Here is a 72089-nt window from a genome sequence, read left to right on the forward strand (position 1 = left end):
TCCCCACATGGACATGTCATCTTCCTTTATGACCTCCACCCTAGTTTTGGAGATGAAAAGTTGGTATAAAATGCCTTAAATCCTATGTGTCATGTATTTTTAAGACCCCCACCCCTGGTATTAGAGATGTTGTAATACCCAAAATTCCTAAATTTAGAGCTCCGCATCTTTCTCGGTTTTAGATTTTCCTACCCGAAAATCAAAAGATTTTACTCCAAAAAAAACATTTTGTATTTCTATAACTTAGAGCATCCACAGTACACAGTGGAACGGAGTATCGACTAAATCCAGACCATCGATTATATTCCAGAGTACATTTGGTCAGGGATCAGGACTAAACCCAAATATAATCGAGCGTTGATATAATCTTTGTTTCTCAACAGGCGGTTATATAATCTCCACACGACATGAAGCGTTTGTATAGAGTTCGTCCCACGAATAGGCGAGCATATAAACTACGCTCCAACGACGCGCTGATAAAATGTACGCCCGATGGAGCATTTTCTGAGATGTCCGCTTGGAATCAGGCGTTGATATACCAACCGCCACATTCAAACGGAGGTAAAGTTTACGCTCGACAACAGGCGGTAATAAAATTACTGCCCAGCATCAGGCGTTCATATAGTATATGTCCCGCAACAGGCGGTGATAAAGATAAGCCTGGCGTCAAGCGGAGATAAAGTAAACGCCTGAAATCAGGCGGTCGTAAAGCTTACGCATGAGAAATTTGAACGTTGGAGAAAATGGAACGTTGAAGAAAATGGAAAACATGGCTACCAAAATGACAGAAGACAAGGTAAACAAAGTTACCAGTTCCAAACTTGATTCCATTCCAAATATCTGGCTCTTTAGATTTAGAGAGATCAACGCGCTTTGGTAGAATCCACCATCAATGTTCGAGACACCACTACAACCAAAAACATAAAAAAGCCTTTTCGGCCCTTTAACATTCAATGTAATTACTAAATTTGAGCAAAACATAAACTACCTTGGTTTATTTTTGTTCCACTCATCTCCCTGTCAAGCTATATGCTCCCTCGTGAGAGCATCAGCCAACACCAGCTCTCTACACAGAAGAACGTTGGCCAAAATTATATAACCGTCTGGCTACGGGCGGATATGGGGCGTTGATTATACATCCGCCTGGCTTCAGGCGGTGACTTTACGCACGCCCCATGGTGCGTTGATATATACAAGCGCCCATTCGTCCGGCGTAAACTTTAATTACGTCCTATATTGGGCGTAAATTTTACCAACGCCCCACACCAAACGTAATCTTTATCAACGTCTAAATGGGACGCACTTTATACCTCCGCTCCACAACGAAACATTGATTATAATTCCGCCCGATTAAATATACTCGCCATCCACTATGTCACACCACGGATTAAATTAAAATTTTAATCGCTGATTTTACTCTTTGGTTTTAGTCGCAACACTGCAGTCGCCCTAACAGAGTTACTCGATGGCTTATCCAAAACCTGGTTAGAAAAGTTGGAATTCCAAACATTGGTGTGTATCATTCTTTCGTGACATTAATTATTGATGAAATTTTCATCTTAATTCATTCTCATGCTAATCCTTTTTCAAGGGCAGTAATTAACAAATGATAGGTCAGAAAACTAACGTCGTGATTGGGCGGTGCCACCCGTTGCTAATGACATCGAAGAAAGAGAGTGTACTAATCCCATCTCAATCATACAAAACGGAAGAACAGTGAATTAACAGGACCCACCACTCCAAAACCTTGACTATAAAATCCAACACTCCCCCATATCCCAAAGCAAGAAAAGCAAAAAACAAAACGTAATAGAGATACAGACTTGAAGAGTGAGAAGGAGAAAAGCAGCTAGCAGAAGAAGAAAAAAATGGAAGGAAAAGAAGAAGATGTGAGGTTGGGGGCAAACAAGTTCTCAGAGAGGCAACCAATCGGAACAGCAGCACAGATGACTGAAGACAAAGATTACAGAGAGCCACCACCAGCTCCTTTCTTTGAACCAGGAGAATTAGGTTCATGGTCTTTCTACAGAGCTGGTATTGCTGAATTCATAGCTACTTTTCTGTTCCTATACATCTCCGTCTTGACTGTTATGGGTGTCGCTGGTGCCAAAAACAAGTGCCAGTCTGTTGGTATTCAAGGTATTGCTTGGGCTTTTGGTGGTATGATCTTTGCCCTTGTCTACTGTACCGCCGGTATCTCAGGTACTTCATCTTTTTCCCCTTCACCTCCCAACAATTTTTACTCTGTTTTTCTTCTTTTTATCAATTGAACTCATTTTTTTGGCTTAATTTCTGTGTTACAGGAGGACATATTAACCCTGCAGTGACATTCGGTTTGTTATTGGCAAGAAAATTGTCAGTGACAAGAGCAGTGTTCTACATGATCATGCAGTGTCTTGGTGCCATCTGTGGTGCCGGTGTTGTCAAAGGTTTCCAACCAAGTAAATACCAGATGCTGAACGGTGGTGCCAACTTTGTAGCTCCTGGTTACACCAAGGGAGATGGTCTTGGTGCTGAAATTGTTGGTACTTTTGTTCTTGTTTACACCGTTTTCTCCGCTACTGATGCCAAACGTAACGCCAGAGACTCCCATGTCCCTGTAAGTAGACTTTATAAAATCCCCAAAACTTTATTTTTGTTGGTTTGATTTTTAAAATTACAATGAATTGATTATCGGTTTATGAAAAAACAGATCTTGGCACCACTTCCAATCGGGTTCGCAGTGTTCTTGGTGCATCTTGCAACCATCCCCATCACCGGAACTGGTATCAACCCAGCAAGGAGTTTGGGTGCAGCCATCATCTACAACAGAGGCCACGCTTGGGATGACCACGTAATTACTCTCTCTAAATCAATTAAATTCTCATCTTTTAATTCTATTTTTGTTTTGAGTGATGGAATATTGATCTGGATTTTTGGTGATGCAGTGGATCTTCTGGGTTGGACCATTCATTGGAGCAGCTCTTGCAGCTATGTACCATGTGATTGTCATCAGAGCTATTCCATTCAAATCATCAAACAAATGTTGATTTACGAATGAATGAATCAGTCTCTTTGTGATCTCCATTTCTGCTTTGTTTTTTCTTTTTAAGTTGTTGTAAGTATGTAATTGTCACGTGTGTGTGTGTGTGCAAGAATGAAGTGGTTTGTTCTTCTTCTCTCCACTCGATCATCAAGTCTAAAAGTCCACAAATAGTGCTAGTACTAGTGGTGTTGGTAGAGATAATCAGTTCCTTTGCTTTGAATTTAAGTTATTTAGAAAGTGAAATATCTCCTCTCCTGATTGTCAAAAGCAAATGTACAGATGAGGGGCTATTCAGGAATCAGACCAGGCTTCCTCATGAACCCCAAATAAGTGAAGAAGCTGTTGTCCATCTCTATCTATTATTACTAGCTACGCATGTGCTTTGAATAAGATTTATCATGTTGTGGTCCTTTTTACATCTCTCCCTCTCTCTTCAATAATTCTGATTTTTTCTCTTCTTTCTTATCCTTAGTTTGTGAGATGGAATTCACTGTGGGTTGATAGAAAGTAGCTAAGCATAATGACAACATATGCACGATTTAATAATTGCTCCGGATAGGATATCCTACCCCACGCCCACGCCAGCCACAGAAACACTGAGAAGAGCATACCGAAAATACCCCGCCTCTGAATTTAGCATTTCTGGATCAAAACTTTCCAACAGACCGAGATTTTTGAACGTTAAACCAACGCACACAAATTCGGTGAACAAATACAGGCGTCAGCCCAGCTGGTCTTTTTTTTTTAACCAACCTTATTAAGCCAACCTTTTTATACTTATATTATAAGGGGTGTTTTAAAGTTAGGTAAATACACATTTATCCTTTACTTTAATTTAAATTCAAACTAACCTAATAATTATATAAATCTAATCATATATATATATAATCTAAATGAATTTATTAACCAAAATCAAAATCAAAAACAAAAATAAGGGGAATCGAAAATTTTTAATTTTGAGAAAAAAAAATTATTCTCTTCTTCTTTTTTCTTTCCTTAACGTTCCTCGTTCCATTGAAAAACGAATATTAACCATTAAAATGAGTTGAAAATGGAAGTTGCAGAGAGAAGTTCGGTTAGGAATTATGTGAAAAACTTTGTCGAACTAACCAAACCCAATAGAAATGATGAACATGAAGAAAAATATGGAAATTTCGCGAAAAAAAAAATCACAACCGAAACTTAGTTCGGTTATGTCGCAAAAAACATTTCCCAACCAAACCATAGTAGTTCGGTTAGTAGCAAAAAATATTCCCAACCGAACCCTAATAGTTCGGTTAATTGCAAAAACATTTCCCAAGCGAACCTAATAATTCGGTTAGTTGCTTTGAAAAACATTTTCCAACCGTACTAATGTTCGGTTACGTCGCAAAAAATATTTCCCAACCGAACCTTTGTTCAATTTTTTAATTTAATTTTGATTTAATCTTGCACAAATCATTTAGTTTGGTTTAATTTTTTTTGCTTTAATTTTGGTTTGATTTAATCTTGCACTAATCATTAATTATGTTAACCTGATGATACAACTAATTATTACACTAACTTAATTGAAATGGGTAATTTTGGTATTAATATAGATATTTGGATAAGAGATGATCTACGTTTACTTCTAATGTCTTATCCATAAAAAATTCATTGTTCCCCACAAAAAATCATGGTCCCAAAAAAACTGTATTTTTTTGTCTGTGCTCGGCAAATAAGGCAAAGAGGCCAAAGAAAAAAAAAAAAGAAAAAACAAAATGAAACCCAAAAGAGAAGGAACAAAACCCTCCCTCCAAAACTTACAGGCATACTAACTTAGTGTGGGTTTAAGAAGAAAAGTGTCCATCCCACATTTACATTTGCAGTATTAATTACCTTAAAGCAATCTAGACCTTTAGACCATTTGAAAGCGTCTATTTTAATATTCCCTATTCCTTAATAACATCTTGAAGGAGAAAATTTGGGTTTGTACTGAGACTTGGAGAGAGGAAAGAGAGACTCTGTAAATCGGTGATAAAACTGAGTCAAATCAGTCCTCAAATCGTCCTCACTTTCCCATGAAAATCTAATTCAATCCCTGCAAATATTTTCTACCCATCTCTATTTGCTCATGCCTTTAGTAAATTGATTTTTTTTTGTGAAATTGTTTCAGAAACCCCTTGATTAAAATCCTTTTTCAATCTTTAGATTTGAATTTGTCCGTTCTTTGATTTTCTTCGTTTCTCAACTCTAGGGTTTAGCTACTCTGAGTTTAAATTTAGGGTTCTTTTCATCACTGCTTAATCTTTCCTTTTCTACTTTCTTTCTTAATTTTAGTTTTACTTTCGTTCCTGGTTTAATTCTAGGTCTTTTTTCCCGATTCTATTTTTTACAAATTTACCAAAGAATCATGAAAATCTTAATTTTCGTTACGGTGATATGTTGTTTTTTATCCTCCTTGTTTTACAGGCATGGAATTGTTGGAGCAAATGCTCGGTGGAGGCCATCTCAGGTCAGTGATTCGGAAACGAGAATTGGGGAAAAGCTACAGTACATGGTACCTACTTTCCTCAGGGCGGTGGAAATTTTAGCAGAACAAGGAAGGAATCCCTAGGTTCATATGACGACAATAGCCTTGTTAGAGTATTTTTCGTGCGGTAAATAAGAGTTCGTTGCTCGGACTTGTAAAGATTTAAAAATAAAGATATATACAGAAAATATGTCACAAGATCAAGAGGAACCAGGACTCAGGATTCCAATGTGTTTCATATTCAAGTGGCTCAGAAAATAATCCTAGGCAATTATAACTCAAAATAAAACAAATATTAACTCTATCTTTGCCAAATTAGATTCCATAAAATATTACTTGTATATTATAAGCATGGCACATCAAGAATCCCTAGGATTAAGCATGTTCCATCAAACAAAATCACAAGTAATTAATTGAAATCATAAATCAATTAAAATCGGTGCAAAAAGTGAATTAAGAATTATTTAAATAACCACATGGCTGAAAAACAGCTTCCTCCATCATCCCAGTATTGGGATTTAGCTACTCATAATAATCATGTTCTCAAAATACATACTTGATGCTCAAAATATGATTAAAAGAGTGAAAAATATAAAACAGTGAAACTACGACCCTCTATAAGCGTCCAGAGAAGAACGATACCAGGAAACTGCAGTAAAGTAACGACACTCCGCTGCTGCTGTTGACGCTGCAGAAAATAAGACTGCTCTGTGCAGTCTGTTCTTCGTGTTCTTCAAGGTCCTCCAATGGCAGCAGCAGCAGCAGGTGGGAATTGCTGTTAATCCTTCTTCTTCGCTCCTCTGCGTCCCAAACCTTCCCCAAACTCTTGATAAACTTTTCTCTCACTTCCCACCAGCCTTTATATACACAACAGGGTCCAAATAACTCAATTAAATCTGAGTTTATCTCCCATTTTCCTTTCCCTCAAGTCTCGGTCTTCTCTTCAACTACAGGTCACGAATATCTGCTATTTTTTCTCTTCCTTACGCGCTGAGTTACTCTTAACTTTCCATATTGACGTGTACGAATATTAGGAGAATATTGACTGCACTTTCACACGTAACTTCCTTGATTATTTTCTCCAGAAAAGCCGATAATAACTCAACGTCATGTTTACTTCCAAACTCGGCTCCTAGCCAAATTTGATACCGTCCAGCAACCTCACCAGGCCTGTTTAGTTAATTATAGCCCATTCGTAACAAATCCAGCAATTGAATCTACTTCTAATTCGTCCATAAAATCGAACCCTAATATCAGTTCCGCTGCAAAGTCCTTTCCCGCCAAAATCTTGAGTTTGAAATGTGAAGAAGAGATGCCCGGTGTCCCTTTAGAAGCTGCCTGGAAATGGGCCACCCCTTAGTAATTAGGTTACCCCTTATCCAAAATCGAGGGTCCGTATAGTGAGTTTTCTGGGACATTTTCCGCACTTTTCGGGGTTCCTCCGGGGTATTTCTGAGGTGCTTCCGGTACTCTATCAACGGATGTCCAAACGCCGCATTTTCAGCCAATTTCGCCGCAAAACCTTATTCTTCTAAAAACACCTACAAATAAATAAAATAACCAAATAAGTATAGAATCGAGCACTAACACTATATACAATTGAGATATAATAGACACATAAATGCGTCTATCAAATACCCCCAAACTTATTATTTGCTAGTCCCGAGCAAATCAAAACTACAAAAAAAAATCCTAACTCACTGTCGCAGGCATCGTCGATTGCATTTAGCGTATGCAATAAGCCTTTAAACCCCTAGGTGTCCCTAGTGGCCGAGTTATAGTCTCGGGAGGGCTTACTAGAGATATACCCACAAAACCTTAGTACTCCAGACCCTAGCTATCTACAACGAACCTTGGAAGGCACTAAAGAATCTCCTTGGTTGGCATACTTATTGACTACAGGAAGAAGTACCCTGATGCGAAATTCCAATTGTTGTACACGAGTTTGCACTCAAGCATACTAAAATTCATATAAAGTGACAGAGCTCTACTCAGATAGTTGCACTATGGACATCATATTCGGAGTCAAAACTAATCACATGGATAGATCAAGAAGATGGATATAGAAAAACATAGATGGTTTTGATGTTTACTAAGTGAACGGCGTTTCCCATATCTGTCTGAAGGCCTCCGCCTAAATGAACCTATCCTAATGGATTGAGATTCATACCACAATCATAATCCTATTTCACCAGAATCATAAGAGCACACCTAGTGTTTTTGATGAAAATCATTCGCAAACAGAGACCATAATTTTGAAAACCCAAATTCGTATCTAAATTAAACGATACCTAAAACCCACTGACAGTGATGGAAGTGGCAATGATGGGAGTGGAGATGGGGTAAGCATTCAAGAAGAATAACTGTTGATAAAGAGATGGTGGTGTCGGGAAGAAAGAGTGATTTTAGCTTCTTGGTTTAAGGTTAAACTAGTAATCTCGACCACCTCACGAGATCTCATATCCCGGTATTTTGACTAGTCAATTGGTGATAGATTCACTTTCTAACTTACATGGACCGAAACTGTTATTGCGTAAACTGGAATCTCCCGATATATCCCAAAATTACACTGGATTTTGGGGCGTATTCTCAGTTTTTCCTTTATCAAACACTAGGCGGTTGGGGCTGGCTCACCTTGTCTTAAGGGCAGTTCCATCTTTGAGTTTTGGTTGTAGACTTGGTTTAGGAAACTTGTTGTAGTTGTTGCTCTATTCGGAAATTGCCTATTTTTTCGACGCTCCCATATTATAAATAGAGATGCACAGTGATGAACCCTTTCTTGTCATTCTTCAGCACTTATTTTTTTCTTTCTCTGTACTCTATAGCCTAGTTAGTAAGTTCGCGAATGATTCGCGAATCATTCGCGAATTTTTCCGTATCACGAATTTTACCGTCTTATTCACGTACGTTTGCAACTCCGAACCCAAGTCGCGTATTATGTGGCATTCCCGGATTATTCGCGAACCGTTCACGAATTTTACGTATCCCGAATGATACGTCCGCTTAATTCGCCATAAATTCTTTAGCTTTTACTTTTTAAAGACTCCACTTTTTGGGCTTTACTGCCTCCCGAGCATACACGACCGAATATTAAAAGTGTTGTAATTTTTATGAAACAAAAACGACTGAAGAGATTTGAAGGTGAAGGTGAGAGAAATCTCAAACTCACTAACCAAGCATCTAAACCACCATACGACGTCCTCTTGGATAACTAATGTTGTATATATTATTAATATCATCATATTAAATTTATTTTTTCTTTAAATAACTCACACATATGCATAAAAATTGGTCTATGACCTTATAAATACAAATTATTTGTTATATATAGATACCGAATTTTCAGAGCCGAACTCACATTTATAAATCGAATTATACACGTACGTATGCCGTTCCGAATTACTAACGAATCACGTCCCGTTGACCGAATTTTGGACCGAATCTGGATTTTACAAAACCGTATAATACTCGTACGTTTGCCGTTCCGTACGTTTGCCGAATCCCGAATTGCTAACTAGGCTCTATAGTAATCATCCAGTGGCTACTGCTAAGAAATTCTTCAAACAATTTTTTTACCACCATGTCAGCTTAGTGTTTTAACTGGATTCTCAGTTTGGGTCTTTTATTCATTGTACACAGCTGATTCCAGTTACAAATTTACAATTGACATCTTGTTTTAAGAGATAAAGTCAGTTCAGTGTTGTTGTTTTACGCGTCCACTGAAAGACTGCTTTGCAGTTTCCATTTGAGGCTTCCGCGCACTTGGAGCTAAATATATAGATACCAGTTTATGAAGAATGAGGGTGAGAGACTTACTAGAAGGAAGGAACAATGCAGGAAAAAAAAGGGTCGCATGAGATACTAGTCTGACTAATATCAACACACTGGCATATATAAGGGTACCAGTGATCGATAACCTAACTCTTGGTCAACACAAATGGCATATACAAGGGTACCAGTGGTCGATAACCTAACTCTAGGTCAACACAAATGGCATATACAAGGGTACCAGTGTCGACTTTATTGAATTTATTCCTTTTGGTCAAATGGTCTGGTCTCATTTTTTTTTTCAACTTTTTGGTAACTACCATTTTTTTTTTTCATCTCTTTTTTTTTCTCTTTTTCTTTTTCAACTTTTTTTTTTCAAGGTATCTCAATCACTCTAATTCACCCTAGCATTGGTAACAACTTGAATCGTGAGCCCCACCAAATCACTTAGAAAAATATTTAAAAAGAAAAATAAAAACAGAAGTGAAAAGGACTCAACGAGATATGGTGAAACTATCATGTTATTTCTAACACCTGAGCTCTGTGCTTTTATGAATAAACTCTTCTAGATGTTTCCACCTAATCAGATTGGTTCCTCAACTCCTACAACCAACATGCTTCCATCCACTTAGATTAGTTAGTGCAATCCTCAATAGGCATAAATTTCTAATCTCTGGAGTTTATTTATTCATACTGCAACTAAGAAGTTTATCCCATACCCCCAAACTTAAATCTAACATTGTCCTCAATGTTCTAAAGATGAAACTAAAAGCATGAACAAGGAGAAACTGTTACCATTTGAAGCGAAAGAGTTAAGGAAAGATATTACCGTGTTGCATGAGATTGGGTTACCTCCCAAGAAGTGCTAAGTTTAAAGTCTTCAGCCATACTTAGGAAAGGATTAGTCAACTCGAACCATAAAGTAACATTCGAAATAACTGTGGGTCTTTAAAACCAAAAAGAGCTGAAAAGGAAACTGCAGTGAACCAAGAAAATGTACAAGACTAGCATGCCCTTACCTAGTTTCTGGATAACTATCGCTAATTGCGGTTCAGTTTCAGGTTCTATGAAGGGGTCCAAATAGACTATTTTCCTCGGATGCATTTCCTCATAGGTAGGATCCAAATTATTAGGTCCTAGAGTCTGGAAAAACTCAGATAAGAACCTGGAATCACAAAATAACCTAAATAATTTAGGATCCTCTAAGTCAATTAGGTATGACTTACAAAGTTGACCACAGTGAGAGTAGTGGTCATTCTTCGGAAAATGTGTCGATTCTATTAACCTAAAGTACTTAGGTTTAGTTTCAGAACTTAATATTCGACTCATTTGAAACGTTCCCACAGTTGGAAGAAAACTATTTGGGGGGAAAACAAAGTCAATCTGGGTATCATAGCCTGGGTTAACCACATCAACCAGAGGATGGGTTTCTAACAACTGAGCTTCTCTCTGGACATCATTAGGTTCAGGTAAAAGTGTACGAAGATAATCTTGTAAGATGGTTGAGGCACAAATGTCAAGTCCTACACGAGGGAACTTTCTAAGAGTTAAAGAACCCGGAGACTGATAATCACCCCCAAACTTAGAGTTTTCAGTGTCTCTAGTTCGACTAGTCACAATCTCCCTAATTTCTAGGTCATCAGATTCTTGAAAATGGGCAATTGATTCTTCTAAGTCAGGTTCATCCTCATTAATCTCTACGAGTTCATCTAAGACTATTGTTTCTAAATCGTACGACTCTAAAACAGTATTCTCATGATAAAACCGTTCCTCAAAACCATCATCGATTACAGTTTCTAAATCGTTCGACTCGAAAACAGGAGTCTCAAGATAAAACGGTTCCTCTAAACCACTATCGGCTTCGTAATCAACAGGAAAAACTACATCGTCTAAAACGGTGGAATCCCTAATCAAATACTCGTCCTTTTGAATAGGTGAATAATCATAATAATTATTTGGATTTGAACTATAAATAATATAATCATTATAAAGCTCAATTGGATTACTAGCTTCCTGATCACTATTCCTACATATTTCATGTTCTTCATCAATACTATCCTCATCATAATCATCATTATAACATGAAAAAGATCGAACCTCATCAAAACAAGTAGTGCTACCAATTCTAACCTTGTTATCTTGATTATGTAAATAACTATCTTCATTCTCAAGGGTATTATTGGATACACTATATTGGCAATTCAAGTAATTTCGAGCAATTTTTTCGTTCGTCTCAGCTATCCGCTTGAGGTGGTCTTCTAAAGAAGGTTCACTCATTATTGTAGTTCTTTCGTCTATAATTATACTATTCATATCAGCTAACTTACGCGTCGACTCAGCTAACTTACGTGTTGACTCTAGTAAAGAGGAATTATCAGAAGGATCATAAAAAAGACTAATTTTCAATAGTTTGATTGTATCCTCTAGAGACGAAGAATTAGTACTATAATCTTCTTGCTCGTAAGACTGATGCATGTGTGTATAGTAATTGGACTCACCATGGTATGAACCATAACCTTGAAAAGGTTGGCATTCCCAACTACTATTCCCACCATGGTCATAAAAATGATGATGTCCATATTCAAATTCAGGTCGATACTCATTGTATTGGCTTCTATCATACCAATTCGACATTCTTAATTGTAAGGGAATTCTACACAATCACAAACAAGGCTGACTCGACCAAAACAAACCTAAATTTCTAGCAAACAAAAAGCATGATGGCTCCACTTAGATTGTCACTAGACCAGCTTCTAATCCTTCGAAAAGGAATTCGTTACAATCTGAGCAAATTCTCTGGAATTAGTACGAGTCAAAGTGAGTTGAATAGAGGCGAGGGAAGCTCAGTGGAGCTTTGACACCCAAGGCCTCACCGATATTCAAGGCGGCGCAGTCACGCATTCAACTCACAGAAACCATCCTGAACTTCGAAGTATGCTAAAAAGAGTAACCAATATTTTTCGAATGACTGTCCTATTAAGCTCGTTACCCTATAGGTCTCGTTCTATTCAAAATTTTAGGCTTAGGTTCGCGTTTGGTTTCGTTTTCCTAAGGCGGGCAAGAAGGAAACGGTGATGAAATCCGAGTCCTTATCTTGATTTGGCCAGGCCTTGCCTTTTACTAGGAAATTAAAAACAGTCCAAATTCGTCCTCAATCAATGAATCACCTTAAGGAATACAGTAACTCGCTTACAGGAGATTCGCGAGTGTTTCGATGGACTTACCTCCCGTACCAGACGGGGGATGAACCGTTGAAGTCGACTCGGGCCACGACTCCTATGTCATGTACGAACCCGAGGGGCCGAGACGATATCGTAATCGTCGTCCTTCCCCGCAAACAGTTTGTATTTAAGGATACCCTTCCGTAGGGTTTAAAATTAAAATAAATTGTCCAAAGTCCAGAATAAAGTCCAAATAAAAAGTCCAAAAATTACAAAAATTATGAAAAATAAATCCTATTTACAAATTCTAAAAAAAATAAATAAAAGCTATATACAAAAAAAAATAATAATAAGAAAAAATAAATCCTAAAAAATTATGTCTTTTTTTTTCTCTTTTCAGGAAAGAGACACCAACTCTTCCTGTTCATGTTTGGATTTGGTGATGACGTACAAAACAGAAGATTGCATCAAGCTTGCATCTACTTTCTGGCACAGTGCTTCTCTTAATCTAGGTAATATCGACTCTAATCAACAGGTGGAAGAAAATCTCAGTATTTACTTTCTCTTTGCTGCAGTCAGGAGTAATAAAATAATTTTAGGATTTCCTTGTTGTAAGGAAAATGTTATGATTTCCATACAAATGGCATAAAAACTTCTCAAAACACAACACTGTTAAACACAATCATTCTCTGATTTATTCCCATGCATACTTGCACTTGTCATTGAACTTCAGAGTTGTTACCTCACTATTTACATGCAATAAGATCTATTGCTATTACTCTCTGCACACCCCTCGTCTTTCCCTACACTTGGCATCAATTATCAGAAAGGATATCTCACTATTTGCATGCAATGAAATCACCTATAAGAACAATACTTTCTATTTTCTGATTCACAACTTTACAAAATACTTTCAGCAGAAAAATATCCACTGCATTAGAAGCTTAGTGTGCACAATTCACAAAAATCCCCTTCTTTTCACTCCCATTCTCTCTGGGAAAGTGGTAGACATCCGAACTGAGAATTACTTAGCTCACCTTAATGAAATAATTGAAGATCAAGTTCAACCTTTGTCATATTCTTTTAGGTATTATGCTATTTTCCTTAGAGATTCCGCCAACCTTATTAATAAGGGTCGATTTACTAGAGTTATTGTTAAACTGTTTAAAGAGATCAAAGCTAGAGATGATCCAGAGGTTTGAAGATTGGTAAAATGCTGTTTGCCCTTAAAAATGCTTGGCAACCAACTGGTCATCTTATAATTCAAAAGACTGCTCATCCAAAAATATTTATTATCAGGTTCACAAATGCTGGTGATTTTGCAGCAGCAATCTACTCAATTCCGAACAGGGTTCATGGCAAGCTTCTTACTATGCGCATGTGGAGCAGTGATTGAAGACATAGACTTTTCAGCTCAAGATTTTTGGATTTCTTTTGAGTTGAGAGCTGATTTGGTAGAGAGAGGAAATGTAGCTATGAAATTTGCAGAGAAGGTGGGCAAAGTTCTCACTCTAATTGGTCCTGTTAATGAAAAGGGAGAATATCAAGCTCATGTCATTGCTGACCTGACTACAGCTTTGGTGCATCAAGTGAAGATCATCATTCTGGACGTGAGTTGACAGGGAAACAATTAAACTGAAAATTTTCTTTATGGTTATTCCTCACGGTACCTGTAGAAAATGCTGGAATGTTGATGGGGAGCATTCTGATGAGAAGTGCAGACCAAGGATTGCAGAATATAAGAGGAAGATGCCAAAAGTTTATGTCTACATAGGAGATGAAGAAGTTCCAGGGAACAACAATCAAAATGCCGAAGCTGAAGAAAGAGCTGAGAATTTGGCAAATGCTGCTGCAGGGTTGAAAATTTATGAAAGTGATATTGACAAAGTGGACTACCAAACTAGAGGCACCAAAAGACGAAGGATTGATACTGATACAAACATAGAGTTTGAAGAGGTTGCAAGGGGCATCATCCAGCAAAAGTAGAAGAATCAGCAATAATTGGTGATAGTTCTGAGAATATTAGAAATGGAGGTGATGTAGGAAAAAATAAAAATGTGGGGGTTATAGGAGATAGAAGATCTGCTGGTCAGTGCATGACCAACTTGTCTGAGGCTGAAAAAAGAAGGTTGAAAGGTAAAGATATAATATCAGAAGGAAGCAATAGCAGTCAAAAGGAGATAAAACAGAAAAAGAATCAGGAAGGTTGGTTTAGAATGCTGAGTCAATATGCAGGGCTGGGTAGTAAGAAGAGTATTGTTATTAGTGAACCAGTAAATGAAATAGAAAAAGGGAAAAATGAATGGTGTATGGTTGAAGACAATCTGGGTCTGAATTAGAGAAAGTACTGGACAAGCACTGATGCAATTATCAAAACAAGTTTAGCTGAGTAGTCAAGAAATAGAAGACATTGCTTGTGAAAGTGAAGAAGATAGACTGTGTTGGAGCATCATTGAAGCTGAAGCTGAAAACAAAGACATCACTGACCAAGGGATGGCCAAATCTGAGATTCGAGCTGACAATTCTATCTCTATGGAACAAGCTCAACAAACCGAGGTATTTCCTTTTAAAAATTTTAAAATCCAGCATGATAATCTTGATAAAAATTTTAACTTCTTCTTTAAAATTGTTAGCTTGCATGCTTTTATAATTATCTATTACAATTTTCTCGCTAGAATGCATAGAAATAAGAGTAACTTTAATTCTTTACAACAAGTTATTTGCATGTGCAGTCTTTATCTGTTTCTGTTTCTTAAAAATGCCATGAATAGTTTTTTCCCCTGGTACAATAAATTACTATTCTCATATATGGTGATGAATGATAGAGCATATTGGTATGACTTCAAAGTGTTATCATGGAATTTACAGGATATTAGGTCTGAGTTGAAACAAGACCATTTAAACCATCTAAATAAAACCCATAATCCTGATATGATTTTCTTATCTGAGCCTAAGTAGAGATGCAAAGTGTAGAAAAATGCATGACAAAAATGAAAATGAAAGACTGGTTTATCATCCCTTCCATTGGTAGATCAGGTGGTATTGCTATTGCTTGGACACAGGGAGTTTCTGCTAATCTCATTTCTTTTAAAGATAATGTATTCAATTTTCATGTCTTAAAGGATAATATGAGTTTTAACATCTCTTTTGTTTATGGTGCCTTAGATAAGAATTTAAGAATTAAGCAGTGGGAATTTATTTCTAATTTTAGTGATGCCAGTAGCCCTTGGTGTTTAATAGGAGATATGGATTTTATACTCCACAAAGATGAAAAGGAAGGTGGTAATGACACAAACTCTAGTAGTCTTGCTTATGTTTATAGTTGCATTCAGAAATTAGGATTAGTTGATCTAAAATTTACTGGTTTACCTTTCACTTGGACAAATAAGAGAACTGGAAAGAATAATATACAAGAAAGCATAAATAGAACTTTAGTGAATCATAAATGGTTGGGACTATTTCCTAGATCTTTCACTAATCACCTCACTAGAGTGGTTTCGGATCATGCTCCAATAATGTTAGAAGCATTTCCTAAAACAAAATCAGTTAATAGACCTTATAGGTACATGAAATGCTGGCAAGAACACAAGTCTTATAGCAGTCTGATTGAAAATTCTCTTGAGAAAAGTAGAAATAGTAACTATGATATTAGTGACATTGTTAAGAGAAAAGGATCTGAGCTTAAAATTTGGAACAGAAAAGAGTTTGGTAATATTTTTAAGAACATTTCGGATATTTTAAATGAAATTGAAATAGAAAATAGAAAACCTAAGAATTATGAGACTAAGAAAAGCATAGAAGCTTTGCATAATGATCTGAATTCTTGGTATACAATAGAAAAAATATATTGGAGTCAACATGTGAAAGAACAATGGATAAAAGAAAATGATCATAACACTAGGTTTTTTCATCAAAATGCTTCAGAAAGACAGAATTAATAAAATTTATGCTCTTAGAGATAATAGTGGATTATGGATTGAAGGTCAGGAAAACTTAAAAATATTTACCAAACAAATGATAGCTCCATTCATCAGATTTTTAGTAGTATCATGAAACCTAAGATAAACCAACAGGATAATATCAGTCTGTGTAGTATACCAGAGGAAGAAGAGATCAGAGAAGCCCTTTTTAGTATGAATTCTTGGGGAGCGCCAGGTCCAGATGGATTTCCCCCTGGATTTTATCAAAACCATTGGAGTGAATTGAAAACGGATATTGATTCCTGGGTCCAAATAGTTTTTAGAGATAAAAAGTTTAAGCAAGAGATGAATCATACTTCTATTTCCCTTACTCCGAAAACTAAAACACCAAAAAACCCCAGTGACTTCTGCCCTATTAGCTTAATTAACGCTTTATATAAGATAGTAGCAAAAATTATAGCAAACAGGATTAAACCTCACCTAGATAAACTCATCTCGCAGAATCAGTCAGCTTTTATTCCTAAGAGGCAAATAACTGATAACATTATAGTGGAGCATGAAATATTACACACAATGAAAACTAGTAAAAAGAAAAATGGATACATGGCTGTGAAACTTGATCTCTCTAAAGCGTTTGACAGGCTAGAATGGAACTTTATAATCAAAATTTTAGAAGTTTTAGGTTTTTCTAAAGATTTCTGTGACCTTATTTTTACTTGCATCTCCTCTATTTCATATGCTGTCTTAGTTAATGGTATACCAGGTGATTTTTTTTTTCCTTCTAGAGGGATTAGGCAGGGATATCCTCTATCTCCGGCTTTATTTATTATTTGCATGGAAGCTTTGTCCTCTCTTCTACTTCATGCTGAACAGTCTGGTAAAATTAGTGGTATAAAAGTTACAAGTCAGAGTCCTTCTGTTTCCCATTTATTTTTTGCGGATGGTTCTTTTATTTTTTCTGCTGCTAGTATTTCACAGGCTCATAATCTTTTAGAAATTCTGAATATTTTTAGTATTTCCTATGGTCAGCTAATAAACCATCAAAAATCTGGTATTTATTTTAGTAAAAAAGTTCAAAATAAACACTGTAAAATCCTAGCTAGAATACTTAGAGTAAGTAGAATAACAAAATCTGATACCTAGCTAGGTACTCCTTTGTTTTTTAATAGATCGAAATCCTTCAACTACCACAATATGCTTGATAGAGTGTACAATAGAATTCAGGGTTGGAAAGCCAAGTTTCTGTCACAAGCTGGCAGGACTACTCTTATTAAATCAGTAACTAGCGCTATGCCTATGTTTCAAATGATGTGCTTCTCTTTACCTAAGAAAACTCTTGACAGATTAGATGCTCTTAAAAGAGATTTCTGGTGGAAGAAAACAAGGAATAATAGAGGTTTATATATAAAAGCTTGGGATGTTATGTGTATTAGTAAAACTAGTGGTGGCTTTGGCATTAGGAATCCTCATAAATTCAACCTATCTCTTCTTACCAAATTAGCTTGGAGGCTTATTAATAATCCTGATAAACTTTGGTGTAGAATCCTTAAGTGTGAATACTTCCCAAAAACTGAACCCTTACAATACAAAAAAAAAAGAATATTAAATCTTGGGTTTGGACTAGTATTTGTAAAGGTTTTGAAGTCATAAAGGAAAACCATAGTTGGGATATTGGAAAGGGGGAGAAAATCAATATCTAGTTTGATAAGTGGCTGATAAAGGGTGAAATACCAAAGCCTAAAAATGAAGATAGCATAGGTAGATATAGCAAAGTTTCTGATCTGATTAATCATAATGGAGAATGGAATGTTAGTTTATTAAATAACCTGTTTGATGAGGAGTATGTTCTGAAAATTAAAATGACTGAGCCTAGCATTTAGAACTTTGACAGACCTAGATGGATTGGAACTCAGGATGGTGAAATTACTGTCAAGTCTGCTTATAATTATTTGTGTAATAAGAATCATTTGGATGTCAAAGTAGATTGGTTGAATATATGGAAACTTAAAGTTATTCCTAGAGTTCAAATGTTCATGTGGAAATCCCTTAGTGATTGTCTGCCAGTAAAAGATAGACTAGGAAGACATATCCCTTTAGACACTCAATGTGTGATGTGTAATAGAAATGCTAGTGAAACAACTGACCATCTTTTCCTTGATTGTACTTTCTCTGAAGCTGTTTGGAGAGGATTGTCTTTCTCTCATATTTTCTACAATAAAAGAAATGCAGGTTTTAAGAAATGGTGTGTTGAGTGGCTAAGTGATAAGACCAATAGAGATTATTGTGCTTATATTATTTGGTTCATTTGGAAATACAGGTGCAGGGTTGTCTTTGATGGCATTAAACCTAATCCTATTGATTTGATAAACAATATAAGAAAAGATATAAACTTTTTTCAAATTACTAACACTTGTAATGGTACTTGCCCTATATCTAGTCAGAAAAAAGCTTGTGATATTAAACATCCAGGTTGTGAAGAGAATTCTAATCATGTGTTTAACTCAAGTTATGTAATGTTTGATGCTCCTTACAATAGTCAATCTAAGAGTTTTGCTTATGCTACGGTGCTATTTAACAAGTTTGGTTCTATTTGAGATTTTGCAGGGGGTACTGGAAGATGTTCAAGCTCTGATGAAGCAGAAGCAAGAGCATGCCAGGAAGCCACAAGGTGGGCTAGAATCTCAGGAATGTCTGATATTATCTTTCTCAATGACAATCTCAATGTTATTAATGGAATGAGGGGAAGAGATTTTGCTGCAGATTGGAGGTGTAAAGTTTTCATAGACAAAGCGCTGGAGACTAGCAACTCTTTTACTTCTTCTTCCTTTTATTATGTCAAAAGGGATTGTAATTTTATAGCGGACGGAATAGCTAAGAAGTTAAATTGGTCCTCTTATAAGGATATAGATTCTAGGAGTTGGAACAGTAGTTTGAAATTTGATCTCCCTAGAAATGTCTTTAACTTGAACAATGTATCTCTTTCTGTTTAGTTTGAATGAATTTCCTTTTATCAATAAATAAATAAAATAAAAAATAACATCTTGAAGCCTGAAAGTTTTACCGGAAAAAATAATAGCATTCTTCTGTAATCCCCAGAGAATATTGTGGGGGTGAGGCCAGCTAGTCTTTGATAAGATGGGATAAGGTACACAAAAACTTGTGAATATCGGTATTGTGATGGACTCTGTCATTTTAGGTCTGTCAGCCAATCCCGCCCCATTAAGTATTATATCCTACATAAGACTATCTCTTGTCTTTTAAGGGCAACTGCAGTGGTGCGATCAAAACCAAAGATCAAAGATCAAAAAAAAAAGACCAAATTTTGGGTTTAGTCCGTGTTGTGACGCAACGGTACAAGATTAAAATTTCGTCAGGCGGACTTTAAAAGTCCGTCCCATTTTTTTTTCATTAGGCGGACCTTAAAAGTCCGCCCATTTATATTCCATCAGGCGGACTTTAAAAGTCCGCCCGTTTTTTATAAAATTCCATCAGGCGGACTTTAAAAGTCCGCCCATTTTTTAAAAATTCCATCAGGCGGACTTTAAAAGTCCGCCCATTCTTTTTCTTTTTTATTTAATTTCAATTTTCATCGGGCGTAATTTAAATCTCCGCCCGTTAACAAGCGTACTTTAAATTTACGCCCAGCAACAAGCGTACTTTAAATTTACGCCCGACAATATTAGAATTTGGGATTTGGTCGCGACCATATTTGGTCTGGAATTTGATCTTTGGTCCAAATTTGATCTTTGGTCCAAATTTGATCTTTACTCCGTCCCACTGTGTTAGGATCTCATCCCATAAATTTTGTTATACTCGCCCACTGTGGATGCTCTAAGGTCCCAATCTTTTATTTTTGGAATATTTTGATTTTCAGTCCCACTAAAGTGATCAAAGTTGCTTTTAGGTCCTAGAAAATTTCAAATTAGAGTTTAGGTTCCAGGATCAAAATTGTTTACAAAATCCGGTTAAATATTAAAAATGACCTATTTAATATAATGCTTTAATTTATTTATTAACTTTTCCATTGAAGCATCCGTTATAGAAGGGAGTCGGATAACCAGGCGATCTAGTGTTCTTGGCTGAAAAGTAGATTTTGAGATCATCATCTTCTCTGTTAATATTTCTCTTGTCTTCATAGCCGTCTTTGAATTAAATGCATCTCCAACAAGAAATATACCATCATCAGCATCAACTCTGTGAAAGTATCTCCTCGAAATTTATTTGGGATGATTATTTATTTTTTATCTACCAGTTGCATTATGATGATAGTACTCACCATAATAATAACCATTACAGAGAAGAAGTTTGGATTCACCTGCTTAAACTCCTGTTTAAATGATTCATCCTCCAATATAAACGTTTAATGGTGATGGTTAGGGTGTTAGCGATTGTCTGATGGAGAATGATGGGGAGGAGTTTGTTTTGGTTTTGGGTTAGTGTAGATGCGAAAGTTGGTACCAATTTGTTTCAGATTTGGATTGAAAAAATAGGTACTTTCAGATCTGGATTGTAAGAATCTTGAGACTGTAAAAATAGGTAGGCTGAGGTGCTAATTTTATTGATTACTGTTGATGAATGACTATGTATTAACGAATTTTTCTAGATTACCCAATAGAAATTTGCAGTTTGAAAAGCGTATAAAGAGAACCAAACAAACATCAAAGAGACCTCTTCATGCACCTCCAGTTACGCAAGTCAAGTGTTTGTTAAAAGTCTACAACCAAGTTTACTCGATCACCAATTCATTAGATGCGCCTCAGAAGATTAAATCAAACCGTTAGATGCGATTTGCTAGATTTTTAGTCACAAGTGCGACACACGTGCTAACGGTAACTGACGACGTTAACTACATTGAATATTAATTAAAACTACAATTTATTTGGGGAAATACGGGTTATTCCAAAACCCCCTCCAAATATACTAGTTAGTCCCAATGTAGTTAATATCGGATATCGGTTCATCTCGGCTGGGACCGATACACTAGTACGATTTTATATCGGGGATATTATCGTTGAAATATCGGTATAATATCGGTTCTAGATTTAGAGACTATAATTTTATAGTAAACATTTTCTCCACACATTTTCGGATAAGATATAATAGATAACATCAATTTTATCAAAAAAACAAAAGAGTAACTTTAGTAACTTGCTTCGAGAGCTACATGCACCTCTACTACCACCTGGAAGACTTTCTTCGCCAAAATTAACCTTAAACTTTATAGAAAACGACCAATACCGTCTCATATCGGAAAATGTAGGAAAATTTCGTGTCGACCGATACGGCCGATATTTGACCGAAACGGCCGATATTCGACCGATACGGCCGATATTATTGGGCGAATATCGTATCCCCGATATCTTTCTTATCGTATCGTTCTGGGCCGATATCCGAAATATCCCCGATATATCGGCCGATACGGCCGATATTGACTACATTGGTTAGTCCTAATCCATTCAACTAGGTATAAGTTAGTCATAACCCATTCAACTAGGTACAAATTAGTCATTTTTTATGGAAAGTTACTTAAATAACCTTCCTAGTTTATAATGTAGTCTAAATATTTGCAAGTTAGTCCAAAGTAACCATGATGTTTTCACCAGTCTTAAATAATATAAGAAAATAAAATAAAATAGATTTATCTTTCGAACCGTTAGTCCAAAATTAACAAACTTTATATATTCGGAAAGCTCTTTCCGTGAGCTACAAAAAGAGTACTCATATGACTATATAATTCTCATTTTTAAAAAAAACTTAGTTTACATTGGCGTACAAACATGTACACAGCTACAAAAATCCAGAAAATCCATAGACAATGAAATATGTAGTTAAGAGCATGTCTTTCCATTCCATTACTAACTTGATTATATCTAGGGAATGCAAAAATCCAGAAAACCCAAAAAAATACCCATATGACAATATCATAACCAAAAGCATGTCTTTCCATTCCTTGCTAACTTGATTGTAGTCGCTGCCAATCGCCTATGAGATATTTCAATATTGTAGGCATACCTCTTTGAAGAAAATACATCAAAATTTAAACAAGTGTGAGTAGATGGTTCCACAACAACAAATTAACAAGAATGTTGCTCCGCAACATAACACAAATACAGTAGATGGAAACTAGAAATGTTTACACTACTGGGCAATGAATTGTTGGTGGGAACCATTTAGACGAGGACACAAGAGACACCTGTACCAGGTCCAAATCTTTCCATCTCGTTCACCTTGTAAGAGAAACTTCTGTACAACCCTTCCTTGCATCAAAAAATGTTTTTATCCCACTACTTTCTCCTTTCCATTGAAATCACCTTCTTGGATTTTATTACAAGCTTTTGGAGGTAACTTTTCAAAGAAAACAAGACGAAGAACATCAAGACCAACCGATGTGATGACAAAATCATGTTAAACATAAAACACTCAATGGAATATTCAGTTCACAAAACAAAATATTCAACCTAGGAATCAATACACGCACTCATTAAAAATCAACAGGTATATATAATTATGTGCACATTCACGATCAACGTGTGTACAATTAGGTAGACATTAAGAATCAACTTGTATACAACTATATACACATGTTCAACAGGTGTACAGTCATGTACACATTAAGAATAAACTTGTGTACAAATATATACACATGTTATACACATGTATAACCAAAAGAGGTATACACAAATGATCCTATCTTTCCATGTCCCCCTCAACCATCAATCAACCAAACAAACATGAATATAATAGCACGAATGAAATCAACTGTAGAATACTAGTAACACAAACTAATCCCTGGATAACTAAATGTTACTTCATTTATGGGGCGCCACCTACTTCAAATACATATGATAAACAGCCACAGTAATTAATTGGGATAAAATGAACACCATGGAGGAATGGTTGCAAGGAACCTCAGAGAGCGTACCTCTGGATCGTCCAAAAGGAATGGTGACAGAGTCCCAATCTGTGAAGTCCATGACCATCTCATTATAGATCTCCAATCCATAAACTTATAGTACAAAAATCCTCATCTTGAGTCTGAGTATTTACAAAACCAACAGACTTCAATTAAATGCACATCAACGTACACACGTCGAGTTTAAAAAAATAAATGCGTTCTAACTTATATACATAACGTCTATGTGAATCCTTTGACGGGGCAAAAAACTAACATGTCGAGTTTAAAATAATAAAAGCATTCTAACTTATTTACGTTACGTCTATGTGAGTTCCTGGACGGGGCAGAAAATTCTATACTAGTGTTTTCATCCAATGAATCTACATGACCAATAATAGGCTTGAACGAAGAAAGCACAACATTGTTCACACTCTGAATTGGATCTATAAAGGGTGAACACAGGACATAATCAATGTCAAGCCACATACTGCCAGCAACAATACGAAATTATGTGAACAATGATGATGAACATGTGTACAATTATGTACACATTAACTAACAGGTGTACAACAATGTGCACGTTAACAAATAACGGGTATACAACTATATACACACTAACAACAATGTGCAAGTATCGATACACTTTACCGTTTTGAGCTTATGATCCCAAAATTTAATACATAAAACCAAAAAAATTGAGTCAAAGCTGCATCAGGGTATAATATTATATACCATTAATTCAGAATGTGTATATAGTTGTACACACTGACAATCAACAGGTGTATAACTATGTACACATTAACAATGTACATATACAACTATGTACACATTTACAATCAACATGTGTATAATTTTGTACACATTAAAAATTAGATATGCGTAACTATGTGGACGTTAGCAAAAAAAAAACATGAATGCTTTGATAATCTTTAGAACAGAAGGTTAAATTACTAAAATGTTTCATGCATTCATTTCATTATAAATGAATGTTTTATAGATGAACTATAGAACAAAAGTCTAAATTACTAAAATGTTTTGTGCACTTGTTTCATTACAATAAACAAGCTAGATGGAAAGTTGTACGCAAAAAACATGGAAACAAAAGGCTAACCATGTATCACCTTGTTTCAGAATCCTAGCGTATTTAACAGTTGCATTTTATGCACTGCTGAAACTTCTAAATAAAAACATTTTCCAAAACTAAAACAAGTGGTTAGAAGGAGTTGGCATACCTAATCCTACGAAATGTCTGATTCAGGAGTCCTAGCGGTTCCATGTACCCATTGATCAGTTTTCTGCATGACAGCCAAAAAATTTCATCCGCTATCTACACACTAAAAAACACATTACTTTGTTAGAAAATGTATGGCTTCAAAATGGTAAATAGATATTTGATGACGGTAAAATGAGCAAACCAGCAGCAATTCATAGAACTCGTGCTCGCAAGGTATAAATTTTACTACTCTTAACAAACAAGAAGTAGCACATATAAAAAATCTTAATTCTCCAAGAGACTAAATTTGGACCAGATACAAGCATAGTTAAAATTAGCATGCCAAATCAAATAATTTAAATTTGAATTATTGCTCACCCAATAGTGTATTTTGATTCCACCACCTTCCGTGCCTGAATGTCCCAAGATTTTGGCTAGTAATAATTTAAGAATTTCAGGGGAATTATAATTGCAGTTATATGAAAAGGTAATTTACTTACATTGCTGGTAGTAAGTTGCATGAAATGAGCTTATATCAGTCTCTATAGTGATACAAGAACTTAACATGTTTTGGATCGCGTGGATGTGAAGGGGGGTAATTCAAAAGACACATTTCCGATACATATGAGAAGAATAATAGAAATAAAGGACGTAGTGATTTCAAATCTTAAGACACTACATTAATAACTCTTCCCGGCTAAAGATAAAGGATAGTGTGATATCAAAATCTTGAATACCAACTATTTTAATTGGAAAACGCAAATTGGAGTGTGAGCATCAACAACATGCGCGCACCACCAGTATAACGGAGTCCGATTGGTACCTGGTGGATGCAAAGAAAAAAAATCATAAACTATAAGATTAAGATGGAATGGTATATTAGAATGACCAATATTCAGTTTCCCAAGAGATTGGCTACATGGAAATATAATTAGTTTTCATCAGCATCCACAGTGGTACGACCATAACCAAAGATTAAAGACAAAAAAGAAGACCAAATTTGAGCTTAGTTCCTCGTGTGGTGTAGTGGGGGAGAGTAAATTTGGTCGCGCGAAGATATAATGTTCATGTGATCGTGGAGCGTTGATAAAGATTACGTCCGAAATAGCGCGTTAATAAAGATCACGCCTGGATGTGGAGCGTTTTTATAATATGCGCCCCATGGGGCGCATGTAAAGTCACCGCCCGGAGATGGGCGTTTGTATAATGAACGCCCCATGGGGCGTACATAAAATCACCGCTGTGTGTGTATAATCTTCATGGGGAGAACACTTAGAAAAACATCATCATATGTACATCAGTTTCTTATCTGATCAGGCTGGCTTGCTCACTGTTTAGGGTTTGTTTCTGACGTTTGTTTGTAAAGGATTTTGTCTGTGAAACAAGAAGAAAATGTTTTTATCTCTTCCGTAAAACAAGCTTCTCTGGTATCACCGTCTTGCATGCTTTGTTTCTTGCTTGACATATAATTAACACGTGCATGTTCACATGACCATCTTGGGTACTTCATGAGTAGTTGATTCACGCTGCATATTCGCTCTGTAGCTTTGCATATTGCTTCAAGCCCAAATATAGACGTATTGTGTGGCAAGACTGCATGTATAATTGGTAAGAACTTGATAATGTTCTTACCAATTATGAGTGCATGTATAATTGGTAAGAACATTATCAGCGCCTGCCATCAGGCGAACACTTATATCACCGTTTGATTCCAGGCGTAAACTTTATCAACGCCTGGCATCATGCGCAAACTTTATCACCGTCCCATTCAGGCGTAAACTTTATCACCGCCTGGAGTCAGGCGTTAACTTCGCAAACTCCCCATCGGACATACATTTAATCAACGTCCCATACAAGCGAAGTTTATATGCCCGCCTGTTCGTTGGACGAATTCTTTACGAACGCGCGATGAGAAGCGGAGATTATATCAACGCCCGTTGTGAAACGGAGATTATATCAATGCTCGACTATATTTGGGTTTGGTCTTGGTCGGCGATCAAGTTTAGTCTGGGCTTTAGTCGTTGATCAAAATTTGATCGATAGTACGTCCAACTACGTCTGTCCACTAGGCCAAATATTTGGGTTTAGTCGTCCAGCCTCACATCAGTTACTCTAAGAGGGGATAAAAACCCTCACAGCCTTGTCCTATCCTTCACGATGTAAGACGATATTTTACAGCTAAAGTACGTTAACAACAGATTGTACACGCAACTTCTAAATTTGCTTATTTCCTTCTATGCACATCATAAATATCGAATTTACAAACGTACTGCAAATTGTTAGTACTATAAGAAGTCCTGTATTTGATATTTCTGACGGAAAGGGGCTCTTCCCATAACAAAAACTGCTTAATTTCAAATCGTCCAATCTAATCCGGCTTCTTAAGATTATAAATAACAGGTTGAATCAATCCCATTAACCAATTCTGAAGAACAACTCTATAGAATTTCCACTAATTTTCCAATTCTCAAGACCAACGCTAATAATTGAGGCCAACTAGTTGGTTGTCCGACATCTATTTTCGACTCAATTTTCTCTCAAGATGTCCATAATTTATCAACAACAAGTTCTACAAAGAAAAATAATAGACTAAAACACCAATAATTTTATTTTTTTTACAAATGTGCACCCGGTTGTACACCCTAATTATTTACAAAAGCACATATTATAAGGATCCTTAAGCTCGTCAACGCTATTAGACTAGTCAAGAAACGATTTAGATGATAATGACTCTTTTAGTTAATATATATTTTAATTAATAGAAACTAATGATCCAAATATAAAACTAGTAGCATTGGATAGATCTCGAAAAATTATGCGTAATAGACTAATCGAACGTGTCATTCGGATACCGGACGAAGAAGGTTTTATCAGTTTAGTTAGAAGAGCAAAATCATTATTTTTGCGTCCGACCGCCTTGGCTGCCCTTATCCGTTTTTGGGCGCCTCAGTTATTTTCTTGGTCTTATCCCTTTACGTGTTGAAGAGAAAATGATCTCTTATTTTCTTCTCTTTCTTCTTCTTCTTCTTCTTCTTCTTCTTCTCTATTCCTCTTCTTCTCCTCTCTGTCGATCTCAGTTCAGAAGAACTGAGTTATTCAGTGTGATTTTTCCTAGAAAATTAGTAAGCTCGATGAATCGAAGAAGATGAAGCTAGAACTGAAATTTTTAAGCTTCAGGATAAGAAGAAGGCGACGTAAATCTTGAATTGAAGTTAGGGTTTCTGAAGTTAGGGCTCGTATAGAACTGATGATGATATAGTGTCGTTGATGGATGAAGAACTAAGGGGTTGATATTGATTTGACTAGGTGAAGCTGTTGTGTTGAAGAATCAAATAGAAAAGGTAAATCATAGTTTTAATTTAGGTTCTTAATTTACTGAAATTTCTGTATGAAGTTGTTATATTTTGGTTAATTGTTGATAGGTTAGTTTTATTTGAAGTAGAGATAGATGTGTGAGATTCAATTTGAGTTCCCAAGGAAGTAGAGTCTTAAATTAGAGTTTTGGTAAATTGAGGATGAAGTTGGGTTTTTCCGTTAGTTTGAGCTACATGAAGAAGAGTTAGATGTTGTTGGAGGTTGGGGTCAGAAGAGGATGTTGATGAAAGTAAAGTTTGTAATGAGTTTCAGTGTAGACAATGGTTGTGGTGTTGTTGAATTGTATTGGTGATAAACTGAGACAGTTGCAGGTGTAATTGTAAGTTATAGTGGGAGTGGTCTTAGCTGAAATGGCAGTGGTACTGGTTGTGTTTGTTTCTGGTGGTGATGTTTGCATCTGAAGTTGTAGGTGGTGCAGGTTTGGTTAAGTACAGAGTATTGTGAATGGTGGTGGAGATGAAGATAATCTTAATTGGTTGCTGGTGTAGTTTAGATTAGTTTTGAACTACATAGGATTCTGAAGTTACTTATGTGCAGGGGTTAATAGAGTTTGAGTAATGTTGAACTGGTGGAGGCAGAGAGGAACTGGAAGTGGTGAACTGTGTTGCAAGTGGAGACAGTTGTAATAGACCTATAGATCCTAGGATGTGATCTCCCGTAATCAACCGAATCTCGGGATCAATAACAAGAGTTTCATAATTGAGTATGAAAACTGTAACAGGATGTTGATCTCCATTCGGATTTGGATATGTATGTAATAGACCTAGATAAACATGATACTTCTTATCGCAATTTAGATCTCTATCTGCGTGTAACTTTTCAGTTGAGTAACTAACAGCTTCACCATCTAGATTTCCTAACGAAACCATCACCTTTCACACATATCTCCTTCTTTACTACAGTAGTTTTTACCAGCGGTTTGCCGCCAACTAACGACACTGAAAGATGGTGATGGTTTCGTTAGGAAATCTAGACGGTGAAGCTGTTAGTTACTTAACTGGAGAGTTACACACAAATAAAGATCTAAATCGCGATATGAAATATCATGTTTATCTAGTTCTATTATGTACATATCCAAATCCGAATGGAGATCAACATCTTGTTACAGTTTTCATACTCGATTATGAAACTCTTGTTATTGATCCCAAGATTCGGTTGATTACGGGAGATCACATCCTAGAATGTATAGGTTATATACGTGAGGAAAAGGCTCTTATAAAAGAGGATTATTTGCTTAATCTGTCAGAATTTAAAAAATATATTAGTGATGATGCAGCTCCCAGGGATTCGGGACTTGACGTTATTGAATCCGGACTAGTTAACCGGCAAGAGGCTTTTCAGATCAACAGAGTTAGGACTTCAAGTTATAAGGTATACCATTATCTTTTATTTTTGATGCAATCATGGCTATTGTACTACTTGGAAATGGTGCTTTAACACACTAGAGAACATAGAGCCACAGAGGTGATGTTAGTGGATAGTCTAGGAATATTAAGTTGATATACTTGAATATTTGTTTGACCTTAGTTTGATTTATCAAAATAAGATAGTACATCAGTACTACGTCAGTGGCGACCTAGATGACGGTCATTCCACTATCATAATAATCTGGTACTGTGGTGTTTGTTTCATAAGCACGGTAAAGAGCATTGAGTGCAAGCTCAAATTTTGTAACCGTGCGAACTATGGTGTTTGTGTCGATAAAACTGAAGTGAAGAATGAGATAAACCAAACATAATAACCGGGTATAAGAATTTACACGTTTCCGGATAACGGAACTAAACCTAACGGAAATACAGGGTTCCACTACCGTTACGTTAATAATGGATTATCCGTTAGCATAAGCGGATGGAACCCAATTGACGGAATCTTGTACTAGACTAAAGTGAAGACTATACTAACACTCCTAACATGAAATCAAACTAGCAGATAAGGTAATGGTTATATATTTTCCATTAACCAGGAAAGGAAATGAATTTCCCGATTTAGTTTGTTATCTATGTATAATTAGTCCATTTAGACCTTCCATAGTGCCATTATTAGCAACTAGTTTGATCTACAAGTCTTAAATTTTTTAAATGTGGTTTTGATGTTCAAAAGCATGCACAGTTATAGATACTATAGGTAATTGTGGTGTATCAGACCTTAGTAGTAAGCACTATTGTACGCAATGTTATACTTTCTCTTCGTCCTGACAGCACGCTTTTGTGGTTCTTTGTCTCCGGTCATATGTGTTAGAGTAATGTTCCTTCACAATTTTCTCTTGCAGGCTGTGTTAATGGGTACTTGCAGTGTGTTGTTTACGAGAGGATCCCTTCGACAATTCTCACTTACCAAGCTTCTGATGATCCAGTGTACAGTGGTGACAGGTCTGTTGTTGAATTTACGAGCCAAGAAGAAGCTTTTGTAAAATTTATTGCAAACTATGTTGACGATGCATCCATACAGGGATAACCGGAAAAGTGTCATGTTTTAAGTTTTGTATTTAACTTATTGTCACATGACGAATTATGATGTTGACTTACTATTATACTTAAAAATCTTGAACATTATATTCAACAGCATTAAGGCACCATCTATTAACATGCAATGCCACTAAATCATGATATGCAGCGTTCCCCCAATGCACACATAACCTCTGAATATGAATGTTTTTTCGGCGACAAATCAGTACCACGTCTACGAACTTTATAAAACTATGTTTTTTGTCATCCGAAAACAAACTCTATTTGAAATTTAGAGAAGGGAGAGATTTCCTTATGTGACTGTGAATTGAATCTAATCAAGTGATGCTTTGTGTTGCCCTCTATAACATGCTATTTCTGTTCGAGAATTTAGTGGTTGTGGCTCTAATTTGGCATATGCTTTATGTGACTGTGATTGGAATCTGTTTACTTTGGCATTAGCTAATGGCTGTGAATTCAGCTTATGGAGTTTGGCATCTCCTTGGCTATTGCACAACAATTAGGAAATGACAGTATTGCTGCCAACGATTTATGGCTGTTAACAATGGGTTTTGTGCTATGAAATATCGGTATTTTGCCTATTATTTAGTATTCCACAATAAAAACAATGGATACGGAGGTCCATGTGCAGTCTGCAATTAGAGTGGTGGTGACGATATTTGGATGGTCATGGAATAAAATGACTACTATGGTCGATATTTGGAAAGAGTTGCAATGACTTGGTGGCATAGAGTGTCATGCTGGTGGTGAGTAGTGAATTAGATGATATTGGACTGGTGGTGATGGATGCCATCGTAGGGGTGTAAATTGGGCCGGGCCTGGAAGCCCGGCCTAATTATTAAATGGGACGGGACAGGGCGGATACTAACTTCACTTACCCATCAAATTAAAAAGGCCGGGCGGGCTGGGTTATGCTACAAAATAAACTACCCATGACCTGTCCAAGCATGTTAAATAATTTGGGCTAGGGCGGGTAAGGTCGGTCGGGCCTTGAACATACAGTAATATTTTTAAATTAAAAAAATAAATGCAACAAATTTTAATCACTATTTAATACCTAAATAAATAAATACTTCAAGACAGAATGATGTTCAATATCCAAATAATAGTCTAAATCAAAATCAAAGCAATAAAATTTAAAAGAAAATGTTTCATAGTGATTCAAAAAATTGATATGCATGCCTCTGTCTTCTTCTACTTGTGTGGTTGTCCATGCAACTTTATTCTCAAAATGCTAAAGGAAAGAGCTTCAAGCCATTCACCTGCTGTACAAAAAGATAAAGATTAACATTAGCAAACAAGAACAAAAACAAAGTGAAACAAGTGTAATGTTTGACATAAAGTTGCATATCAAAAGGTAAGGTCTGACATAAAGTGTAATAATCAAATAACATTAGGTCTGATATACAAAACAAAATATTACTGCAGAACTATCAAAACACGCAGTCAATTCAAACCAACATCAAAATAGAAGTATATAACTAAAAAAAATGGATATAAAGAGATGTGTTTACCTTGGGAAAGCAGTTACCACTAGATTAAATGGCCAACAGTTCAACTTCATCTACTGGTGTAATGTCGTCATTCAAAGGATCAAAAGGCTTATAAATTTCTTTCATCTCAGCCTTCCACCAGTCTTTCAGAATGACTTAACACTCCAACATATCCGGGGTTAAATTGCTCCGATAATCACCTAATATACGTTTTCCAGAAGAGAAGGCAGACTCCGAGGCAACTGTAAATGCTTGCAATACAAGAAAGCACTGGATACCTCTTTTCATTGTTTTTCCACCAATCTAGGACATCAAAATCTTCCAAATCAGTCAAAGCAGGTTCAGGCTCCGCATAATATCTATTTAGTTCTTCCGACGACGTCGCGAGAGGGTCCCTTTTCTGCAATCTGCGAGCTGCCCAAAATCCACCTCCGGATGATGTGGAAGAGCCTTCAGATAAAGATCCAGAATGTATTTGACCCACAGATGCCCCTACAGTACCCATGGAAGTTGAAGGAACATTGGAACTAATGTTTACCTGTTTATCATGCAAAATATTGGAGTACTTCGCGAACAGACTTCTCAGTTTGGCATCCATTAACCTACTTTGGTCGCCGTTACACCAGATTGAGTATGCATAAGTACCAAAACAATCTTCAATATCAGAAAGAGTACTTTCCACGCCTTTAAGATTAAGACGAGGATCCAAAATAGACCCTAATCCAAATAATATCGGAGTGGTGTCCCAATACTTAAATAACTTTGCCTCCATGGCAACAATAGTTTCTTTAAAAAATGGGTAATCTTTGTGAATCTTGAAGACCATACCAATCTCATACAAATATTGAAGAACTGAATTACTAGTCACATACTGAACACCAGAAAAAACGTTAGTGGCATCATAAAAAGGCTTCAAAAATGCACATAACAATTTAGCGTGTTCCCAATCAGCATCGATAATAGCATGAGCATATGCCAGATCATTGAGAAAGGCCGACAACACTTGCTGGTAAGGAATTGCATCTTGTAACATAAGATATGTGGAGTTCCACCTATGTTTTATATCAAGCTGCAATTTCTTAGGGTTCATACCCATGTGAGCACACAATAATCAAATCTGAATACACCTTGTACCAGACATAAAAATATGTTTCCAGCTACTCTTCATGTGATCAAGCATATCGGTGAAACCCTTAACTTTTAAACCATCCTGGAAAACCAAGTTTAGAATATGGCAACAACATCTAACATGAAACAAATCTCCCTTAGATGGAAGGTTAGGCAATAACTTTTTCAATCTTTCAACCGAGACTGTGTTGGCACTAGCATTATCCATAGCTAAGGAAAATAATTTTTCTGAGATACCCCTATCATTAACAAGTTTTCGAAAAATGAAATCAGCTATATTTTCACCGGCATGAGATGTATCAGTTAAAGCATAAGTTATGATTCGTTTCTGCATCATCCAATTTCTATCTATGAAGTGAGCAGTAATTCCCAAGTAGCTCAATCTCTGTTTTGAAAGCCATATATCATATGTTAGCGAAATTGTACCAGGAATCTCAAGGAGCATATTCTTCAACTGTTGCTTTCCCTCTTGATAACACTTGTATAAATCAGTTCTTAAAGTATTACGAGAAAACTTAACAAAACCGGGGTGAAAACCCTCATTGACGCACCACTGGAAAATAGGATCTTCAACAAATTGAAAAGGGAGCTCCCTTAAGATAATTAACTTGAGGATATTTCTCCTAGCCCTAGCTTGATTAAATTTAAAGGTGGTTAATTTACCTTGACCATTTAGAACTAGTGTGGTATGTGAATTTGTGATCTTGCGTCTCTTCAAACAGCTATTTGTATGCTTCTTAGGTGGGAGGTTCCTGCATTGCCACCTGATTTTTTCTTTTCGTCACAGTGTTTGCAAACAACCCACTTTATAGTCATCCCAGGATTTTCTGGATCGGCCTCTTCTACTTGATCAAAATCAGCCCAGACATCAGATGTTAGCTTTCTTTTTGGCTTTGTGGCATTTGCTTATTTTCGAGTTGGAGTTCCGTTAACATCAGAATTGTTGATAATCTCAGATTCTGCTTGTGAAGGATTTTCGCCTCCTTGACTAAGATCCATTGTGAAAATTCCTGTGTAGGATATCATCAAATGAATGATTCATACATGTATATAAGAATGATTAAGTTCACTCATCGAACTAGCATACTGTAATAAAGGTCACTGCTCGCTTATAAAGCATGTTAGTACTCTAGTTCCAAATAAACAATCCTAGAGGTGCATAACTCCCATCACTATTTCAATGAACTAACCATCTAAATGAGCATAAAGTAAGACATGAAAGAAAAAAATACCAAAAACACAAACAAGCTAACTAAAGTTATTTAAATTGATTATTATCTGAATGGGACATTCATTCCTTCCACTTACATGCTGGGTATCTAATGATTCAAAACAAAATTGGATTTTAACAACTAACATCTTAATTAAGCATTAAAAGAGTCTAATTTCATTTACAAATTCGAAATATCTCAATCCATTTCGTTCACACCCATGAACAATCTATCAATTATTAAAATATACATCAAAAAATCTGTAATCATTTTAATCAACAAAACCAAAACTAAAATACCAATCAGCAACAAAAATGGCCAAATCAATTGAAACAAATGAATACCCAACTTAGTACTATCACTCACCAACACATGCATCGGACAAAAGTAATGTATAATCATTTGAAACGATCAAAAGCAAAACCAAAAGATCAATTCAACAACAAAAATGGAAAAATCAATTGAAACAAATGAATACCCAACTTAGTACTATCACTCACCAACACATGCATCAGACAAAAGTAATGTATAATCATTTGAAACGATCAAAAGCAAAACCAAAAGATCAATTCAACAACAAAAATGGAAAAATCAATTGAAACAAAAACAGAAAACAAGTGAAAATGAAACCACTGTAACACATACCTTAGGCTTAGTCGCCCAGCAGTAACTTCAAAATCAAGCTCCCATTGGCGGTTCTTCCAAACCCTTATATAGAAAATGAATACGAGAACAAGATAACTTAGATTGTAACCTAATTTAACAAAAATAATACAAATTTGCCTATAATTATTCCAAGATTGGATCATCTTTCAAGAAGAAACCCTATCTTTTTCACTATAATTAGCGAAATGAATTATATGCAGAAAAATATTCGGGAGAGATTGATGCATATCGAGTATATTATAAAATGGAATGAAAGAGGAAAAAGAGGTCGGGTAACGGGTAGATTAAATGGGAAAACAGGCTGGATAATTTTGACGGGCAAACGGGATGGGTAACTTTGACGGGCTAACGGGTCGGGGAAAGGGCCGGGAAAGACTTTTTAACTCATGGCCTTTACCCGTTCTGTTATTTAACTGGGATAGGCCGGGCTAGCCTGTAAAGGGCCACGAGCAACCATGGGCTGCCATGGTACATGGCGGTTGGTACTGGGCCATTGGCTGCCGGGCGAAATTTACACCCTTATGCCAGCATATGGTGATGTCAAGGTTGCGGTGAACTAGTGACAGTAGAAGCTGCTGCTGATGGCGAATCAGTGATGGGTTTTCCGTTGTACAGGAATTTCTGGTGATGTTCGAGCCAAATTACAACATTACCGCGTATATTCGAATTTCAAGTTTAAATTGTATGCATTGTAGATTTTTATATGTATCTGAATCTCAGATCTGAAGTATGCGTATTTCAAATGTTGTGTATCTCATCTTATCGGAAGGAGTTGATCTTAATGGAATTTGTAAATTTTTTAAGGGTGCAATGGGAAATAGAAGATATTGAATGCATTCAAAATAGTGGTAAAGCAAATATAAATTAAAGAAACACTACATAGTGGCTTTTATATAGAGATAGAGTTTTACCTCTATGTAGAACCCTCTACTAATATAGAGGAAAAAACAAGCACGATGTTAGTTTAAGAGAGATGTCTATTTTGTTGCAGTAGTTGCATTGGTTGCCAGTCCAATAATAGCTATACAGCCTTTGATCAGAGAAGAGATGGGGAGTATGGTACTTGTTGTTGCAGCAAAAATCCTTAAAGATATTTTGGTTTAGAATGAGAGTCTTGTGATTGATAATAACGCCAATTTCATTGTCTATATGGCGAAGTATTGTTAGGTGACGACCGTACCGTTGCTGTGCTTATGTGAAAATTAATATGTTAAAATAGAGCCGTTTAGAGATAGTCGTTTGGGGCCTTGACCAGAGTTGATTCCCTGAATCATTGACTCGGTGAAATTGTAGTTTTCATACCGATACAGGTTCAAGGTCTTTTTTTATAGATAAAAGAGGAAAAGACCTCAAACTGCTGATGTCTTAAACTCGAATGTAAATTACTGTCGATTAAGTTTGGAATGATTGAAGATATAGAAAATTGGTCCCAAGACCTTTCCAAATTACAATCCATGCAATACTTCGCCAGATTGACTGCTAAGAAGTTTTCCCTGTCAGTTGTAGTGCTCCATGTGCCAATTTTCAAAAAGTTCCCTTCCATCGTGATTCAGTGTGAAGCGAGCCTCAATTTTCTCTGCATAAGTACTTTTTTTTGATTGATCAAAGAGATTTATATTAAAATCCCATAAGCCGTGTGCAGGAAATTACCACTAGAGATGAGAAAAAACTCAAAAACAAAAGTACAACAAAGTTGGAACTAAAGACTACAAACATATAGACACAAAGAAGATCAACAGTAGAAGACTAAACTTGTATTTACTGCACAACCAATTCATAAACAGGTTCATTGTACTTACTGCACAACATATATTAGTTAATTTGTACTGATTCATAAATTTCGTGTGTCTGTTGAATTGCCTGAATGCATTAATCAATACACTGCATTGCGTGTAGCTGTTTGATTTCATGTATTTCTACCATTAGGTTGTACTAGTTTATATACGGAAATATGGTAAACACAATTGTCAATTGTCGTTAATATCATCATAATCAACTTGTAGCATTAAGTATTTAGAAAGAAAAAGAAAACTGTAATTTCCATGGGCTCTCATATTCTTTAACTTGTTCTAATTTTGCTTTAGGGTAAAAGTAAAACACGTTAACTTCACCCATCAAACCAATAAAGAACACCATGCCTCGAACAAGATTATCTTTTTTTTTTATGCTCTTCAAATAGAAAAAAAACATGAACGACAACAATTTCACTGCAACAACCCAAAACACGATAACCACGTTACAAAATATAAACAACTAGACTGGTCCCACCACAATATCCACAATCAGATTAATCTTCATATCAACCTTCGATGTTCCGTAATATATCAAAACCACACACTAAGAAAAGTAAGCAGAGTTGTTAACGGAGAGAGTCCACTTAACTTGACCACTTTCACACATATCTCCTTCTTTACTACAGTAGTTTTTACCAGTGGTTTGTCGCTAACTAACGACACTGAAAGATGGTGATGGTTTCGTTAGGAAATATAGACGGTGAAGCTGTTAGTTACTCAACTGGAGAGTTACACGCAGATAGAGATCTAAATCGTGATAGGAAATATCATGTTTATCGAGGTCTATTACATACAGATCCAAATCCGAATGGAGATAAAAATCCTGTTACAATTTTCATACTCGATTATGAAACTCTTGTTATTGATCCCAAGATTCGATTGATTACGGGAGATCATATCCTAGGATCTATAGGTTATATACGTGAGGAAAAGGCTCTTATAAAAGAGGATTATTTGCTTAATTTGTCAGAATTTAAAAAATATATTAGTGATGATGCAGCTCTCAGGGATTCGGGACTTGACGTTATTGAATCCGGACTAGTTAGCCAGCAAGAGGCTTTTCAGATCAACGGAAGATCAACAGAGTTAGGACTTCAAGTTATAAGGTATACTATTATCTTTTATTTTTGATGCAATCATGGATATTGTACTACTTAGAAATAGTGCTTTAACACACTAGAGAACATAGAGCCACAGAGGTGACACTAGTCCAGAAGGAGCTAAAAATAACAAGTGAAGTCTGTTATAAAACATGATTTCTCACGGTTTTCATCTGTTATTCGAACCGTTATTTATTTGGTGTGACCCTTTATAAATGACAAATAGAGAACGTCATTAAGAATGACGAATAAAATTTGTGACTTAGTCTAGGAATATTAAGTTGATATACTTGAATATTTGTGAGACCTTAGTTTGATTTCTCAAAATGTGATAATACATCTGTTAGAACACTTGCCGAATTATGCCTGCACAACAAATAAAATCAAACACGAAACAAATAACGTTATGGCTGAGTCGCGGACTAGGTCGCTTTCTTTAAGACGTTTCGCGGCTCTGCCCAAGATTGTGCAAGCAGTTCATCATTTTCGCGTCGTCCCCAGGATAAAACAGCCGAGATCAATCTCATACACAATCACTCTTGCACGGTGAGAGGATGTGAAACTTCTACACTTCATTCTTGCTCAGAATCTCTAATAGAAAACAAATGATGCTCACACATCGTTTTCTTTCACAAAAAGTATTTCTTTTGAAAACACACCATAAAGAAAAACTCTACTCTCTAAAAAAAAAAAGTTTTTCCAACCAAAATCTCATTTTATATTAATTTTTTTTTACACAATTTAATCAAATATAATTATGTTGTGGTTAACACCATTAACTCCACAATATGAAACTCTCAAAGTTATAATGGTGTAGTTAACACCATTAAAAGCAGAAATATGAAACGGTCAAATTAATTTTACCAAAAATTAATTTCTTTTAATAAGACTAAATTCCAACTTCAAAAAATAACATATTAATTGGGAATAAATTTATGTTTTAAAAATATATTCCCAACAACATCAGTACTATGTCAGTGGCGACCTAGATGACGGTCATTTTTACAGTCTTTTTTCTTATTTGTTAATGGGTTGATGATCTGAAAGTGAAGTAAGATTCTGCGAAGCATAAGAAGCTGCTAGTTGTTTGTTTTCCTATGTTTATACACCTTGCTGAGCTGCACTTTTATGTTTGTTTTTCTTCAGTGAAGTAACTGCCGGCATAAATCCATGTCTGGAGGACGGTTACCTCAGTGCAGTTGGTCTTTCCCCCTGGAAGATAGATGTCCAGATTGTTTATCAGAAAATGTTAAGGTTAAAGCTGATTGTAATGGAAGTAAAGCGTGTTTCTATTACTCATGATGCTCTCAGAAGAAAATATTGGAGATTTATCGACTTCACCCTCCTAAGGGACCACAAAAATGTACAGGATGTGGTAAGTACATCAATGGAAGATCTTCACACTGTGCTAGAGAATCATGAAAACCTTCCACAATATGCTCCCTACGCACAAGAGGATTGGACCCGCCAAATCAATAAACAACGAGAACTATTTCAGTTCAAGGTTACGACAATCCTAAACCGTAAGGCCATGCGGGCAGCTGTAAAGACTGTAAGATTTTTGGATGACTTAAATGAGATCAATATTGAGTTATTTGGTGAGTCATTTTTTGATGAAGAGGGTACGGTTGAATGTCAATTTCTAAATCTAATAAACATGATTTCCATTGGTGGAGGTAATCGTAATTGGCTCAATCGAATTCGTGAACATTCCCCGGCTGTTGCATCTTTGAATGTTGATGGAGTCTACTATAGGAAATATAATGAGTATGAATAAAGACAACCAGTTTACCTTATTCGGTTTATTCACCACAAATATGTGTTGGAAAAATACAGTTTTACGTAAATAAAATTAATAATAAAAACGGTTTTTCCAAAAATAAAAAACACCGTCCAAATTTATCTCTTAGTTTTTTACGGGATAAGTTTATCTTATATTTTTTGGATTTGGGTTAGGGTTTTATAAAAAAAAAAACCATTTTTTTATTGCGGATATAGTGAGAAAACTTCTTCTTCTTCTATGTTTTTGAAACAAGGGTTTAAGTAAGTTTCATGTGTTTTCCGCTGCCAAGTTCTAGATAGAATATGGTTTGAGTATGCTCTTCAAACTTTATTGAAATTGTTGTATCTTAGAGGCTGATGTCCAGTAGGGCTACAACATCATCCTTTTTTGGAGTGTAGCAGGGCATTCTTGTCTTAAGGAAAACATGTTGAACATGCGCCTCAATCCACCATTACAAGTTTCTTCTTTCTATGGTGTTTAGCAGGATGTTCAAGATATCAACAGATGACTAAGGAGAAGACACAAAAAATCAGATAAGTGCCTCTTATATTATTTAGTTGTTTGATCAATTTTAATTGTTATTCCCCAACAATCTTAAGACAAGATTTTTTTTCTTTTCATAATAACAATTAAAATTGCCGAATTGGGTTTAATTTGGTAAGTCATTTTGTGATGAAGAAGGTACGGTTGAATTTCAATTTCTAAATCTAATAAACATGATTGCCATTGGTGAAGGTAATCGTAATCGGCTCAATCGAATTCGTGAACATTCCCCGGCTGTTGCAGCTTTGAATGTTGATGGAGTCTACTATAGGAAATATAATGAGTATGAACAAAGACAACCAGTTTACCTTATTCGATTTATTCGCCACAAATATGTGTTGGAAAAATACAGTTTTATGCAAATAAAATAATAAAAACGGTTTTTCCAAAAATAAAAAACACCGTCCAAATTTATCTCTTAGCATTTTACGAGATAAGTTTACCTTATATTTTTTGGATTTGGGTTAGGGTTTTATAAAAAAAAAAACCCATTTTTTTTTATTGCGGATATAGTGAGTAAACTTCTTCGTCTTCTTCTACGTTTTTGAAACAAGGGTTTAAGTAAGTTTCATGTGTTTTCCGCTGCCAAGTTCTAGATAGAATAAGGTTTGAGTATGCTCTTCAAACTTTATTGAGATTGTTGTATCTTGGAGGCAGATGTCCAGTAGGGCTATAGCATCATCCTTTTTTGGAGTGTAGCAGGGCATTCTTGTCTTAAGGACAACATGTTGAACATGCGCATCAATCCACCATTACAAGTTTCTTCTTTCTATGGTGTTTAGCAGGATGTTCAAGACATCAACAGATGACTAAGGAGAAGACACAAAAAATCAGATAAGTGCCTCTTATATTATTTAGTTGTTTGATCAATTTTAATTGTTATTTCCCAACAATCTTAAGACAAGATTTTTTTTCTTCATAATAACATTTAAAATTGCCGGGTTTAATATTAGGGCAGTGAAGTTGGTGTTGTTCATGATTTTTTCTACAATAAAATAAATAAAATAAAAATCTATTGACGATAATTGACACCTAATTTTTGATTTAAAAGTATGTTGAGATTGGACGATGCTCGTTTCAAATATATCAAAAGTGTTGCAGTGGAAACTAAAATTTATGTCACATAGTTGTTTGATGCCTTGCATGTGAGGAACTGTTCTCGTACAAATTTGGAAGTTGAGACTATAAAGATTTCTATGTCTTGTTGTTCGGTTAAAGTCAAAATTTTGATTTGTCTCTTATGGTCTAACCATGTGGACAGATGATTACTATACTGTTTTAGTAAGGATGTCTCTTGCATCTGTTAATCAGTAAGTGGTTTGATTCTTTTGTCAGGCGAAAATCAGAGTTGTCATCTGGCCTGGTGCATATACAAGAGCTTTAACATACTGGCATGCTATGAATCAGTTGGTTGCTGAAGGCCGTAACTCATTCCCACCTGCACGGTTATGGATTAGATGAAGCTGCCGAAATAGATAGAAATCCTAGAACTCCCCGTCACTTGTCGGAGCTAACTGGTGATCATGATAGTAATCATAACAGTTTAGTCTGTGCTGAGTGGTACCAAGGAAATACCCTTTTTGGGGTCTGCTCATTCCCTTCATCCAGTACCCCCATAGTTCCGTAACAAGCATTCATGGGATTCGAACTCCCATCCAGGGATCCCAGTGAAGCGGATTGTTTCTTATATGAATTCTAATGGTGTTACTCCATGAGGCCCCCAGTTCTTATCCGAGAAATCTTCCATGACATCTGGTACATCTTTTGGTGCCAAGGAGATGTAGAAGCCGCGAGGAACAGGGACGTTTCTCTCCAAGAAGGAATTCGTCATTTGAAAGTAATGATAACTATCCCAGGTCTCCATGTGAGAATGATTGGGTTGTTTCTCCATTGGAGACTAACTTGTTCGACAATGGAAGTGGTCATGAAATGCCATCAAGTCTCAAACTTTCCAGGTCATGGAATTCCTGCACAGTTAAAAGTATTTCAGAATAGACCAACTACTCCAAGGGGACTCCTTCACATTCAAACGGGACTACTACAGTCTAGATACTGGATTTTTTTTCTCTCAAGGTTTGGCAGGGTTTGTTAAGAGGTAACATAATGGCTCTTGCCCTTGTCGAGAGTACAGAGAAGGCCCAGGACAACCTTATCAGTTTGCTGGTTGTTATTCGCTTTAATTACTAGTTCATCTCCAAGTTGAATCCCTGATTTGTGCTTGTATAGCTGTGCTAGGTGACACACAGGAAAGCACTTAAGATCCTGGTAAGGTCCAAGGCTAATACCCGCGCAAATGAGGCAGAACGTGGTATGAGCATCAAATCTACTGGCATCTCTCTTACTCTCGATATTATAAGATGACTGATGAGTCGTTGAAGACCTACACGGGAGAAAGAGTTGGCAATGAGTACCTCATCAACCTTATTGATTCACCTGGTCACGTTGATTTCTCTTCTGAAGTCACAGCTGCATTACATATTACCGATGATGCACTTGTGGTGGTGAACCGTGTAGAGGGTGTTTGTGTCCAAACTGAGACTTTACTACGACAAGCTCTTGGAGAAAGGATCAGGCCTGTTCTGACCATCAACAAGATGGACAGATGTTCCTTGAGCTCCATATTATCGGAGAGGAGGCTTACCAGAATTTCTCGAGGTTCATCGAGAATGCCAACGTTATTATGGCGACATATGAAGATCCAGTCCTCGGTAATGTCCAAGTTTACCCTGAGAAAAGGACGGTTGCCCAGTTAGTCTGCACGGTTGGGGTTTCACTTAACCAATTTCGCAAAGATATATGCTTTTAAGTTCTGTGTTGGTGTCAGTAAGATGGTGGGGACGTTTTGGAGTGATAACTTCTTTGACCCGACAATTAAGAGATGGACTACCAAGAGAACTTCTTCACCTACGTGCAAGCTTGGATTTGTCCAGTTCATTTATGAACCCATCAAGAAGAAAATTGCCACTTGTATGAATGACGAAAAGGACAAGTAGCGGCTTGTTTTCTGAATTCGTTTTGTTTTACCGGAACACTATAAGCATCAGATGACGAATGTGCTAAAATGCATACACTAGTCTCCGTAAACGGTCGAAATTGTACCACATTCTTAAATCACTAAGTTTTGATCACTAACCTTGGTTGTGAGTGTAAGTTAGTCAGGTAAATTATTTGCGTGCAAAGATGAGGTGATGGATGCGGGAACTGGAACACTAGATTGTGCCAATGAAAACAAGTCCTCCATCATGCAAAATTATACCCGATGGTACGAGTAAGTTAATTTACAATCATTTCCTACTTTGGAACTCGCGTCAGCTAACAACCCACATCTGGGTGCGTGTTTTATTTCGAGTTGTATAAATCTCTTGTTGGAGTAGGAATTGGTAAATTATGGTAAACAGCCTCATAACAATTATTCAATGTGACTGTCGGTGAGAAGATATTTTGGTTGTACACCTTTATAGAAAGGATCTTTTGTGCTGAGAGTTTCAACTACAGGAGATACGGATCATCTTGCAATGATTAATTATTGTATTTGTTGATGCTGTGCACTTGCTCAAAGCAAGAGGTTTGTTTAGAATTCATCATAAATGTGGGGGATAAGACCTGTGATCTTGCAATCCATCAACTGTGAGAGGTATATGATGAATTTATCAAACAACCTTGAAAAATATAAGAAAGACATGTGATTATGGACTACTTCAGGTAGTCATAATTTAGAGAAAAATAAGTAAAATGGAAAATTGTTCATCTTATTTGCACATGTCAGTGTGTAATCATAAACAAACGGATTTTGGGAAAGTATCCTTGAAATGTTTATCAAATGTGCGACAAACTACAAGGTTTAGAGAAAATGAGGTGTGCCTGATATAACCTGATTTTACATATATATTTGTATAAGTTTTGATACTAATCATATTGATTACCTCCATTGTGATATATATTTTGATATGATAAAGATGTTTTACATCTACTAATAAATCGATGTTGTTTAAGATTTGACAGGAAACTAATATGCGGTTGATGTGGTCTAAAGGATCAGTAGGTAACCAAAAGAAATTTTGAGGATATAGTTTCTGTCTAACGTGTTTAGTATGTGTTGTAAAACAGATGTGCATGTCCACATTTACCCTGAGAAATCACAGGGATGCTCTGACTAGAGGACCAAATATTTGAATGCATGAGGTACATATTTAATTTCAAATATGTGATGTATATTGCACTAACCTTAATTTTGAGAAAGCTGTAACGGATGCACTAGTGAATGGTACATGTATATCTTATATGCTTTACAACAAACCTATGAAATATACGTGGTATATACGATTTGACCGAAAGACCAAGTTGGCTGATATGATCTAAATGATCGAAGGGAACCAGAAGAAATTCTGAAGGAAATGGTCTTTGTCAAACTCGATGCGTTTAATGTGTGTCGTAATTGTGCAGTATAGAAGGTGTACAAATACACTAGTATCTCAAAAGAATTAGTGGTATGATCTGATCAGAGACTTGCGATACTTGAGGTACATCTTAAATTGTGTATGCGATACATATTGTACTGACCTTAAGAGATGTTGTTGTTTCAGGCTATGGGTAAATCTTAGTCTAAGTGTGTATCCTCTTAAGGAGTGTCTGTCTAAGGAAGTCCTTAATACAGACAAGATGAACTTGTATTTTGAAGAAATCAAAGTTCGTGTGCTTTAATTCAAGCATAATAGGAAGACGAATGATTAGTAAGATGTTTCTTATAAGATATTCCTCTGTGACCGAAGCCTTCCCATCATTGCAGAAACTCAATTGACTATGTGAGTCTAAAGTAAATGAGCAATGAAAAAGTTTAGACATACTCGGAGAAGGCTCATACGGTAAGACAACTATACTCTTTAATGAAGTAATTTTAGCTGATTGGTGAAGTCAAAAAGAGGTCTCGGTAGACATGTAAAGTCAAAAGAGAACCTCATAGACTTAGGGAAGTCAACATAAAAATTAGTGGTCCTTTGACGAAAGGATTTTCTAAAGAGATAGTTTGTAATTATACATCGAGGGGGAATGTGACTTAAGCTCATAAAATAATAACTTGCCATGAAGGATACTCAACCTTGTTGACTGGAGATCCCAAGATCAAGGTTTATAATGACACAACTAATTGGTGGTGGGTAAAGTTAAACGCTATCAGAGAATTAATTCTCTGTCCCTTCCCTATGGTGTAGATGTGATAGTGTGACTGCATGTGAAGGATGACTTTTAATAAGTCTTAATGAGTTCTATAGTTTCAATTTAAGATTGAAGTGGGGTGTAGCAGTGAACACTCTTGATGGAACTCACCTATATGAATGAGGAAGTGGGTCGCTTCCTATGAGAATATGAGCCGATTCTCTAGAGCATTCTGAGAAACAAGACGTCCAGGGCCAAAATGGACACAACGGCGGAGCTTGGAAGCAACCTTGGAGATATCATGTGTGGTTGTTATCGCGAGTTACACCAAATGTTAGACAGTTCAAGACCTTATGGACACTGGCTAATAAGTAGTTCAGGTAACCTCTCACTAAGCAAAGGTTCAAGACCTTATGGACACCTATGCGTATTCGTGATATTTCCTGTTTTCCGTGATTTATCGTATTTTTATTCATGTGGGGGATTGTTGGAAAATTACAGTTTATGTGAATAAAATTAATAAATAAAAACGGTTTTTCCAAAAATAAAAAACACCGTCCAAATTTATCTCTTAGTTTTTTACGGGATAAGTATACCTTATATTTTTTGTATTTTGGTTAAGGTTTTATAAAAAAGAAACCATTTTTTTATTGCGGATATAGAGAGAAAACTTCTTCTTCTCCTTCTATGTTTTTGAAACAAGGGTTTAAGTAAGTTTCATGTGTTTTCCGCTGCCAAGTTCTAGATAGAATAAGGTTTGAGTATGCTCTTCAAACTTTATTGAGATTGTTGTATCTTGGAGGCAGATGTCCAGTAGGGCTATAGCATCATCCTCTTTTAGAGTGTAGAAGGGCATTCTTGTCTTAAGGACTACATGTTGAACATGCGCCTCAACCCACCATTACAAGTTTCTTCTTTCTATGGTGTTTAGCAGGATGTTCAAGACATCAACATATGACTAAGGAGAAGACACAAAAAATCAGATAAGTGCCTCTTATATTATTTAGTTGTTTGATCAATTTTAATTGTTATTCCCCAACAATATGTTCATTTCAGGAGTGTTACCGACGAAGCTCGGGTAAGCTTCCCTTTTTCTTTTTCATATTATTTATTTTCTTTTACATTGCATGAGTTTGATTGAAGTATACCGATTCACCCGTTATTGATGTTGTTAACTTTATTGATTTGACTCCGTAGTCACCCAATTTTAATGTTAACAAAGAGCATTATCGAAGCTGTGATCGTAATTGAATAAAATTTATGAAAAATGATTTGAAAAATCTCTTACTCTCCTATCATGTAACATCGATCTTATCCTCTTAAGAGTATTGATGCTTAAAGAGTGACTGTCACGAATAATTAACTTTCTGACCACAATTCAAGCTTCAGTTTCACTTTCCTCATTCGTCTGCCAAGAATTTTAACGTGAAGCTACAATTTTAGTTTATTTAATTGTTGAGCTACAATTTTAGTTTATTTGACCTACAATGATATATGTTGAGCTACAATTTTAGTTTATTTAATTGCTAATTTTGATGACATTCAAAAAATTCCAATCATATAATCACAAATATGGTTTACTAAATTTTTTATGAACACATGTTTCGGTATATGCATACATATATGATTTTATACAGACTCTACGTATAGAATGACCATCTCTACTCTCCATCTAATTGCCACAAAATCCGAAATATGGAATATGTGTACGATATAAGAACCATCATTATGTTGCAGAAAATGTAAATTATAATTTCAGTTCACTAAGGACAATGGTTAGTATAAGAACTACGACATGGAAGAGTAAATGAAGAGTAAATGAATCCTTCTAAACTTCCCTCCCTAGTCAAAATAACTAATATTTTTGGATCTATTACAACCACATAAACTATTATATTTATGAACAAAATCATTAATCAACATAATGTGTTTTCCAGCCTTTTTACTGGTATGTCATCCATCTACCATCAAACCAAAACAGCCTTATCCAATGCAAAAGTCCTGACAATACTTCATCATATTTGTTTGGAAAGAAATGGGCAATATATAAAGATTCCATATACGCAATTGAACATGTCCCGACCTTCTTACTTCATCATATTGGTTAAAGATCTTAACAACTATGAAACACCAACTAAAATATATTCCTGCATACCAACATTTACATTTACCCATCTAAACAACTAAACAAAAAAGTTAAATTTGCAAAAAATTGATGATTTTGAAATATTGAAAGTATGAAATCTCTCCAGAGATACGAAAAAGACTCGGCATCCCCAGCAATGAAAGAATGAACTCCCTAACTTTATTACATATTTTCTAATTTAATTCAATGTTCACAAACATGAAATGAGTCAGAATTAGAGATACCTACAATAGATGATTACCGGACTCAGAAGCAATGAGTTGCAAGAAATTATTTAAGAAATAATTTTCTACGGTTCACACCATTGAGAATATTTTCACGTTCCATGTCAAGAAGTTTCAAACTGCCTAAAGAGAATAAAAAAGATGGGTCTTGCTCACATGTCAAGGGCATATAAATATTTGGTAGATAAGGACTATATAAAACAAATTGATGTGTTGATTATGCTTGTAAAAATAACACCAATTGAGCTGAAATTACCACATGCCTCCTTCTTTGACCATACACTGAGACAACATTGAGTTGATTTGCTAACTTTTAGGAAGATACATAAAGATTGACCAACTTCCATGCTTCATATTGCAATTTATACATTACACGTATTAACAGAGTCGAATTGCAAGCATAATGATTAGTATGACTAACAACTAAATTTTGCAGTGTAGACAATTATTATATGGGAGATGGAGAACAAATCAAATACGCAGCATTCTAAATCGGATGTCGGATACACTGTCATTGTGACATGTAGTGGAAAACCCATGCCATGAAAACATAAAAACATATACGCAGAACAAAAAACATATGCATTCGAGTTCAAAGTGGCGATTTCTGGTGTCATATACCATCGTTGTTTACCTCCCCTACATTACCTGTAGTCGTGTTTTTTAGTAACAGTTTTTCATATTCTCTGGAAATGAAATTAATTGAGTCAGACATTACTTCTCTTCCAGCCTCCCTGGCTATCAGTGTAATGCACAAAGAAGAAAAACGGAAAGGTGATTAAATAAACACAATATAGGTTAATACTTATCCTTATAAACACTTTATTTATGGTGTACATTTCTTGTGATGATCTGCAAAAAGAAACACGATTCGAATTCAATATGCATGCGCGATGGATGACTAAAAAGTGCATGGATGAAACCAATAAATTAAATGATCTGAACAAAAAATAAATGTTATAAATGATATTTTCAGGTATAAGAAACAAAGTTCAGACGCCTACTCTTGTCATTCATAGCTTCTATTCATGTAAAGGTTTACGATTATTCATATTCACTTCGTTATGGTGGGTAAGTATACTTCCTCGACTGAATTAGTCAACCACACAAAAATAAAACATACAAATTTCTATTTTGTAAAGTCTAACTACAACATGGTAAGACTATACCTGATGAATGAGAGTTACACAACCTGATGATGATACTGAAAGATATAGAGCTTGCAAAGACGGAACCAGGAATTGCTGTTGGGGTGGGCTAATTTTTTTTTCGTGAACTTCCTATTTCATTTCTCTCAACCGTGATTAAAATAAGTGCAGCAAAATACCTAATGTGATCAAGATGCAGAATGCGTTGTGTTCCCCTAGAAACACCAAGCTTTGGATCAAATGTGTGCACCATGTAACTAACATTAGGGGGTAAATTTGTATAATGGAAATATTTTTGTTGATTTTACTAGGCGGCCGAAGGCCGCTTAATTTTCTTCGGATTTTATAAGTTTGCTTTTTCTACCCCGTTACGTAAAAAAAATTGGCCTATTTTGTATACAAATTGCATATAAAAGAAGCATGTTATTTTGACACTCAAAAATATCGAAAAATAGTAAATCCTGAGTTTTTTTCTTTTACATCCCCATAACTAAGGTGCATAATAATATTTTTATTTCTAATAAAAACGATGACAAACAGTTTCGTGAAAAGATTCATAAATTCTAGTTTGTTGAAAAAGAAAATGTTTCTAGAATCAATCAACTATTAATTAAATGAGGTTAATATAGATCTCTTATTCCTACTAAGATAACGTACATGAGACAATTATGTAATTTGAGAAACATGTCCTTACTCTCCTGTAAACTAGCCGTAACTACGTATGCTGGTGCTTTAGATATTCTTCCAAATTCCATCAAGTTTGGTTCTCTTCCGTATAGTGATGGGCTATCTTAATTGCAACCTGGGCTATTTCATATTTTGAGGCAGTTACTACAATATAAATAAGGTTTTCCTGGATTTGGGGGGTGGGGTGGGGTGGGGGAGCTTGAGATGTGGGTATTCCGAGTGGACTCCCTGGAAAGGGGAACTGGTCCTAGAAATGCAGTAAGTCGCTGAGATGGCATTCCAAAATTTTCCTAAGGAATTTTTATGGAATACATAGCACAGAAACATTCAATCAAAAATGCAACTAATAAGTAACGTGCAATGGACTAAGTACATACCACGATCAAGTATCAAAAATAACATAACTAACAACATAGAGTTCATGGTAGTACAAAACTAAATTAGGGGTTTTCCTTTTGATTATAAACCGTATGTTGCATCTCGCTTCTCTCTTCTCGGGTAAACCGTATGAGAAGGAATCAGATCATCAAAATTGTTGTTCCCGAAACGGGTAAACCTCAAATGTTTATGGAAAATGTTGGAAATTTCTTGGAGTCTAAGTTTTGGGATTCGGTTAATGGTTGATGGTAACATTGGTAAGTACGTTTTTATCTGAATACTAATTGTATTGTTTCCTTGATGTTAACGCTCTAACTAAAGAAATTCATGCACACGGAAATGTGAAAAATGCATTAATTTATTAACGTATTTTTACGTAGCCTAATTCAGAACATAAGAAAAATATTTATGAGATTCCTAAAGCTACAGTTTATTTTCTTCTCTTTCCTATAAAAATATAGAAATTATATATAGATAACAAAAAGTCTGATATTAACTCAAGAATATTAATATTAAATTAGAAATAATCAAAAGGGTGAAGGTGAAACAAATTCATGACATTATATTGAACAAAGACGTAAGGACAATCCTAGCTAATGGTAAATGTAATTGTATATGTGGATGCAGATTTCTCAATAAAACAACAATATTAACTAACAAATCCAAACTAATACGCAGCAAAAGTGATAAAGATCGAAAATGTTAATAAAGAAATATCCAAGAGTTAAGTGATATAATACCTTACATCAGCAATTGTAATTAGCGGTCCGAAAAGGTGGAGCACAAAAGATAACATAAGGACATTAATAAGATGTTTTCGAACCCCATAAAGACGGAACTATCCCAACCTTTATCAAATCATCATGGTGATTAGCTGTCATTGTTTGTTCACATATATATTTGACACCCTGGGTGCTCCTCCAAATCAGTTCAGAATTTTTATTCCTATGAGATTATTTCGCTATGGTCAACTCAGATTGCATCAAACCTAGATAAAAAAAACACGCAGTAAACTGAAAACCTAGAATTCAATACTACACATAAAATAATATCAACAAAATATATAGAAATCGTAATATCGAGTAAAAGAAGATGCCTAATGAAGTGAACACCATAATACTCAACCGAGCCTCTTGAGTATTGAATTGCCATTTTAAAAATAAGTAATTACCTTGTCGTTTAGTTGAGATAATTAGATTCATTGTTGCTTGTGATATTATGCAAACAAAAGAAACATCATTGAAACAATAATAAATAAACGAAAATGATTTGTGACTCCCATTTTCTATATCCCCATTGATCCCAAAATTAGGTGGCATCCACCTAGACAACCAACTCCTCTTTTTTTTTTTTCTTTTCTTTTTTTTGTCTCATCTTTCTTCATCCACGTACCCGCGTCTAAAACTCATTGATCTATACTCAGTTCTAATAGTCAATCAGAAAATCACTTGATTTTTTTTTTTAGTTTTTAACCATATGTGCGAGTTGGGAGATGAATTATTTGAATCCAGGGGAAAACCTTAATGAAACTATGCTCGAGGAGATCCATATTTTGCACATCTTGGGTCAAGCCTTAATTTTACTCATCTTTAATTGATTTGAAGCAAAAATTTAGGATTTGGTTTTTTTGCAGACTTTAACATCAGATGTCGTAGAGAAGATTTTGTGTTCTTCATCGTCTAGTTGAACTATGATAATTAAAGTAAAAAATAATGATAATTTTGTGAATATTAAATTATCGGAGTCTGAAACGTACTAGAGTGATCGTTGGTGAACCAAATAGTTTAGATTTTTCAACTATAATGTACATATAAACTATGTTGCACCATTGATTCATCAAATAACATTAACAAGTATGCTTCAAATGTTATCACATCATTTCCTACAGCTGATTAACATGATATGTAAATGGCTGAGAAAGGAAACTAGTGACATCCATATCACGTCATTATCTAACAATTCTAAGATTAAGAACTTCAAGTTCTATCTCCGCCTTCACTTACATCTTCTAAAATTTTAGGTTCTTCTACTATTTATCGAATTTAATTTTTGAAGGTTATAATTCTGCATAATTTTAATTTAGGAAAATTACATTATATCTAAGATACAAAGATAAATACAAAATCAATGCGGATTTAAATTTATGGAAAGTAAAAAATTGAAAAAGTCCAGGTTGTTGCCACCTAACATTGGGAGCAATGAGAATAGCAAAAGTGGGAGTCACAAATCATTTTCGATAAATAAATAAATAAAAACGAAATTGTACGCAACCATTCAAAATAAAATCAAATAAAAAGGTGGAGCAAAATTTTGAGCCATAAGAGGAAATGGAAAAAAAAGAAATCCAATATAATGAATACATAGAACGATCTTTAACCAACAGATACCGCTGCTACTGCAAAGGAAAAACAAATACGAAGAATGTCCACGTCTTCCTACATGTAACCTTAGTAGTTAGATGAGATTACGTGCCCAATATCGTTCCTACACATTCAGATTTAGCCTCCGAATAAAAGATCAAGAAATTTAATTTATTAAAGTAAGAAAAGAAAAAAAAGTAAAGTAAATCTACAAAAGAGTAATTAACAACCTTTACTTTTATCATTCTGCTGTGGATTTGTAACAGTTCTTTGCTTTCACATGTAGTGCCACTAAAACTCTGTCAAGATAACAAAAATATGACTACATAAACAATAATTCTTTAGAAACCATGTAGATGTTTCCTAGGTGGAGCACACGTGGAAATGCCAGCTCAGTCTAAAGTAAAGAGACGTGTTTTGTGTTCCGGCTGTGCTACACTCACCGTGATTTTCTCACCGAGAAATATCGAGTGAGAGAAGCTCTTGGGACCCACCACCCAGGTATTTATAGGGGTCCCAGTTTCCACGGTGAGTTCATCATTTTCCCTTGAGTTCTCAATCAATCTGAAAACTTATTTGTTGCTTATTAACTGTTGATATTAATTTCTTATATTTAATGAAATCTCATACGTCGGAACTAGATCTTGTTTAGCACCTATTCTGTGAATCCCTAAAGGCAAAATTTCATTTTTGCTTCTTTGTGACTTTCTCTGTATCTTGAGATGAAGCAAAGAAAAACCGATTTCATTTCTCCTAAAAAAAAATCCATAGTCAAATTAATAGCACCGGGGAGGTAAGTAAAATTATAATCGTTTTATTAGCAACATTAGCAGTGTGCAGGTTTCAGATTTAATCTGATTGAATTTGCAGGTTTGGTTAATAGTCCTTTCTCCACCAATGGTGGATAGACCAAAGTTGGCTAACACAGGAAGTAATGAGGAAGCTAGTGGACTCAGCCCAGCTTGGATATGTGAAATTTTGTATGCATGATGAAGAGCAAAAACAACAAAACCACCTAATCACACACTGTCGGCATCTAAATCGGACAGAATCAAGAAGGTTCGGTTAAAGATATACCGTGAAACACACCTCTATTATGTAACCAGTAAGCGACAGTGAACTTCACCATTTCGCATCCTTACTAATATCTTCAAAAGCTCTACAATTTCTCTCTTTCCAGAAACCCAAGAGATTGCAGTAGGAAGGAAACGTAACACTAAAGTCTTTCTTAACAGGACAAGAGCTAATAAGAGTTAAGAAATCCGGAGGGATAACCCATTTGAAAGACAATTCATTGAGAAAGAAACACTAAACAGTCAAGGCCACTTTACAATGCACGGGGAGATAGTTAGACGATTCTCCATCTTGAACACAAAGATAACAATGATTAACCCAATCCTTTTTCCAACCCCTCCTAACCATCATGTCTTGTGTAGAAATCTTTGCATAGCCTGCGACCCACAGGAAAAACTAACTTTCGTCGGATGCTTCGGATAAGAATTGTTAATTAAAATATAATTAGTCTTAAACAACTGAAAAATAGTCCAATCAGTATGTATAGCCCATGTATAGTCCGAATACATAAGTCGGTTTCTTGTAAAGAGTCCAATCTAACATGTCCATTAAGCTAAATATAAATACATGCCTCTACCACCCCATTAGGATACGAGAGCTTATACGACTGTTCATGGTACCAAGATCCAGAATGATCTTTACAAAACCCTAGCTTCTATTTTTTTTCTTTCAAAACCCTAACTGCTCCTCTGCTCATCATAACTTCATCTGCTTCTTCAACCTCTAGTACTATGGCTTCATCCTCATCTGTTTCCTCTACCTCTAGTACTATAGCTTCTTCTACCTCCGGCACTATGGCTTCTCATTCAAGCTTTGGCTCTCCAACTGTTTCTGCTTCTATCTCGCAAAGCATCGGTTCTCTTATGTCTAACTCTTGTTCTTCTTTGTTAGAAAAATCACCTTGCATGCCCTCTTCCACCAAAATAGTTCTCTTAGATCTAACCAACTACCTTCTATGGGAATCACAGATTATTCCTATTCTTAAATCGCAAAGGCTTATCTTGATGGATCTCATGAAATACCAGAAAAAGAGCTTGTTGACGAAGAAACTCAAGTTAAAACTCTCAATCCAGCTTATGAGAAATGGGAAGTTATTGATCAAACGATCATGTCATGGATTAACTGTTCTCTTACTGAAACTATGAAGACTGAATGTGCACGCCGTGATAACTCTCGTGACGTATGAAACTATCTTCTATATTTATTTAAGAAATTAACGGTAATGAGGATTTATCCATAAAACTTGGCTTAAATATCAAAATTACGTAGAAAAGAAATGAAAAATATCGAAATTCAACCATTAATTTAGACGTCTTACAGCTTACCTGACATCTTGATGGCATCATTTGAAGGAGGAAACAACGGCCTAAAAATAATTGCGGCCTTTGGCCGCCTACATTTACAATAACCTATATATTTGTCCCACCAAACCATAACATGAGGTACATCAAAAGTCTCGCTGTTTGACAGCGGTACAAGGTTGAGAATTAATGTTCCCAACAATTTATGTAAGTTGTGTTTGTTGGAGCGGGAGACTATATAGCATTCCTTCTGTACTGTCCAGTGTTGGCTTGCGTAATATGGTATTATTTCATTTGTGTTTTGAAGGTGAAGTGATACGTGTTTTCCAGCATTGATCTAGGTGTGGAAAAAAAATATTTTTTATCCCCCTCATTTTGAAGGTGAAGTGATGATGAGAAGCGGAAGCTTATAATGAAAATAAATTGAAATTGATAACTTGAAAAGGATAATTAATCAACCAATTTAGTTTCTTCCACCTTTTGAATAAAGGAAGAACCTAATAATGGAGATTCTTCTCAAATATCTTACAATTTCTACCCAATTAAATTGGAAACTATAAGATTATGAGAGGCATCTATTTGATACTCTAGAATTAGATGATCTAATTCCCCCTAGAGATAAAAATTAGTTTTGAAAGAAGAGAACCTCTCATTCTTCACACAATATTATAAAACCAAAAACCTTCTCATTTAGCCTTATGTCTTCTAATTTATACTAGCACCAAGGGCATACTTGGCATTTTCAAAGTAATTCTAGGATGGACTATAAATGGTGCTTCAATATCGATATGGGACATCCACAATACATCATCCTCCTCTTCTTTAAACAAATTCTCCCTTGAATTCTTCAAAGCGTATTCTCTATTTGTGCTTGAACTTCTTCCTTGCTTGAAGAAAATTCTACCTCTACACCTTCCATTATAATTACTCATCAAATGTAGCACTTTATGGTCATAGTTAAGAGCAGTGTAGTTAATCTCGGCCACCTCGTCCGAGATATCACCGGTTTTTCGGGTACCGCGAGTGGAGAGGGACGAGATTTACATATCACCGAGACGAGATTATTCCCAAAAATATCGGCCGCCTCGGTTAAAACCGTAAAATCGTCCGAAATTTCATTTTCGTGAGATAGCAAATCAAACGCGGAGAAGAATAAATATCATCATAGTAATCTCTTATGAGATAAAAAGATCACCATTCGGTGATTCTACACAAACCCATCGTATTATTTCTCTACAAACTAGCACAAAACTTCATTCGGGAGGTGCTCAATAGGTTGACAGTGAAAATTAAAATGATCAAAAGTTCGGTTGAATGAAATAGGAATCTTTGTGAGGAATCCAACGTCACGATCTGGCTAGTTATGGGTGATGGTGGACAGTGGATTAGTTTGGTGGAGCATGAGAAAGAGATCTTTCTTCCGTAACTTTTTTCTGATCGAGAGAAAGAGAACTAGGGAGAAGAGATGCAGGAAATATGGAGAGTTTTGTGAGAAGGAATATGATAGGAAGTCTTTTTTCCTTTTTTAATTTCGCGTGGATGATAGTTACAAGGTTCTGGATCTTGTATCCTCCTCTAACTTCAGTTTTTAAAGCTTTAAATTGGGCAAATATTATTAGACATATAAAATTGGGATATATGTATTATCAGGCACAAAATTGAGAACCGGTATTGCACCGATATTTGAAACCGAAATCTCCCCGGTACAATGTTATATCACTGTACCGGTCCTCGCGAGACAAACCGATATCCGATATTAACTACATTGGTTAAGAGCACCCCTAAGTAGTAATGACACACCAAGTATTCCTCCGTTTGTAAGTACATCATTCTCTCCTTCTTTGAACAAATTCTTCCACGAATTCTCCAAAGCATATTCTCCATTGGTGCTTTAACTTCTTCCTTGTTTGAAGACAATTCTACCTCTACACCTTCCAACTCAAAAAATTTCCAACTCAAAAAATTTCCCACGAAGTTCCTTATAATAGCCATACGCCTTCCCCAACTGAAACCACAAACATAATTAGTTAGTATCGATTAAAGCTTTGTATAAGTTTTACCTCTTGTTTAAATACTTACTCTTATAGCACACCGCATATCCGGAAAGGATTCCCTTATGGCCGTAATTTCTCTTTTCAAAACATCACACTCGAATTTTATCTCCTTGGAGCGTTCCTTGACTTGTTTCAAAGACCTAGAGTTGCAATTTTCGTCTAACGCCACAAAAACGATGAATACACGGTTCCGCCAAGCATACGAATTTTCATCAATGTCTTTTCCTAAATATTCAAAGTGGTTTTTGACTGTTTTCCAAGCTCTCACCATGGCGCAATCCTCTTCATCAGTATAGGTGGTAGTCATGGTGTTTCTCTTGTTTTTGCTCTTGGATGGTAATTAAATGAGAAGGAGAAGAGAAGGTTGATATGGAAGAGGTGAGATATTGGCCTCTATATATAAAATGGAGCGACCAAACTGCCTCAACCACATTTGGTTGAGTTAAATTCTCCAATAAATGCAACCAAGCGACTCTTAGAGTCGTCAATACATTATGATTAAAACCAAACGACTCCTAGAGTCGTCAGGTTGACCATATATAAGCGAACAACTTTATATGAAAAACGAGCACAATGATATGTTTGTTAGGAGTCGTTATTTTATATATTAACCATGTCACGACTCTATTGTATTTCAAAACAATCGTCTTTTTGTGTTTTTATAGAATGACGACTCCATTGTAGAAGAGTCTCTGTGTTAATTGAAATTTACAGTCGTTCATATGTCTTTCTCCAAAATTGACGACTCACAGCCAAAAATTCAAGCAATACATAGAGTCGTCTCTCTCTGATTTACAAACCATGACGACCCCTTTGAACCAATATTTGAAGCGATGCATTTTATTGAATAAGAAAAAACATACATGTTTGTAAAACACATAAATAGAAGAAAAACACATAAAATTGTTCACTACATCTCGCTAGAACACCTAAAAGAGTTTAATCATATTGGTCGAATCGCCATTCACTTTCTCAACAGAGTATAGCAGTCCTCGTGCAAAAACTCGTGGTCGTACTTGAATTCGTATTGGCTGCGATCCAATGAGTACTGCAAAAAAAATTCCTTTATGAGTTTGTGTTTTTAAATAAAAATAATTGCAGAAATTTATTTAAATGTATAATTGATTCACTAACTTACTGTATTCATTCGGGGTTCGTTGGGATTAGCCTTAGGCCAAGCTTTCAGTTCGTCTCTCAGCAATACGCACTCATTGTATATAGATTCGTACCTTTCCCTAATTTGTTGCAGCGTCCTTCTATTATGATTTACGTTTAGTGCTTTAAAGATCGTAAATACACGTTTCCACCAAGCATTTGATGTTTGATCTATGCTACTAGGGCCCCACTCCTCCTTTTCAAAGTCGTGCTTCGTGAGCGTGATGTGTGCTCTAAAAATAACAACATCTTCTTGATTGTTGAATTGAGTTGGAGCCATTTTTGGTGTTTGAAAGTGATCTCGCCAAAAGGAATTTGGAATGTGTCAACTTCAGCGTAATACCTTTCACAGATACTAGATACTGCGACCTTGTCATACGCGACCACAGAGTTCACAACTGCATTGTACAAACCAGAGTTTTCAACATAGTCTCTAACTCTTGCACATTCACCTGCTAGCGGCCATAACTTCATTTTCTAGAAAAGATGATTGGTGCCTGAAAAGACGTGTGGCATTCTTATGATCCTACAAAACATAAACAAATAAAAAATAAATAATAAATAATTAGAAAGTAAACATCAACTAATCAAATATCAAGCAAATTTGAGATTCTTACGATTGTCTCATAGATGGTATGAGCCCACGATCCAGGATATCCAAATAGAACTTGGCCGCCATCTTTAGGTTCTCCTCTAAGTTTACCACCTCTAAGAGGAGACAACATCAAATGAGTAGCGGGAATGTGTCTCGCACTGGGTGCAATATCTGTTCCATCCTTCTTAACCCTCTTTACCGGCTTCGGCTATGCATTTTTTCCTCAGCTTCTACATATTTTTTACCATCATCTTCTTCATCCTCCTTATCACCAGCATCATCCTCTCCATCCTTATCACCAGCATCATTACCTTCATCCTTATCACCAGCATCATCTCCTCCATCCTCTTCCTCCTCCTCATCACCATCATTATTACCTTTATCCCCTTCCTCCTCCTTATCACCACCATTACCATCTTCTTGTATCTCTTCTTCTTGTATCTCTTGTTCTCGGATCTCTTCTTCTTGGATCTTTTCTTCTTCCTCTTCTTCACCACTAGTGTTAGCAGAAACAACAGGAGAGTCTGATTCTGACGAATCGTAAAACTCATTACCTTTGTCTCTTGGTTCGGTTCTAGAAAATGATACCTCACTCGGCCTTCTTCCGCGTAATGGACCGACAAGTAGGTATCTATCGTGGCAGGGAGGTCTGGAAGGAGGAGTTACCATTATTTCAACCTTGTCTTTAGTTTTCTTGGCAATACAATCTAAACACAAAAAAAAAAAAAAAATTTAATAAGACATCAACTTTATGGAATCAGTTAAAGGGTCGTCAATGGGATGGTATAAACAACTAACGACTCTACATGAAAGGGTAACGACTATCATTTACACGATACCGACCCTTTCAAAAATTGGGACAGAGAGGGTGAGTTTGGTCCTTAAAGGGTCGTTATTGCTTAAAAACGAGTCATCAAAATAGTAATGACAATCCTATAATATGGATGACGACTCTAGGGGATATAGCTAAATGACGAGTCTATGGGACCTAAGATGACGACTCTATCAGTTTTTTCAACAGAAGGATGTTCGAGTTCAACCCAGAGTCGTTAACCAATAAGTAAGGGTCTCCGAACAAAAGTCGTCATCTTCAACCTAATACGGTGACGACTCTATTCTAGGGCACAGAATATTGAAGTAGCAGATCTAGGGTCGTCATATTCATCCTAACAGGTTAACGACTTTTCATGAAAACAACATGCAAACTAAGACTCGTTAGGGTATTGATTGTCGATACTAACGACTTTCACTCTGTAACTTCTAATTTTCAGTTACCAATCTCGATTACACAATCAAAACACAACCAAAATATCGAATAGGAGGTGGGTTTAAGTTCACATACCTTCTAATTGGAGCCATTTTCTTTTTGGGTTTCGATTCTTTAGCTTCAGGAATTCTTCTCACATACACCTTTGCTTTTACCGTATCTACAAGATTAGGGATTTGAAGTGCTTTGCGAGCGGTCTGCTTTGTTTTAGCCATGTTTGTAGAAGAAGTTAAACGTCGATTAAAGTTTTATCATCGACGATTACGCAATGAATCGGTTGAAGAATATTTTTATTCGCGGTGGAGTCGTTAATGGTGGTGGTGGAGAAGATAAAGGGAGGAGAGGAAGAAGAAGATGAAAAAAAACAGAAAATGATTTTCTCTTTTGTTTAGATTAGGGTATATAGATTGGAGGTCTTAATTAGGATAGTTAATTAGTGAAACTTATTTTTAATTACTAAAGGGTAAAGTAGTATTTTCATCTTCTGATTTATACACCCATGAAAAATTTGGGGGGCAAATAAAAATTCAAGGCCCGATTAAAATCCATGGCCCCCAATTTAGCGAGGATTAATATGAACCCAAAACAAAAAATCAGTTCATACAAATTGGTATTTTAGAGCTACCAAAGGAACTTCATTGCATCCCGTTTCAAAATCGGTCTGTTCAATTATATAGAATTAGACATAAAGGACACAAGAGACCTAACTAAGATATTACATGTTTCCAAGTCTTTTTAGGAACAGGCCTAGTCTTCGCCCAAACAAAATCTAGTAAACTCCAAAATACAATACAAACATTCAAACCTGATGAAAAACTATTACAATTTCATAAAACATAATTTTTCCTTTCGTTTATCGACTAAGTAAAACAACATATATTACATTACTTGCCGGAAAAGACTTACTGTATTATCACACTCATACGTTGTAGATGATGGCAAAGCAAGGAAGCACGGCTCTAGGATTGAAAACCAGCAACTCTTCTTCATCTATTGCACCACCACAGCCTCCTCCAAGGACCGAGTCAAACCCAGCTAACTCACCTTTCTCAAGAATTCCTCCACCACCACCAGCTTCCCCGATTCGACCCGCTATAACACGGCAAACTAGCATAACGCGCTTGATGTTCATGAACGCAAACTCCTTCTCAAGCTCTTCAGGAAACGAAACGTGCGCTCTCGAGCTACTCGAGACGGTCGAAATTCCGTCCATCTTTGGTGAAAATCCAGACCGTATGATCCCACATACATTGCAATACTGCTGCGAACAGATACTAGATTTCCCGTTCTGTCCTAAATTGCAAATGAATGTCGAACAATGAAATCGTAGCAATTCATTTCCATCAGCAATACATCTTTCATCCCTTCTCCGATTCCCACCACTTCTTCTGGATTCCTTCGATTTCACCACTTCCCTGTATTCCTCAAATCTCGAAAGTATCTTCGAACTATTATGGATTTTGAGAATTCTGTCTATAGTCGGCGGGTTCTTAATCGGACTATTCCAACCGGTTTTGAATATGATCGTCACGATATTCTTACTGGAATCATCATCATGTAGCTCCGTAACCGCGTGCTTAATCGACTGATGCTGTTCGACTAGCTGAGGTTTCTGAAATATCTCACCACATGTTGGACAAGGAAATATATCGTTTCGCAACGGAAACGATCTGTGATCAATCAGTGAGAACTCAGAATCTAATGACATTGCAATTGATGATGACCACGGCGTTCTTCTTTTCCGTGTTGGTGACTTCGATAAGACGGCATTACGTGTAGGAGGACGAGGCTGCGTTGTAACCGATGCTGATGTTGATAATGATGACGGCGAAATTGTTCTATCATGATTAACGTGTTTCCTGAAAGTGAAGATTTTCTTGATGAAACACCAAGACGAAGAAAGTGATTTACGAGGTTTATTATTATTATTACTGGATTTACGAGCAGAATAAGATGAAAGTGGAGAGAAATACGGGTTTATTTTTTGTTTCTTGTTCGATGATGAATTTTGAAGTTGATGATCATGATCATGATTATCAGTTACGAAGAAGAAACAACCTAGATGGAAGAGGAGGAGGACAAGTAAAGAAGAGAAGAAAGTGGTGAATGATTTGATTGGAGAAGAAGAAGTAGACATGTTGTTGGGGGGTTAACTAAACTGCAGCAGCCATGGAGGAACAAAGGATGGACTGACTACCAGTTAGTTGGTGATGAAGAAAGTTAAAAAAAGCAGGAAAGAGGGGGAGGAGAGACATGGAATGATGATGAGAGAAGAATGAAAAGAAAGATGAAAAGAAGGAAAAGAGGATCGAGATTGGTGGGGGGACGTGGTAGAGAGGAGAAAGAATAAATTTTGTGTCTGCGGAGATTTATGAAGAAGAGTCGGTGGATGCCAAATCTTACTGTCTATTCATTTCTCACTGCTTTAACTTCCGATTTATCGTCTCTCTGTCGTATGATGTACAAATTCTTTACATTACACGTCCTTGATCTCTGCATAGACAGGTAGACCGCGCGTCCTCGGTTGGTTTCCTTGAATTCAAAAATTTTCTTAAATTATACTCTAAATATTAAAGTTCGATGAAGTTTTATTGTGGAATCCAAACTATTCCAAGCGTGGAAAAACCATGAAATGTCAAGTCTAATGGCTTCCAATTGGGGTCTTCCACAGAAAATCCAAGGAAGGTTCCACGGTTTCGTGAAAGGGTTCGTGGAATCCAGCTGAACTCCAATAAGAATAGCGTTAAACGCAATTAAGAATTGAGCTAAAAAAACGCAATTAAGAATTGCTTTTGTTTTATCCGTAGATTTAAAATGAGTTGTTGAAATCTAACGGCTGAAAAAAAAACTCCATTCTAATAGCGTTTCTACTATTCCACCATTACACTTGCGCTTCCATCCACAGTTCCAAGTGCTGAGGTGGCGTGGAAGATGGAAGATGGATGGATTTCACCATAAAACTTGCTCTTAGAGTATATATTCTCCGTGGAATATATTTAAGTTTTAGATTGGATTAATTATCTCTCACTAATTACAAAGATAATAAATGTTATGTTGTGATTTCAAAGAGCGGTAAAACACTGAGGATTTATGAAAAATAGTTAAATCCTCATTTATTATTGAACACAAAAAACCATAGAACATCATCTAAAATGGAATGAAACTATTTTATTTTGATAAATTTGCATGAAAGATACTGCTAGTGAGTTATACGTGTGTTGTATCGCATGCTGTATTCGGTCAAATTTTGGAAGGAAAAGGGAATCACAACTCGACACACTTAATCCTTGATTTGGCGTAATAATGCACGAAATATGACTAACCAGGCATCCTCTGATGTAGCTGAATGTAAAAATGTGGATTTTAACATTTGTTATTAACTTTTCGATTTGAGAATCGCAAACGATCCGATGCTTCTCATATTCCATTCCATTGTGGAGGCCGAGTTCAAACCTTTGTAATAGCTATCCTAACTTAGTGAATTTAAGAGTTCCAGGGACCATTGTAAATTACAGTTTCCTGTTTTTCTGATACTTCTAATAGTATTATTTTCATGATTCAGCGAGTAGTCGAGGAGACGTGATACTATTTGTTGTTTATATCTCTAATTATCTAAAAAATTTAAAGGGGGACTCATATCATTTCATAATTGCGACGTTAATTCTTTTTCCAAAACCTTAATAATAATGAATTTGAAGCTAACATTTAAGCAATATGACTTCACTACAATGCTCCATGTTCCTGCAAAATGAACACATACAACACAATCAATCGGTCATTACGAAAATCAGTCGTCAAAATTGACTGATGGAATTATAATTAGAATGGATTAGTATTCTGTAGGAATGTGGAACACATTACTAGGAAAACAAAACAAATTCAAAATCATTTGAGTTTTAGAAAAAAAATATTTCCACTGAATAATATGAGAATAATCCTGCTAACGGATTCTTAGCCGTCTAAAAAATGGTTAAAAATTTGCTAACTCCTCCGAGAAACTACGTGGTGACATATGTGCACGCTTATTTTACACATGAGGTAGCATGTATATGTCGACATTACATGCAAAGACTAGAAAAGATAAGATAAGATAAGAGTTGATATGTTAGAAGACTAGAAAAGAACCGGAGACGACAATGATTGACCCTGTCCAATAAACGAACAATTAATCATTTATTTTTACAAAGAACAAGAACTTGACACATACTTAAAAACATCTAGTAATTCGAACACCACGCTATTAAGATAGTTATGAGAGGTAATCGGGTAAGTGTATTTAGATTTAGGGCATTCTAGAGATATTTCAAATCTCTTGTTAATCCACAGAGAGTTTTCGAAAATCCTTCAAACTGTATGTTATTGGATAGTGATTTAGGTTTTCGTAATTTCCATTTATTAGATTTAGAATTTAAAACTAAGAATATGAAATTGTGGAATTCTAAAAAAATTTACGTTAAAACATGCGGTAAAAAGCTTGTAATCAACCGGTTATAGATTTTTTCTTGTTGAAATTGGATAATAGATAGCTATACCTCATCTGCCATTCGCTTCCAACTCGTTTTCATTATATGAATGACACTAGTCCAATCCATCACTTTCTTCTCATTATAAAAGGAAGAGTTCCACTTTTCATTCTTTCCCCTGTTTGATAATAATGGTGATCGATACATTCAAAATTGCTAACAGGGGTGTCAGATTAAGTCGGGATGTACCAAATTTAAGATAAGACAAAACAGGTTTTTATATAGGACAAAATAAGTTTGCCTTAGCTTGGTACACCCTAAATCTAGCATCCCATTAGCAGCCTTCGATATATTGATGAAAAACCGAGAACGCACGCATTATCTCACGAGATAATACAAAACGCATCATCATGAACGTTTTATCTTGTCCTCGTGGGGGCTTCATCATCTTGTTTTGTCCCTCACAAAATTATCCATGTTTCTTCTCTGTCTCCCCTCTTTACCAAATTCAGTTTGTTTAATTTACCACAAATTAACCTTTCCGTCATTCCAACATAATAATGCGTGGATTTTTGTTACGTCTAGCATTAACGAACTGTAAACATTATCATTGTGGGGGTTGAGATTTTCACTCAGAACTTGTATGAGCCGATTATATTGCGACGACCAAAGCTAAGTTATGGATAACACAATGAGTTGTCGTCCGAGTCAGGTGTTGCGGTCTAGAGTCGTCTAGACTGTGGAAGCCGACCAAAAATCGTCTTTAGAGATTTCTTTAACGACATGCAGAACGTTCACTTTGTTGCCTTCTCGTACTCGGATATGTACGAGCGCCAGCAAAACGGCCGCCCTCCTTGTTAACCTAAAAAGACCGTACCAACAGCATACGTGGCCGCTTTGTTTGAAATGGATCCACTGAAAGTCAGAGTTGGACATTAAAAGGAAAAAGAAAAACCAAAAGAGGAAAAGGGTGGGGGAGTTGATTGCATCCAATGCTACGAATACAGCTGAAAGCTCTTATTCACTCCCCCATTAATTAAAATTGCACCCCACACATTACTTTAACAAGATTAAATTATACCTAAACGAAAAATAAAGTTAAAAGGAAGAAAAGCAAAAGATTAAATTTCGGGTCATGTCGTACTGGTGGGAAGTTAATCAATTGTAGAAGAAAAAAAAGAAAGATACAAGAGCTTGGAATAATAATCACTAGATATGCCCCCACATGCCATGTAGCTAAATTTTTTACTAGGCGATTCATTCACCAAAACCCGAAAAGATATAGCGTTAATGCGTCGTAAGTCTATCTAATAATGAATAAAACCAACGTCAAGCCAAAAGTTTTAAAATATTTTAAGGCTAAAACTTTTATTAGGCTACTCATTCACTAAAACCTGATAAGGTACAGTGTTAATGTGTCATAATTCTATCCAATTATAAATAAAACCAGCATCAAGCCTAAGGTTTTAAAGTATTTTAAATAAAAAGGACCAATTGACTCCATCATGGCAAAAATAACTTTTCTATAACCGATTTATAAGGTTTAAAATTGTAGACCATCTCATCATATCCAGTTGATGTTCATTAATAAACCATGAACCCTCGAGTAGAGTATGTTCGAATTTTTTTGGTTTTCCAAATTTGAACAAAAAGAAATCACAACTCATATCAAGAATTTTAATCTTTCCTTTAGAATTCCATGATTCACGAATTTTTGAAGTAATATACGTAAATCCAACAGTCTTACCCATAACCTTACCAATCAAACAATTGTTATAAGGTTGAATTATTCTTCCCCAAATTTGAGCATCAATCTTTACAACCGAAATATCTTCACTTTCTTCATCATCCAATCATTCTTCCTAATCTTACGCTAGTAATTTACCTCATATATCCTTAAAATCCCAACTCTTGAAGCATCCATCCCAATCTTTCTCCCTCTGATTCGCGACATTTCTATGTTGAAGAAAAAAGTTTTAACATAAGTGTTTTGATCTTGGTTGGACACTTACTTATAAGAAATTTCAACATTTATTTCGAGGGAATGAAATAGAAATTTTATCCCCACTTGGATATTCTAAAAAGGGATATCGTCCATATAAGCTAATGGACTTAGTCTTCTATATGGATGGGCGGGCAAATGACATATGGTCTATCTTATGCCCAAACGTGAGTAAATGTGCATATAAGCGCGTGTAAGTGTAAACCAAGATATGTTTCTGTTAAAAATTATTTTTGGCAATAATTTTATTCACCCCACCGATAAATCCCACCTTCAATCCCACCGTTGAAGTGGCCATATGTGGGACTAAAGGTTCATTCACAAATAGTGAAAATGAGCTAGTGTCCTTAATGACCAATTGATCCTAAGTTCCATTCCCACCAAGACCATAAAACAACATTTATTTTTAAACTCATTTTCTCCAACAATCCCCCACATGAATGAAACACCAATACAAAATTGTATCAAATTAAGCATAAAAAGTAACAAATTAAGCATTTAAGACCAAAAGCTAGCAAGTTTGGTGCTTATCTCACCCCTCGTACAAACTGCACCACCCCATCCTAAAGAAAAAGTTTTCTTCCATTTGCACCTACAAAACAACACCAGACATTATTTGATTATGTATAAGTGTACTCAAAAAGTCTGACTGGTTGAAGGGACATCCAGGGGATTAATACCTTTCTTACTAGGGTCGGATTTCAATGGAACTTTTTTTTTTCAAAGAACACAACATCCTTAGACTCCAAGATAGTATTCACACCAATTTCAGAAATTTCAGAACTCATTACCATAAATCTATATGCAGTAGATACCCTATGAGAACACAATCAACAATTTTGTGTCCTATCTTGGTTCTCTTATGAGGAGGAATGACAACTTTAGTCAAACACCCCCACACTTTGAAGTATGAATAATAAGGTTGTCTAGCTTTCCATAATTTATATGGAGTTCTATCTTATCCTTTAAAGGGTACTGTATTCAGGACATAGCAAGCTGAGAGGACCCCACCCCACAAGTTTGCAGGTAATCCTGAACTAATCAACATGGAATTCATCATCTCCTTAAGGGTATGGTTCTTACGTTCAGCTACACCATTAGACCGGGGAGAATAAGGAGGCGTAACCTTGTGTATTATGCCATGTTCTATACAAAAATATTCTATGGAGATTTTATACTCACCGTCACGGTCAGACCTAACTTTTTTAATGGTAGCATTCAATTGATTTTCGACTTATAATTTATACATCTTGAAAGCTTCTAAGGCATCATCCTTACCCTTAAGAAAGTATATATGACAGTACCTAGTACAGTCATCTATACAAGTAACAAACCGTTTCTTACCACCTCAAATTTGAACCGATTTCATGTCAACTAGGTCTGAGTGAATCAATTCTAAGGGTTTAGAATTTCTTTGAATACTTTTGCTAAATGGTTTTCTAGCTTACTTTGATTCTATGCAGATTTCACAATTGTGTTCTTTTTCCAAACTAAATTTAGGTATGCATCATACGCTAGCCAATTTATGCATTGACTTATAATTTACATGTCCAAGTCTACCATGCTAAACATTTAAAGACACACAAACATAAGCAGAAGAATCAATCTTATTCATTACATCAAATTTTACATTAAGCTTACACAGATCCTCAGTCGTATAACCCTGATCTACATAATCCTTACCCCTAGTGACAACAACTTTGCCAGATTCATTATAATTTTTAAACCCTTATCATCTAAAACACCACAATAAACAAGATTTTTGCAAATGTTTGGAACAGAAAGAACTTCATCCAATGTGAGAGTCTTTCCAGAAGTGATCTTCATCCCAACTTTGCCTTTTTCTGCAACCTCTGATGCAATGAGTTACCCATATAGAGTTTCTCGCCTTCACCTACCTTATGAGAAGAGGTGAACATATCTCTGCTTGCACAGACATGCTTAGTAGATCTAGAGTCTACCCACCAGTCTCTCACGTTGGTTAACAAATTTACTTCAGACACCATACCAGAAAACTCGTCCTTGTTGTTTTCAACCAAATTAACATTATTTTTCTTTTTGTTATTAATATTTTTATGGTTTCTACAGTGAACCGCCATATATCCATTAACTCTACAAACATAACACAAACCCTTAATTATTAATGTCAGATTTAGGTTTCTGAAACGTATCTTTCTTGTAAGAACCATGCTTAGAGTTGTGTTTGTTCTCAAGTATTAATATTATGAAAATATTACTGATTAAGTAAAAAAAACACTTAGTTGAATCATAGCTGGCAAAATCTGATTAGGGTGAAGCTGACTCAGCTGAATTTAGCTAAGTCTTAAAACCTATATTCTGGTAAATGGTGTCAGTTGTTATTTTAGGACAAATGAAATCTGAGGTAAATTTTGAACAAAAAGAGTTTGTCCTTTATGAAATTGTACACCAAAAATATGACATACTTTAGGAATGACAATATTTGTCTTATAAGACTGTTTTCGACAGATTATGCCCGTCCCAAATTCCATGTTTTGGATGAACTCTTCGTTATTTCATGTTGCGGTGATTCTGAACGTATTCAACTCAGCATCGTTGTTGTTGAAGAACTGAATCCATAACGATAAAAAAATTTGAAAACATGTATTCTCAATCGTCGTTATACAGAAGCATGGTATTATTATCTTCTCTCCAAAGTTCAATTGTATCTCAACTCTGAAGTAATACTACGGTGATATGTTTCTCCCCCTTAATCAATACTTACCTCTTTCGTATAATAGGTAAAACCTATTGCTTAATGATTCACTCCCCCTTACATATTGATCTGTAAACCATATGTATGTACTATGAGATTACTAAATCACTCTCTCTCTTTTTGTCAATAAAATTAACAAAGGTATGAAAATGGCGGGATCATAACGAATACAACCAAAAGATATCTAAAGTTTTAAGGAAGATAGGGATACTACATAATAACATGGTTAAAATGTAACTCTTCATATCAACTTATTCAGATGTTATCTCATAGTAATAAATACTTAGCGCTCATCCTAGGAGATAAGATACAAGCATCCCATATAAAATTTCACAGCCACACACCCCACAAAAATTCAACAATTAAGCACAAATCCATTTAAGAACTCTCCCCCATTAAATAAGAAATGAAAGAATTTAAAGACTTTATTAACAAATCAATAACAGAGATTTACCACATCATTACGGCAGAATGAACCTATATGCATAAGAAGTCCCTGCACCCTTGAAATGCTTATTTTGTCGGGGGTGTACGAGTTAACTCACATGAGGGAAAAATGCTGCATATAACCCAAGAAATATCACATTAATCCAGTATGATATACCAATTGCTAAAGCATCTCCAATACTTCCCAACCCATATTTATAAACTAAAACCCAACAAATAGGTATGTGGATATATACTGATATTGAAGTACTTAACATCATGTGAATGATTAAACTCCGAGACTGGAAATATCTCATTAACGATTGGAGAGCTGCATAAGTGAATAATGCAGGAATCAAGAATATCGCGTGATTGCCAGTTTGATTTAAGGGTCTTGACCTGTCAAAGTAAGTAGTTTCCAAATTGAAGCCCATAAAAGAGAGATCGGGATGCACACCAACGTAAGAGAGATTATGGCACTCCTAGTATAAACTCCTATATTTCTAAATTATTTTGCTCCAAAAGCTTGTCCTCCTAGAGTTTCCAAGCCACGTGCCATTCCTAGCTGGTTGTCATGTGTAAAATTGTTAGCAATGTAAAATTCAAAGAAATCCAACATACTTTAATTTCTTTACTAGGGAAAAAAATGTATATGCATTATGCGCCACCTTTGAGGTAACAACGGTTATATTGACAAAGAAACATAAGGTTTGGAATTGCCATACGGCTGAAACCAGTAACACCACAAAGGGACGTATCCAGAGCAACACTACATAAAGAAAGTACACCAAGATAACCAACCATTATCATCGATACAACTTGCAGCAGATACAATGATAAGGCAACAACAACCATTGGACCAGAAATATAACTACCAACGTTTGCTTCTTGCGCAAATACACCCGACGTTAATCCAACCTCCCTTCTTGACGAACCCTCGCTTACGTTCAACAACCAATCTTCCTCCTCCATATCTCTGTTAGTAAAAGAACGAATTTTACTAATCGAGAGATATTTTCCAAACTTAATTATTGCTAATTCTCTATCTTCCAGTTATATAGCCAAATGTATGTAACACTTGCAATCAACACAATAGGTAGGTTTACAAACTATGTTCTAATTTCCAACCATAAAGGCATCATTATGTGTTGGGTCACCTCCAATTTTCCATCTATATGCAATATGTCATCCCACTATCCTACTAGCATCATTTTGAAAATGATTTTAATCACCAATTAGGAAAATTGTTGTGATGTATCTATCATAACAACACAAGAGGCATGCATAACTATTGGATATGTCATCTCCACCAATATGGATCAATTGATCGCCTTGGTCCCCATGATATCACAATATATCATGTAAACTTGTTTTTTCTTGTGTTTTATATATATATAAGAGTAATGAATATTATTGCTTAATGTGAAAAAATGTCAACAATGTAAAATTCAGAGAAAGCCAACATACTCCAATTTCTTTACGCAGGTAAAAAAATGTATATGAAATATGCACCACCTTTGAGGTAACAATAGTTACATTGATAAAGAAACATAAGATTTGGAATCACCATAAGGCTGAAGCCAGTAAAACCACAAAGGTACGTAGCCAGGGCAGTACTACATAAAGAAAGTACACCAAGATGACCAACCACCATCATCGATACAACTTGCATTAGATACAATGATAAGGTAACAACAACCATTTGACCAGAAATACAACTAGCAACATTTGCTTCTTGCGCAAATACACCCGACGTTAATCCAACCTCTCTTCTTGACGAACCCTCGCTTACGTTCAACAACCAATCTTCCTCCTCCATATCTCTTCTTGTGAGGCTATTAATTTCTTTACCGTTCAACTCTATGCAATTTTGTGCTTTCTGAATACAAAGTCAGGAAACATTTTGTTATTTATACATAGTAGTCAGGATCACGGGATGTGTTGTTTTTTTATTTTGAGTGAAGCTGGGACCCAGTGTAATTGTACTTACCCTAGATAGCTGTTTATCTAATGATTCCAATCTTAACAAACCGATTAACTTAATTTTTATTGTTAGTTAGTAAAATAATGAATTTTACTAATCGAGAGATATTTTCCAAACTGTGTACTGTAAACACTTGCAATCAACACAACAGGTAGGTTTGGAAACTGTGTTCTAATTTCCAACCTTAAAGACATTATTATGTGTTTGGCCACCTCCCATTTTCCCTCTGTATGCAATATGTAGTCCCCCTATCCTGCTAGCATCATTTTGAAAAGGATTTTAATCACCAATTAGGAATATTGTGGTGATGTATCTATCATAACAACACAAGAGGCGTGCATAACTATTGGATTTGTCATCTCCAACAATATGGATCCAATGCTCACCTTGGTCCCCATGATAATACAATATATCACGTAAACTTTTTATTCTTCGTTTATATATATATTATAAGGGACAATGGTGTTTTCCCACATCGATGTCCATCTACAATTCAGACACACAAAGAAGGGTCCTGATTGAACCACTTACTCTAGACATATGTGTTTTTCCTGCTGGATGGTGACCTACATTTTGAACAGATAAAGGACAGTCCAGATTGAAACTTATTCTAACACTCCAATAACACGTTTCCCTTTGCATTACTAGTCATAATCTCGAGCTCTTCCGTTACTCATCCCGTTAATTTCCAAATTAATTTCAAGTTTCCTTCCATCAATCAGAGGTGTTACGCATGTTCCAGGGTAATAAAAACAAAGCCAATGTTGATTCTGGCTATTTTTCACTCTGATTTTGGTTGATTAGGGGTCACGGTTCTTCTTTCCCAAAATTTAAATTGATTTTTCCTTTGTTGATGTCATAAGGTTTTGCCATAATCTTCGACCACTCTGGGTAGGAAGTTCAGAAACTT

General features: G+C 35.8%; 5 protein-coding genes across 5 annotated transcripts; 3 read left to right on the forward strand and 2 right to left on the reverse strand.

Annotated features, from left to right (window-relative positions):
• The first annotated feature begins 1771 nt into the window (after nt 1-1771).
• LOC113322630 (probable aquaporin PIP1-2) lies at nt 1772-3374 on the forward strand. Its single transcript, XM_026570759.1, has 4 exons — nt 1772-2202; nt 2304-2599; nt 2693-2833; nt 2928-3374. Exons 1-4 carry the CDS (start codon nt 1869-1871, stop codon nt 3027-3029), a joined length of 873 nt encoding a protein of 290 aa, XP_026426544.1. The 5' UTR covers nt 1772-1868; the 3' UTR covers nt 3030-3374.
• Nucleotides 3375-15435: 12061 nt separating this feature from the next.
• LOC113324926 lies at nt 15436-19355 on the forward strand. Its single transcript, XM_026573200.1, has 3 exons — nt 15436-16271; nt 16428-17242; nt 18970-19355. The coding sequence occupies exons 1-3, from the start codon at nt 15436-15438 to the stop codon at nt 19353-19355; spliced, it is 2037 nt and encodes a 678-aa protein (XP_026428985.1).
• An 8130-nt stretch (nt 19356-27485) lies between these two features.
• LOC113322631 lies at nt 27486-30438 on the forward strand. The gene is made up of 2 exons (XM_026570760.1): nt 27486-29219; nt 30118-30438. Exons 1-2 carry the CDS (start codon nt 28794-28796, stop codon nt 30256-30258), a joined length of 567 nt encoding a protein of 188 aa, XP_026426545.1. The 5' UTR covers nt 27486-28793; the 3' UTR covers nt 30259-30438.
• Nucleotides 30439-31418: 980 nt separating this feature from the next.
• LOC113320148 (zinc finger BED domain-containing protein DAYSLEEPER-like) lies at nt 31419-34975 on the reverse strand. Its single transcript, XM_026568087.1, has 3 exons — nt 34791-34975; nt 31828-33944; nt 31419-31578 (listed from the first exon to the last, which is right to left on the reverse strand). Exon 2 carries the CDS (start codon nt 32900-32902, stop codon nt 32003-32005), a length of 900 nt encoding a protein of 299 aa, XP_026423872.1. The 5' UTR covers nt 32903-33944; nt 34791-34975; the 3' UTR covers nt 31419-31578; nt 31828-32002.
• Nucleotides 34976-60183: 25208 nt separating this feature from the next.
• On the reverse strand, nt 60184-61942 carry LOC113322651. The gene has a single exon (XM_026570780.1). It carries the CDS (start codon nt 61705-61707, stop codon nt 60490-60492), a length of 1218 nt encoding a protein of 405 aa, XP_026426565.1. The 5' UTR covers nt 61708-61942; the 3' UTR covers nt 60184-60489.
• Nucleotides 61943-72089: the final 10147 nt, after the last annotated feature.

The sequence above is a fragment of the Papaver somniferum genome, chromosome 11 (genome assembly GCF_003573695.1).
Source record: "Papaver somniferum cultivar HN1 chromosome 11, ASM357369v1, whole genome shotgun sequence".
NCBI classification, from domain to species: Eukaryota; Viridiplantae; Streptophyta; class Magnoliopsida; order Ranunculales; family Papaveraceae; genus Papaver; species Papaver somniferum.

Bases quoted from the DNA above. Each gene is read 5' to 3' on its own strand.
- LOC113320148 (XM_026568087.1), bottom strand. From the start codon at position 32,902: ATGGGTATGAACCCTAAGAAATTGCAGCTTGATATAAAACATAGGTGG.
- LOC113324926 (XM_026573200.1), top strand. From the start codon at position 15,436: ATGAAAATGAAAGACTGGTTTATCATCCCTTCCATTGGTAGATCAGGT. The intron at 16,272-16,427 runs GTATACAATAGA...TATGGATTGAAG, and splicing joins CATAATGATCTGAATTCTTG to GTCAGGAAAACTTAAAAATA. The intron at 17,243-18,969 runs GTAAAATTAGTG...GAGATTTTGCAG, and splicing joins ACTTCATGCTGAACAGTCTG to GGGGTACTGGAAGATGTTCA.
- LOC113322651 (XM_026570780.1), bottom strand. From the start codon at position 61,707: ATGTCTACTTCTTCTTCTCCAATCAAATCATTCACCACTTTCTTCTCT.
- LOC113322631 (XM_026570760.1), top strand. From the start codon at position 28,794: ATGGTGATGGTTTCGTTAGGAAATCTAGACGGTGAAGCTGTTAGTTAC. The intron at 29,220-30,117 runs GTATACCATTAT...TTTCTCTTGCAG, and splicing joins TTAGGACTTCAAGTTATAAG to GCTGTGTTAATGGGTACTTG.
- LOC113322630 (XM_026570759.1), top strand. From the start codon at position 1,869: ATGGAAGGAAAAGAAGAAGATGTGAGGTTGGGGGCAAACAAGTTCTCA. The intron at 2,203-2,303 runs GTACTTCATCTT...TCTGTGTTACAG, and splicing joins CTGTACCGCCGGTATCTCAG to GAGGACATATTAACCCTGCA. The intron at 2,600-2,692 runs GTAAGTAGACTT...ATGAAAAAACAG, and splicing joins CCAGAGACTCCCATGTCCCT to ATCTTGGCACCACTTCCAAT.